The sequence below is a fragment of the Ranitomeya imitator genome, chromosome 2 (assembly GCF_032444005.1).
Source record: "Ranitomeya imitator isolate aRanImi1 chromosome 2, aRanImi1.pri, whole genome shotgun sequence".
Taxonomy (NCBI): Eukaryota; Metazoa; Chordata; class Amphibia; order Anura; family Dendrobatidae; genus Ranitomeya; species Ranitomeya imitator.
Genome location: NC_091283.1, coordinates 720,782,900 through 720,854,988, shown reverse-complemented (window position 1 = coordinate 720,854,988; position 72,089 = coordinate 720,782,900). Strand labels below are relative to the sequence as shown.

Genomic DNA, 72,089 nt, shown 5'->3' with positions numbered 1-72,089 from the left:
GGCTGCAATATTGGATTGAAGTTCATTATCTGTCCTCCATAGTACACGCTTGCATAAGGCAAGATTGCACCTTGTGCAGGCGTGTACTATGGAGGACAGAGAATGAACTTCAATCCAATATTGCAGCCAGCATGCAGCCAGCGGGTAAGGAAAGGGTGAATCAAACACCTGAAAACTCCGCCCATATGACCCAAAACCAGTCCCGCCAAATTCAGGTGACAGAGTCCCTTTAAAGAGGTTTTCTTCCACTTTGATATTGATGACTTATCCTTTAGATAGATAATCAATAGAGATGAGTGGATCGATTGAAATTCAAATTCACAAACTTTGCCAATTTTTCCAAAAATAGTTGTGAAAAAAAAAATGGTTTGACACACACACCTTGCTAGGTAGACCGTTGTGTTTACATTTCTGGATTATAAAGATTTTTCTTTTGTCTTTCAAAATATGACTTGCCTATCTAAATGCAGGGAGAATACTTTCTGTGACAAATAAAACTTGGTTTCAGGATTTTTGTTTAACAGCAAGATTAGGACAGAAAATTGCTCTCCTTCTTTACAGTGTGTAATGATTAAAAATAAGCTGTTACCAAAGGTGTATTCTCTTAAAGTGGTTTTCCCACGTACAAAAGTTAATTTAAATCAATAGATCTTGGAATAATAAGTTCCACAATTAGATGTGAATATTATTTATCATGCTTTGCTTATATAGCTCTGTCTTATTCCGCAGTGCTTTGCGTACATTATCATTGCTGTCCCCAATGGCGCTCACAATCTCAATTCCCTATCAGTATGTCTCTGGAGTGTGGGAGGAAACCGGAGAACCCGGGGAAACCCACGCAAACACGGGGAGAACGTACAAACTCCTTGCAGATGTTGTCCTTGGTGGGATTTGAACCCAGGACCCCAGCGCTGCAAGGCTGCAGTGCTAACCACTGAGCAAATAAAATGTTCTTGTGCTGAGATAATCTTATAAATGTGCCCCTGCTGTGTACTGTGTAAAGGCCCCGTCACACATAGCGACGCTGCAGCGATACCGACAACGATCCGGATCGCTGCAGCGTCACTGTTTGGTCGCTGGAGAGCTGTCACACAGACAGCTCTCCAGCGACCAATGATCCCGAGGTCCCCGGTAACCAGGGTAAACATCGGGTAACTAAGCGCAGGGCCACGCTTAGTAACCCGATGTTTACCCTGGTTACCATCGTTAAAGTAAAAAAAACAAATGCTACATACTTACCTACCGCTGTCTGTCCCCGGCGCTCTGCTTCTCTGGTCTGGCTGTGAGCACAGCGGCCTGAAAGCAGAGCGGTGACGTCACCGCTCTGCTTTCCGGCTGACCGGCACTCACAGCCAGACCAGAGAAGCAGAGCGCCGAGGACAGACAGCGGTAGGTAAGTATGTAGCGTTTGTTTTTTTTACTTTAACGATGGTAACCAGGGTAAACATCGGGTTACTAAGCGCGGCCCTGCGCTTAGTTACCCGATGTTTACCCTGGTTACCAGCGAAGACATCGCTGAATCGGCGTCACACACGCCGATTCAGCGATGTCAGCGGGACCTCAACGATCAAAAAATGGCCCAGGCCATTCCGACACGACCAGCGATCTCACAGCAGGGGCCTGATCGCTGGTACGTGTCACACATAGCGAGATCGCTACTGAGATCGCTGTTGCATCACAAAACTTGTGACTCAGCAGCGATCTCGCTAGCGATCTCGCTATGTGTGATGGGGCCTTAATGGTCGTGTCTGACCATGCAGGAACATGGTCTGATCATAGAACAGCTCCTGGGCAGGAAGGAAAACAAAAGAATATAGCACATCATGGGATCACAGATGATTCTTTTTGTGAAGAAAAACATTTCCCTGCCTGTTTTTAAGCAATGTTTATGACATACTAGATGGTGGCCCGATTCTAACGTATCAGGTATTCTAGAATATGTATGTAGTTTATTTATGAAGATTTCAGAATAATGCAATAAATACACAGGATTCGGCCGGCCGGCAGCGACCAATCAGCGAAGCATGGTTCAAATCCCACGACAATTCGCGGCGGGACTGCGACTGTCGCTGATTGTTCACGATCGAGCGTGACCAATCAGTGAGGCCAGGGCCGGCTCCAGGCTTTTGAGGGCCCCGGGCGAAAGAGTCTCAGTGGGCCCCCCTCTTTAACACATACCACGATTCATGTTGCACAGATACAGCAGAGAAATATAGCACAGCCAAGTAGTGTATAGCACAGCCCGCGTAGTATATAACACAGCCCATGTAGTATATAGCACAGCCACATAGTATATAGCACAGCCACATAGTATATAGCACAGCCACATAGTATATAACACAGCCACATAGTATATAACACAGGACACGTTGTATATAGCAGAGCCACGTAGTATATAACACAGCCACATAGTATATTGCCCAGCCACCTAGTAAATAGCACAGCCCACGTAGTATATTGCCCAGCCATGTAGTATATAGCAGAGCCATGTAGTATATAACACAGCCACGTAGTATATAGCAGAGCCACGCAGTATATAACACAGCCACATAGTATATTGCCCAGCCACATAGTAAATAGCACAGCCCACGTAGTATATTGCCCAGCCACATAATATATAGCACAGACACATAGTACATACACATTCACATAGTATATAACACAGCTCATTTAGTATATAGCACAGCCACATAGTATATAGCACAGCCAAGTAGTATATAGCACAGCCCATGTAGTATATAGCACAGGCCACGTAGTATATTGCCCAGCCACATAGTATATTTCCCAGCCATGTAGTATATAGCACAGCCATGTAGTATATAACACAGCTCATGTAGTATATAACACAGCCACATAGTATATAGCACAGCCCACATAGTATATAGCACAGCCACATAGTATATAGCACAGGCCATGTAGTATATTGCCCAGCCACGTAGTGTATTGCCCAGCGATGTAGTATGTTGCACAGCCACGTAGTATATTGCCCAGCAACGTGGTATATTGCCCAGCTGCGTAGTATATTGCCCAGCCACATAGTATATTGCCCAGCGGCGTAGTATATTGCCCAGCGACGTAGTATATTGCCCAGCGACGTAGTATATTACCCAGCGATGTAGTATATTGCCCAGCGACGTAGTATATTGCCCAGCGACATAGTATATTTCCAACGACGTAGTATATTGCCCAGCCACATAGTATATTGTTCAGCCACGTAGTATATAGCACAGATATGTAGTATATAACACAGCCCACACAGATTCAAACACAGCCCAGTATAGTATAAAGCAATCTGGGCATCATATCTCTGTTAAAAATAAAATTAAAATAAAAATTAGTTATATACTCATCACCTTCCGTCGTCTCCCGGATCCAGCCGAGGTGTTTACCGATGCTCCTCGTGATGCTCTGGTCCCAAGAGTGCATTGCAGTCTCGCGAGATGATGACATAGCGGTCTCGCGAGACTGCTACGTCATCATCTCGCGAGACCGCAATGCATGGACCAGTCCTTGGAGCATCACGAGGAGCGGGAAAGGCCTGGGCTGGATCCGGAAGGTGAGTATATAATGATTTTTTATTTTTTTTATTATTTTTTACATTAGATCCCGCGCCAATGTCGTTGATTAGTTGCGCCAGCTGGGCGCGACCAATCAGCAAAGCGTGATTTAAATCCCGCGCTAATGTTGCTGATTGGTCACGCCGGCTGGACATGAGCAATCAGCGAAGTGGGATTTAAACCCTCTGCAATGTCGCTGATTGGTTGTGCTGGCTGGGCGTGACCAATCAGCGAAGCGGGATTTAAATCCCGTGGCAATTTCGCTGTTTGGTCACGACCAATCAGCGAAGCGGTGGGACCGGAGCATCGCGACCTGCAGAAAAAGCTACTGTGGAGGCGACGGAAGGTGAGAATATCACGCTTTTATATTTTTGTTTTTATTTTTAACATTATATCTTTTTACTATTGTTGCTGCATAGGCAGCATCAATAGTCAAAAGTTTGTCACATAGGGTTAATAGCAGCGTTAACAGACTGCGTTACACCGCGTTGTGCTGCGGTGTAACGCACTCGGTTTAACGGAATGCTACAATGCTATGTGGGTGGCGGGCGCTGACCGGGGTGGTAATATAGAGGGGGCACTGACTGCAGGGGAGTAGGGAGTGGCCGGACTGTGCCCATCACTCCCAAGAGTGCATTGCGAGACCGCAATGCATGAACCAGTCACCGGAGCGTTGCGAGGAGCGGGAAAGGCCTGGGCTGGATCCAGAATGTGAGTATATAATGATTTTTTATTTTTTTTATTATTTTTAACATTAGATCTTTTTACTATTGATACTGCATAGGCAGCATCAATAGTAAAAAAGTTGGTCACACAGGATTAATAGCAGCGTTAATGGAGTGCATTACACCGCGGCATAACGTGGTCTGTTAATGCTGCCATTAACCCTTTGTGAGCGCTGCTTGGAGGGGATTATGGAGCGGGCACTGACTGCGGGGAGTAAGGAGCCACCATTTTGCTGCCGGACTGTGCCCATTGCGGATTGGTCGTGGCTGTTTTGCCGCGACCAATCAGCGACTTGGGATTTCCGTTACAGAGAGACAGCCAGACAGAAAGACGGAAGTGACCCTTAGACAATTATATAGTAGATTGTATGATCAGACCATGTTCTGTGTATGATCAGAAACAACCATTATACAGTAGATAGCAGGGGCACAATTATAAGAATATCTCAGAGTAGGAACATGTTTTTCAATCACATTTTATTGTGGAAATTATTACTATTCCAAGATCTATTGATTAAAATTAACTTTTTATTGATGGGAAACCACTTTAAGTAACTTATAGTTCTGCATTCTCTATACTTTCTGGCTTTCTGGTGGCACAGGCTTTCCTCCTTGAGTGACAGTGCTAGTGAGTAGCACAACTGCATTATTAGTCAAACTATAAAACTTAGTATAAGTTTTGCTGTAACACATTCAGCTATCAAAAGTTTGCTCTTAAGTGTACACTGTTACTATTGTATTTGCCTAAAAAGATTACTGGGTATTCAAACATGTAAATTGTAATCACATGGAACTAATAGGAGCAGATTGACAGGATCTAAAAGGAAAGGGAGAGCAGCTAACTAAGGTGTAGAAATCTATGAACTGGAGAGATGTGGCTGGGAATTTAGGAGTTAATTCCTCTCCTGGATTGTAATTACTGTACACTCTCAACCAGGCTCTGGTGTTCAATTTCCATAGAAACAATCTATGCACAATATGTCTTTAACCCCTTCATGACCCAGCCTATTTTGACCTTAAAGACCTTGCCGTTTTTTGCAATTCTGACCAGTGTCCCTTTATGAGGTAATAACTCAGGAACGCTTCAACGGATCCTAGCGGTTCTGAGATTGTTTTTTCGGGACATATTGGGCTTCATGTTAGTGGTAAATTTAGGTCAATAAATTCTGCGTTTATTTGTGATAAAAACGGAAATTTGGCGAAAATTTTGAAAATTTCGCAATTTTCACATTTTGAATTTTTATTCTGTTAAACCCAGAGAGTTATGTGACACAAAATAGTTAATAAATTACATTTCCCACATGTTTACTTTACATCAGCACAATTTTGGAAACAATATTTTTTTTTGCTAGGAAGTTATAAGGGTTAAAATTTGACCAGCGATTTCTCATTTTTACAATGAAATTTACAAAACCATTTTTTTTAGGGACCACCTCACATTTGAAGTCAGTTTGAGGGGTCTATATGGTTGAAAATACCCAAAAGTGACACCATTCTAAAAACTGCACCCCTCAAGGTACTCAAAACCACATTCAAGAAGTTTATTAACCCTTCAGGTGCTTCACAGCAGCAGATACCTCATATGTGGGGGTAAACCACTGTTTGGGCGCACGGCAGGGCTTGGAAGGGAAGGAGCGCCATTTGACTTTTTGAATCAAAAATTGGCTTCACTCTTTAGCGGACACCATGTCACATTTGGAGAGCCCCCGTGTGCCTAAAAATTGGAGCTCCCCCACAAGTGACCCCATTTTGGAAACTTGACGCCCCAAGGAACTAATCTAGATGCATAGTGAGCACTTTGAACCCCCAGGTGCTTCACAAATTGATCCGTAAAAATGAAAAAGTACTTTTTTTTCACAAAAAAATTCTTTTCGCCTCAATTTTTTCATTTTTACATGGGCAATAGGATAAAATGGATCATAAAATTTGTTGGGCAATTTCTCCTGAGTGCGCCGATACCTCATATGTGGGGGTAAACCACTGTTTGGGCACTCGGCAGGGCTCGGAAGGGAAGGCGCGCCATTTGACTTTTTGAATGGAAAATTAGGTCCAATTGTTAGCGGACACCATGTCGCGTTTGGAGAGCCCCTGTGTGCCTAAACATTGGAGCTCCCCCACAAGTGACCCCATTTTGGAAACTAGACCCCCCAAGGAACTTATCTAGATGCATATTGAGCACTTTAAACCCCCAGGTGCTTCACAGAAGTTTATAACGCAGAGCCATGAAAATAAAAAATAATTTTTCTTTTCTCAAAAATGATTTTTTAGCCTAGAATTTCCTATTTTGCCAAGGGTAATAGGAGAAATTGGACCCCAAATGTTGTTGTCCAGTTTGTCCTGAGTACGCTGATACCCCATATGTGGGGGTAAACCACTGTTTGGGCACTCGGCAGGGCTCGGAAGGGAAGGCGCGCCATTTGACTTTTTGAATGGAAAATTAGGTCCAATTGTTAGCGGACACCATGTCGCGTTTGGAGAGCCCCTGTGTGCCTAAACATTGGAGCTCCCCCACAAGTGACCCCATTTTGGAAACTAGACCCCCCAAGGAACTTATCTAGATGCATATTGAGCACTTTAAACCCCCAGGTGCTTCACAGAAGTTTATAACGCAGAGCCATGAAAATAAAAAATAATTTTTCTTTTCTCAAAAATGATTTTTTAGCCTGGAATTTCCTATTTTGCCAAGGGTAATAGGAGAAATTGGACCCCAAATGTTGTTGTCCAGTTTGTCCTGAGTACGCTGATACCCCATATGTGGGGGTAAACCACTGTTTGGGTGCACGGAAGGGCTCGGAAGGGAAGGCACGCCATTTGGCTTTTTAAATGGAAAATTAGCTCCAATCATTAGCGGACACCATGTCTTGTTTGCAGAGCCCCTGTGTGCCTAAACATTGGAGATCCCCCAGAAATGACCCCATTTTGGAAACTAGTCCACCAAAGGAACTAATCTAGATGTGTGGTGAGGACTTTGAACCCCCAAGTGCTTCACAGAAGTTTATAACGCAGAGCCATGAAAATAAAAAAAAAATTATTTTCTCAAAAATGATCTTTTAGCCTGCAATTTTTTATTTTCCCAAGGGTATCAGGAGAAATTTGACCCCAAAAGTTGTTGTCCAGTTTCTCCTGAGTACGCTGATACCCCATATGTGGGGGTAAACCACTGTTTGGGCACATGCCGGGGCTCGGAAGTGAAGTAGTGACGTTTTGAAATGCAGACTTTGATGGAATGCTCTGTGGGCGTCACGTTGCGTTTGCAGAGCCCCTGATGTGGCTTAACAGTAGAAACCCCCCACAAGTGACCCCATTTTGGAAACTAGACCCCGAAAGGAACTTATCTAGATGTGTGGTAAGCACTTTGAACCCCCAAGTGCTTCACAGAAGTTTATAATGCAGAGCCGTGAAAATAATAAATACGTTATCTTTCCTCAAAAATAATTATTTAGCCCAGAATTTTTTAATTTTCCCAAGGGTAACAGGAGAAATTTGACCCCAATATTTGTTGTCCAGTTTCTCCTGAGTTCGGTGATACCCCATATGTGGGGGTAAACTACTGTTTGGGCACATGCCGGGGCTCGGAATTGAAGTAGTGACGTTTTGAAATGCAGACTTTAATGGAATGCTCTGCGGGCGTCACGTTGCGTTTGCAGAGCCCCTGATGTGGCTAAACAGTAGAAACCCCCCACAAGTGACCCCATTTTGGAAACTAGACCCCGAAAGGAACTTATCTAGATGTGCGGTGAGCACTTTGAACCCCCAAGTGCTTCATAGAAGTTTATAATGCAGAGCCGTGAAAATAATAAATACGTTTTCTTTCCTCAAAAATAATTATTTAGCCCAGAATTTTTTATTTTCCCAAGGGTTACAGGAGAAATTGGACCCCAAAAGTTGTTGTCCAGTTTGTCCTGAGTACGCTGATACCCCATGTGTGGGGGTAAACCACTGTTTGGGCAAACGTCTGGGCTCAGAAGGGAAGTAGTGACTTTTGAAATGCAGACTTTGATGGAATGGTCTGCGGACATCACGTTGCGTTTGCAGAGCCCCTGGTGTGCCTAAACAGTAGAAACCCCCCACAAGTGACCCCATTTTGTAAACTAGACCCCCAACGGAACTTATCTGGATATGTGGTGAGTACTTTGAACCCCCAAATGCTTCACAGACGTTTACAACGCAGAGCCGTGAAAATAAAAAATCATTTTTCTTTCCTCAAAAATGATGTTTTAGCAAGCATTTTTTTATTTTCACAAGGGTAACAGGAGAAATTGGACCCCAGTAATTGTTGCGCAGTTTGTCCTGAGTATGCGGGTACCCCATATGTGGGGGTAAACCACTGTTTTGGCACACGTCGGGGCTCGGAATTGAGGGAGCACCATTTGACTTTTTGAATACAAGATTGGCTGGAATCAATGGTGGCGCCATGTTGCGTTTGGAGACCCCTGATGTGCCTAAACAGTGGAAACCCCTCAATTCTACCTCCAACACTAACCCCAACACACCCCTAACTCTAATCCCAACTGTAGCCATAACCCTAATTCCAACCCTAACCCCAACACACCCCTAACCCTAACCACAACCCTAATTCCAACCCTAACCCTAAGGCTATGTGCCCACGTTGTGGATTCGTGTGAGATTTTTCAGCATCATTTTTGAAAAATCCGCGGGTAAAAGGCACTGCGTTTTACCTGCGGATTTACCGCGGATTTCCAGCGTTTTTTGTGCGGATTTCACCTGTGGATTCCTATTGAGGAACAGGTGTAAAACGCTGCGGAATCCGCACAAAGAATTGACATGCTGCGGAAAATACAACGCAGCGTTTCCGCGCGGTATTTTCCGCACCATGGGCACAGCGGATTTGGTTTCCATATGTTTACATGGTACTGTAAACCTGATGGAACACTGCTGCGAATCCGCAGCCAAATCTGCACCGTGTGCACATAGCCTAATTCTAAAGGTATGTGCACACGCTGCGGAAAACGCTGCGGATCCGCAGCAGTTTCCCATGAGTTTACAGTTCAATGTAAACATATGGTAAACAAAAATCGCTGTACACATGCTGCGGAAAAACTGCTGTTTACATTCCGCAGCATGTCACTTCTTTGTGCGGATTCCGCAGCGGTTTTACAACTGCTCAAATAGAAAATCGCAATTGTAAAACCGCAGTGAAATGCGCAGAAAAAACGGGGTAAATCTGCCATAAATCTGCAGCGGATTAGCACTGCGGATTTATCAAATCCGCAGTGGAAAAATCCGCAGAGGACCAGAATACGTGTGCACATACCGAAACCCTAACCCTAGCCCTAACCCTAGCCCTAACCCTACCCCTAACCCTACCCCTACCCCTAACCCTACCCCTAACCCTAACCCTAGCCCTAACCCTAGCCCTAACCCTAACCCTATTCTAACATTAGTGGAAAAAAAAAAATTCTTTATTTTTTTATTGTCCCTACTTATGGGGGTGACAAAGGGGGGGGGGTCATTTATTATTTTTTTTACTTTGATCACTGAGATATAATCTATCTCAGTGATCAAAATGCACTTTGGAACGAATCTGCCTGCCGGCAGATTCGGCGGGCGCACTGCGCATGCGCCCGCCATTTTGGAAGATGGCGGCGCCCAGGGAGAAGACGGACGGACCCCGGCAGGATCAGTAAGTATGATGGGGTAGGGGGGGAGCACGGGGGGGGGATCGGAGCATGGGGGGTGAATCGGAGCGCGGGAGGGGTGGAACGGAGCACGGGGGTGGAACGGAGCACGGGGGCGGTGGAACGGAGCACGGGGGCGGGTAACGGAGCACGGGCGGGTGGATCGGAGTGCAGGGAGGTGATTGGAGCACGGTGAGGGTGATTGGAGCACGGGGGGAGCGGACAAGAGCACGGGGGGAGCGGAGCACAGGACGGCGGGGAGCCAGAGCAGTGTACCGGACAGATCGGGTGGCTGGGGGGGCGATCGGTGGGGTGGGGTGGGGGCACATCAGTGTTTCCAGCCATGGCCGATGATATTGCAGCATCGGCCATGGCTGGATTGTAATATTTCACCAGTTATAATAGGTGAAATATTACAAATCGCTCTGCTTGGCAGTTTCACTTTCAACAGCCAATCAGAGCGATCGTAGCAACGAGGGGGTGAAGCCCCCCCTGGGCTAAACTACCACTTTCCCTCTCCCTGCAGATCGGGTGAAATGGGAGTTAACCCTTTCACCCGATCTGCAGGGACGCCACATAGGCGTCATGGGTCGGATTGGCACCGACTTTCATGACGCCTACGTGGCATCAAAGGTCGGGAAGGGGTTAAACTTTGAAAGAAAATAAAAAGGTACATATTATATGGAGTATTATGTGCACCATGACAAAATTTTAGGTGACGTTTTAAACCTTGTTCCATAGCCTCACTTAAGAAAATGCTAGATCAAGTGATCAACTACTCCAATAAGGCTCTGTTCACACACCACTGCTAAATGCAGAGCAAACAAATTCAGCTGGGGATGAATTCATCATTAGAGAATTAATGCATGTGTGTATGTAATGTTGTACTGAGCATAGTGATGCCTGCCCCCTCCTCAAAGAACTGAACATTCAGTACTTACACCGTACCTACACTGCTAGGAGAGCAGAAGACTTCATTGTGCTTCACAGACTGTCTTGACTTCTGCTGAGGACACAGTTGTAGTTGGGATACTGCCCTAATCCCCAAGGATAATGAGATATCCTGGGATTCAGGACAGTTGGGAGCTATGTACTATGTAAGATAAAAACTCTCATTCTAAGAGAAATAAAGAATATAGAAAAAGTAGGTCAGTTGCAAACTTGCTTAATTTCATGCTGTTTAATAAAATTAGTTTTGTAAATTGAGAATTGGACTCATTGACCAACCCTTATCCTTTAGGCTGTGTGCACACGTTGCAGATTTTTTTTCGCGTTTTTCATGCTTTCACCATAAAAACGCTATAAAAACGCGAAAAAATGCATGCATTATGCTTTCCATCATTTAGAATGCATTCCGCAATTTTTCTGCACATGATGCTTTTTTTTTTTTCGCGGAAAAAATGCATTGCGGTAAAAAACGCAGCATGTTCATTAATTTTGCAGATTTTTTGAGGATTTCCCACTATATTATTGCATTGGGAACCTACGGAAAAATCCACAAAAAAAACGCACCAAAAACGCACAAAAAACGCATGCGGATTTCTTGTAGAAAATGTCCTGTTTTGCTCAGGAAATTTATGCAAGAAATCCTGAACATGTGCACATAGCCTTACACTTCCTGTGATAGTTCCCACTGATTGGCTGTGATACACCATGTGATTTGATAGCTTCAAGGCCTTATGGGGCACCTGACATTATTATCCCACTCGCTGAGTCTTCAGCATTGTGTGAAATGGTGTAGGACACTTTTTTTTCAATCCCTTGCAGAGTGTTCAAACTCATGGGAACCTGTGAATTTCAAGAAATTCGAATTAAAATTGATCCTCCGCAGAATGATTTGCCTTTTTCTCATCATATATATTCATAGGGAGTGGACCATCATCCGACTCCTCAGCTGTTTACAGCACTGGTAGAGGCAGGATGAAGCAATGTATGGAGACGAACACTAATATTCTCTCACAGTGTTTAGTAGTACATGTGTCTGTTAGGGAATCCCCGCATGTATTCAGGTTGTCTAGCAGCCGCAAATCATGCAGCTGCGGGAACACAAACATAAAACACAAGAACGCCCCAGATACTCGGAGAACACCCGAGCATGCTCGGAAATCACAAGTAACAAGCACACTCGCTCATCACTAATCAATATCAAAGAGGTGAAAAACCTCTTTAACCATTTTTGCACTTCAGATTCAGAGTTTTAAGTCATTCCTTCAAGTCTGGGAGTTGGATATAAGTGCTGACATTGGTTATACTACCAGGACCAAGAAAAAATTCTAATTAAATGCAGCTTCCAAGAGTATTAGAATCAAGCTTCTGTTTCATGTGCTATCATTGCAATATGAATATTTACAGATTGTAATAGATGTGCACTCATTAAACCAGAGACAAGGTCCTTAAAAAAAGTCATATTCAGAGAACAGTAATTGAAGCACTATCATTTTTTCGATATACAGATTATAGCATCAGTAAAATCTAGCTAAATCTGTTCCGAGTAGATGAATTATTCATAAGACATTCACATCAAGACAGATGGAGAATACTCCCTAAAACTACCACATAGACGGGAGAGTCATACTTAATAAAGATAATCTTGGCACAAGCATAAATGTATAAGTAGCTGTTATTCATCCCATGAACATCATTATTCTATGTAATATATAAAATTAATTATTCAATTTATTTATTCACAAAAGAAGTCGGGCACACTCACACCAAGACACCCATTAATCAATTGTTTAAACATGCCTTAAACATGCCTACAAAGGCATATCCATAATTAGAAAAAGGTCATTTTACTATGCAATAACAGTGTCAACTCTTGCCCTTTGACGGTGCCTGAGATTACAATTTAGCCCTAGTTGAATTGAGCGAGGATATACCAAGCGCAGACCATGGACAAAAGTGACACAATTGATCTAACATTCAAAACTGACTTTTTTGTCAAATCTCAAACACCCCTTTACAGTGTAATGGGATATGAATAAATGGAATCTTACAGCTGATATATGCTGCCCAACACTGGCAGGCAGAATGTATCAGTAATTGGGCTGCCTTTTAACTTTAAAAATTCGAAATATTGGGGGCTTTGATTCTAATAATTAGAGGTGTTTGATTTTCTGAAGAAGGGGCCTTCAGCTTACTGCTTGACTGGGATGGGGAGCAATGCACGCCAACTTGACTCAGGACTGGCACAAACTGGGAGCTCTCCAATATTGCAAATATAAACATCTTTGTCTGTGCAGCAACGGAGAAGTACAGAGACTAAATTGGGGGATACCAGGTTGAACTAGTGATGTGCCCAGTCGCAGAATAGCGCTTACAAGCTCTATGAGAAAGAGGTTGTAAGCAATACAAGTTTTCGTCTTAGGAATCGTGCACAGAACGAAGATCACTACAGTAGTCCCAATGTTATACTATGGGGCCGTGCACATGTCTAATTTTTTTCCTTGGGCAGAGTCGATCCAAGGAGAAATTGCAGCATGCACAATTATGCATCCGATTATTGGATTGCCCACAGCCTCTCATGTTTATTTGTCCATGGATAAAATTGGACCGGCCCTGGTTGACATACAAACGCCGTCCAATTTGCATGGGCAGGCTTAATGCAGAAGATGTTTTTTCTTCTCCAAGTCCAAAAAAATTGGATCACTTTGATCACACTCTGATCAAATTCTAATCCGTGTAGTTAACATAATCGGGTCGATTTTCTGATTTTCTCTGAGAGAAAAGCAGTCATGTGACTTTAGCCTCATCCTATATACTGCAGCAGTGGTCGTTAAGTTAGACAAACATCAGTGAACAGTTAAATTAAAAAATAACTTTGTCATTGAGAACAGGGAGGATTTTTAATTACACGGATTATAAAGTTGCTAGTTTTTATTAGTACTTTGCAATTCTTCCAATTTAAGTTAACGAGAATAACCCTTTAAGTGATTAACTATATGTTAATTACAAGGCAATGCTACAGCTATGAGCAAGTTTTTCACGCAAGAATTTTTTTATGGCAGTTCATAGTTCATGGTTATTTTTAACATAAATCAGATGCATAAAACATATTTGAGTAATTGAAGTGAACATAATAATTTAACCAGGTTTTCTACTATTTTTTTAAAGGCCTGTGACCAGTATATTCCGACAAGAAATTTAAATTACACTGACAGAAAACTGTATGTTTTTAAGAAAAATATGAAATACTTGGCTATTCAAATATTATGCTGCGCTCACACTAAGGCCTTTTTTAGACGTTAGTGTGTCCGGTACGTGTGGTGACAGTTTTCACACTTACCGGAGACGCTTACACGTGTAGACCCATTCAAGTGAAAAAACGCTTTGACATGTCCATTTTTTACCAGCAGCATGGACCATCAAACGGCAGATGGATGACATACATGGATGTAATCCGTGTGACACGTACTGGCACCTGAGATGCAGCGGAGCAGTAAGTGTTGTTCGCCGGAGCCGGGTAATATAGACCACTCTCATCATTCTCCCCTGCTCTGGCGGTGATCAGTGTGAGCAGAGGAGAATGATGAGAGCTATAGTCAAGTGATAACAATGAGAACAGATGGCGACTGATGGGAATATTACTCCAATCAGACAACACCTGCAGCCACTAATAACAGAGAGAGCAGGCAGTGGCTGATGGGAGTTTTCATCACCTGTTGCCTGCGCTATAAATAAATAAATAAAAAATATGGCATGGGTTCCCCATTATTTTCTATAACCAACCAGGCAAAACTGACAGCTGGGGGCTGTTATAGAAAATACTGGGAAACCCATGCTGGATTATTAATTAATTTATTCAAAGCACAGGTGGTGGCTGATGAATACTCCTGTCAGCCTCTCCTGCTCTTACTGTTAGTAGTGGCAGCAGATGTAGGCTGATGGCAGTAATAGTCCTCTTAACCTGCTCTCATTGTTATGGTGGCATCCCAGAGTCCGGTTGCCATGGTAACCTTGCCTCCCTCTAAGGGGTGATGTCATGCCTGGAGGCAAGAAGGAAGGTCCCCATGCCAGGTAACACAGTGTACATATCAATTCCTGTTCCAGGCCAGAAAGGGGAGCTTCCTTATAAATTCTGGCCAGTAGGTGGGGTTAGTAAGTCAGAAAGAATTCAGCTGAGAGAGCTCAGGGGAATAAAAACTGCATATAGCTGACCCCAGAGTGGAGCTCCAACAAAAATGGATGCCAGAGTCCTTGGCTGAGTGGGTACTGTACGCCCTGACAGCCAAATCTGGATGGCAGGGTACTGCAAGTTCCGTAGCCACACCGAACACCTGAAGGCATGGTAGCAGACCATGAGCCCGGGGCTGCCATTGAGAAGACAGAGCCCATGAAAGTTTCAGGCTGTCTGCCATACAGGTTAGAAATCATCACGCAAGAGAGGGCCACAGCTTAGCTACAAGCAACAGGGACCATAAAAGAAAGCGCAGAAGGAGGGTACCCAACCCCACCTTTCAGGGTGGATCCTCTGAAAGCCTTCAGGCAAGCTGGACTCAATCCATCATCTGTAATTGGAACCCCAGATTGCATCCACTTTCAAGTAAAAGGTAAAGAAAACTGCCCTGGGACCTCGCTCTACCCCTTGGGGAGCTGAACCATCTTTGCTGCGTCACCATCAGTCCCAGTGGACCTAAACCGCAGCGTCAGCTGCCCATTGCCGAACACTACGGGTGGCGTCACGGCTCATGACCAAACACCACATAATTATCTTCCATTTTATGACATGGCTAGGGCCACAGAAACGTATCACGGTCCTATGACCTTCCCCATAGAACTGTCCGGTCCGATTCCGGGCACCCCACGGCTCTGGCGGGCTCATCATTATCACTTGAATATAACTCTCATACTTGTCTCCTGCTCATGCTGATCACCGGCAGAGCAGAGGAGAATGATGAGAGTGGTCTTCAGCACTGGACGCCGGAAAACTACACTTACTGTACTGCTGCTTCTCAGGCGCCAGGATGTGTCACACGGATGACATCCCAGTGCGGCTAATAAAAAATGGACATGTCTACATGTGGGTCACACGGCCACATGATCTGTGGAAACACACTGACGTGCACAGCAACAAAGATTTCAATATGTCTACGTTTGTAAGTGTCTCTGGTACATGTGAAAAATGTGACCACACGTACCGGACACACTGATGTCTGAAAGAGGCCTTTAGGAAAACATACATTCTTCTATGCCATTATCTTTATTTTCTGACTTCTGTGCTGTTTCCCATTCTTACTAATGGCAAGGTATTATATCAACACATGACATCTGTAGCAATCTCATGTGACAAACTGTTACCGCTGCAGGTCAGAATACAGAAAGTAGCAAGTAGCGTTGCAACAGAAACATTTTGGAAAGGGACTATAGAAAATACTCAGGGAGGAAATTATAGTTATTTTTTTTTTATTGTTTTAAAAGTATTTGGACTAAGCTTAGCTAATAGAAGGCAAAATGAATACTAAAAAATGTCAATCATCTATATTTTTTCAAATAGGAATTTATTTCTATACAAAAACGCTGAGACTTTACATATACGTGAACATTGCCCTGAGCTGACTGTCATGGAGGATATTTTTTTTCCACAATTTTACTATGGATAGTTGGCAAGTTGTTAAATTTTTAAAAAATGATGTACTTTAGCGATGTGACTTAACAGGGAGTGCAATTTCAAAGTTAGATATAGAATCAATCATTTTTGAAGACCATTTATACAATAAATAAAATAGTGATATTCATCCATGACTTCTTATATTTTAGATGTAGAACCCAAGGATAATTATGGAAACTAACAAAGCGTATTTGAAATTGGCTTCAATTGAGGTGCCCAGCATTTGGCAAATACCATAATGGAAAATAAACCCTCATTACACATAAAGGGACAGGCTGGAAGTGGCCTGCGTCTTGCTGGAAATCCCAGTGGAGCAGGGGAAAAGTCAACTGCTCTGCTCCCTTGCTTGTAACACACACAGCAATTTCATGCGCATATGATAGACGCAAATGCAATTAACAGCAGAGAGGGAGCGACAGCTGGGGCACAATGCAGAGAAATGGGTGAGCGGTGTTATTGACTGACATAGCTCACCTCCATGCCTGCGCCTCCTTTGGGTAGGTAGGAAGTAGCAACCTAGGCAGGTGCCTACCCCTCGTTGCTTATGTGGTGCAAATTTCACATTGATTTGAATCTGAAATAAACCAGTCAAAACAGCCGATACTACCATAGGCAGTATATAAGTAGCTATGACACACAGTTCATTTCAATTTACTTCACCATTCAGCCTGGATTTATGTGGCAGGTGTGGGAAGCCACATTAAGTTACAGAACAAGATTTCCAAGAAACAAAGCATATGCTAGCATAAGAAAGAAGACTTTCTCTCCACCCATTGCCTTGTATTTCATTGATGCTCACAATGACCCTGAGAAACAGTTCAAAACATCATGGAACTTAAAACATCAATTTATGAAATTATGTATTACTGTTGTGGAACCTGCCAGTAGTGATAAAAGAGAGTTCCAATAACTCAAGTTATGACATGTCAATGAAATGCAATAACCTTATGAATCACTGGTGCTTTGTTATTCAATGCAGTCATCTGTATATATATACAGTACAGACCAAAAGTTTGGACACACCTTCTCATTTAAAGATTTTTCTGTATTTTCATGACTATGACAATTGTACATTCACACTGAAGGCATCAAAACTATGAATTAACACATGTGGAATGATATAGTTAACAAAAAAGTGTGAAACAACTGAAATTATGTCTTATATTCTAGGTTCTTCAAAGTAGCCACCTTTTGCCTTGATGACTTCTTTGCACACTCTTGGCATTCTCTTGATGTGTTTCAAGAGGTAGTCACCGGGAATGGTTTTCACTTCACAGGTGTGCCCTGTCAGGTTTAATAAGTGGGATTTCTTGCCTTATGAATGGGGTTGGGATCATCAGTTGTGTTGTGCACAAGTCTGGTGGATACACAGCTGATAGTCATACTGAATAGACTGTTAGAATTTGTATTATGGACAGAAAAAAGCAGCTAAGTAAAGAAAAACGAGTGGCCATCATTACTTGAAGAAATTAAGGTCAGTCAGTCCGAAACATTGGGCAAACTTTGAAAGTGTCCCCAAGTGCAGTGGCAAAAACCATCAAGTGCTGTAAAGAAACTGGCTCACATGAGGACCGCCCCAGGAAAGGAAGACCAAGCGTCACCTCTGCATCTGAGGATAAGTTTATCCGAGTCACCAGCCTCAGAAATCGCAGGTTAATAGCAGCTCAGATTAGAGACCAGGTCAATGCCACACAGAGTTCTAGCAGCAGACACATCTCTACAACAACTGTTAAGAGGTGACTTTGTGCAGCAGGCCTTCATGGTAAAATAGCTGCTAGTAAACCACTGCTAAGGACAGGCAACAAGCAGAAGAGACTTGTTTGGGCTTAAGAACACAAGGAATGGACATTAGACCAGTGGAAATCTGTGGTTTGGTCTGATGAGTCCAAATTTGAGATCTTTGTTCCAACCACCATGTCTTTGTACAACACAGAAAAGGTGAACGGATGGACTCTACATGCCTGGTTCCCACCGTGAAGCATGGAGGAGGAGGTGTGATGGTATGGGGGTGCTTTGCTGGTGACACTGTTGGGGAATTATTCAAAATTGAAGGCATACTGAACCAACATGGCTACCACAGCATCTTACAGTGGTATGCTATTCCATCCGGTTTGCGTTTAGTTGGACCATAATTTATTTTTCAACAGGACAATGACCCCAAACACACCTCCAGGCTGTGTAAAGGCTATTTGAGGAAGAAGGAGAGTGATGGGGTTCTACGTCAGAAGAGCTGGCCTCCACAGTCACCAGACCTGAACTCGTGGTCCAGCTTTCTCAAATGGGAGACCCCTCAAAGAGGTCTCCTCTTTGAGAAAGCTGGACTGCAAAACGCGCATCAGGGGTGTCAGGGAGTATGTGGGATTCACTCTAAATCATGGGTAAGCCTTTATGATTATTTTGGTGCATTTTGAGACTGGCGGCATGTTTATCTATGCAACTGTGCTATGGACTTAATGATAAGCTGTGTCTCTTTCACCTTGTGCATTGGCACATGAACTGGGATCTTACTATGATGAATTTTACTTTTGTTCACATGCACTCTCTGCTATACCACTAGTTTGTTCCTCGGATGTCTCCTGTATGTATTGTATTAGGTTTTTTGATATATTTGTTCTTTCATATTTATTAAATAAATGAAATATTTTATAATGATTTGTGATATTTTGTTCTTACTCCATGTTTTTGGTTTGGATTTATCAGGGGGTATTCTCACACAGCAAAAAAACTCTTGTCTTGACGGATTTGATGGAATAGTGATATTATTTTACTCTTGGCCACAGTGTAACTTTGTGCTTTATGACCCGTTAAATAAATAGTTGAGTATAATGTGCTGTGTGCATCTGTGTGGGGCAGGTCCAGTGCCTTAGTCGTGGCTGAGATTAGCAGGTCTTGCACACCCTGGTCTCCTGTCACATGCAGATAAATTACATGTTCAGTGTACATGCCTCTTTATTGTTTGCACCATCTGGGCCTTCTCTTCACTGCCCAAGGTCCCCTCTGGTCATTTGTGTACAAACAGAGAAACAGTCCAGTTGCAACTTGAAACATAAAACTTTACTTTCATCCTTAACAGACACAGCATTTGCGTAGGGTTCCTTAGGACTCACACTTTCCATTTTCCCTGCACTCTTCTCTTGGTCGTACCACCTCTTGCGGTAACGAAGCGTCTTCCCTGTCCAGATTCTCTGTGTTGGGAGTTCCCTCGACACATATCAAGCAAACTGCGTCCTCGTACTGCGGTGGACCATTGCTACTTCTGCTTCACCACTGCTGTACCCCATTCTGGGTTAGCTGCGCTTCTGTCCAATGAGACCTGGATGGCTCGGTCCATCCCTTAAACATTACGGGGCTGCTGGATGGCTCGGGCTCAAAGCTCACGCAAGCTATATGGGCGGAAGGAAGTAGAGTATCACAAGGTCCCGGTATACCCCTTACATTCCCCTTCCCTTTAACAATGGTCATCCCTCACCATTTCTGCATCATAACTTTATTTTTACAAGGTATGCTCCGTGCAGGGAGAGCACTAGAGATAATAACCTACTGCTCAACATTAACTAAGTCTCTTTGGACAAGTAAGAGTCCTCTCTCTCTTGACAGGTGCCTGGCTCAGAGTCCTCCAGGTTTCACCTCCAGTCCACACATACAACAGTTCAGACCCGCTCTTCAGGTCCTCAGTCCTTAGGGGAGGAACAATATGTCCCCCTTCCTTTGAGGGTAGAACTGCCCTTAAATGCTATGCGCACTTCCTGTCCCAGGAACAGTCTGTTGCTGCAGTTGCACAAAGTCAGTGGCACAGTTCCAGGTTATATTCCTGCTTTCCAGTAGACATGGTGCAGCAGGAACAACATCAATAAAAAAACCCCTCAATGTTCACTTCTGGCCGTGAGTGCAGCGACCAGCCATTGCACTCCCTCCTGGCCGGCGCAGCTCTGCCCAAATTTCCTTCTCCCTCTGCTTCTTCCTCTGAATAATGCTTGCAATCCAGGTGGACTGGCCGGGGATGGGAATGGGCCCTCCACTGTCTTATGGAAATGGGAGGCACCCAACGATGCCCCAGCACTGGTCGCTGATCTGGCCTCATGAGCACAGTGTCCGCATGACAAATCAAGGGGCTCCGTTTCACTACCCAGAGGCCCACTCCCTGGGATACGAGACTGTGAAACAGGCCGGCCTTCTGAGGTGAGGGAATGGGGTGAAGACCATCTAATAATAGACGTTTTACAAACATTTATTATTAATTTTATAAGTTCAAATGCATGTACAACATGTTGAAAATTAAACTACACATAAGAGACTTACATACAAGTAAATCTAAACTAAAAGAAATTATAACATTTAGCAACAAAGACTAGCAAAATATAGTAGGGAGTCAAAATGACTCCCTTTGGCAATTAAAGGTAAATTTTGAAAAAAAGGTACTCTTTTTTTCCAAAATTATTTATTGACACAAAATCTTTTTTTGTATCCTACCCGAGAAAAAATTACTGAGTCTCAAGCCAGAATTCTGAAAAATGTAGTTACAGAAGAGACATAAAAATTGCGAGGAGTCAAAATGACTCCATCGGTTGTTTTAGTGTTAGAGCAGCGGGATGGTTACGCAGACAATAGCACCATCAGTCCTCACCTTGGTACAGTACTCAAAGTTTTGAAGAACCTCACACATATCATCGTTCCACACCCATGCGGCAGTTGTTATGCGTGAGGGCTGAGTGTTACTCTGACAAACATTGAGAAGCTGGAATTCAGCCATAGCTTTCTGCTGCTCAATAAGTCTTGCAAATATATGAACTGCCTTCCGCCTCAACACATATATCTAATTATCCCTGTGTTGCCCATTCAAAATTTTCTTCATAACCAGGATCTTTGTGGCTTCTTCTCACACGCATTATGTATTCAATAGCCATATGTGTCTGTACTTTTACACATAATGGTTGGTATCCGGTTCAGGCAGCATTACATGAACACCCGATTTATTACATTACGACTGGTCAGAGCAATGAAAGCAATTGTTACCATCCACCTTTCGTGTCTCTACTATTTCCTCATAGATTGTACGCTTGCGAGCTGAGTCCCCATTCCTCTTGGTATCTATTGTTTATATCATAATTATTATTCTGTAATGTCTTTTATTGACTGTGTAAGTCCCCTCTAAATTGAAAAGTGCTGCGGAATATGTTGGCGCTATAGAAATAAATTATTACAATTTATTATTATTAATAATAATAATAATATTAAGAGCCGAATTAGAGCGTGTTGGCAGGTCACAAACCAATCAGTTATGAGGCAAATTAAAGTGCTGCTGCAGCAAAGCTTGTCGAGAAAAAGCCAGAGATGACTTTCACAAATGTGGGCTGATACACCGTACCTTGGCAAGCAGGTCCTGCAAGTCAGGGTATGCCTTTAAAAATTGCTGTAAAACCAAGTTCAGCATGTGGGCCATGCATGTAACGTGTTTACCAGCTTGCCGAACTTTAAAGCCACCACCAAGTTACACCTATTAATGCACAAAACCAGACCTGGTTGAAGGGTGAGAGACTCTGATCAATCTGTTCTTTTATCACCTTCAACAGCTCAGCTGCATTATGAGCTTTATTACCTAAACAGATGAGCTTCAGCAGAGTGTGCTGCCGCTTGGCCAATGAGCAATGGGGAGGTTACTTTCGGTGAGAAGGAGAGACAGGAACTCTATTACGAGGAGACAAAAACCCTCATGGAAGTTGGGACTGCTATTCTTGGTGTGGGTAAGATGTGTGATTTCCCAGCCTCTGATTCTGTCCCAAACTACATCAGGTTCTCCACTCCTCGAGGACCATCTTGAAAGCCAGAAGCTCACGATCCCCAATAGTATAATTTCACTCAACAGTTTGGAGAAAAAAACACAAAAGGCAAGCTTCCCCGAGGAAGTTATTTGCATGAGCAAAGTCCTGAAACCAATAGATTAGGCACCTACCTCTAAGAGAAACTTCTTGTTGGGATCTGGATGATCCAGCACCAGAGCACTTGCGAAGACCTCTTTCAAATGATGGAAGGCTAAGATGGTTGACTAAGGCCAGTCTCTGACGCTGCCCCCTTCTTGGTTAAGGTGGAGATAGGTGCTATAAGGGACAAATTGCCTGTAGAAGTTGGCAAAACCTCTGAAGTGCTGAATGGCATAAAGACTTTGCAGATTATAGCTAGGTTAGAACAGCAGAAATCTTCTCAGGATTCATTTGAAGACCTTGGTTGAAGACAATGTAGCTGAGGAAAAACAAGGAAGTTTTTTCAAAGACATATTTGGACAATTTGCCAAACAAATTGCTCTCACTGAGTTGCTGCAGAACTTGACAGAGGTGTTTTCTATGGGAACGTAAATCAGGGGAGAATATCAGGATATTTTTTTAGTACACAAGCAAGGAAATAGAAAAACCGCAGCAAAGGAACGGTCAAACAATACCCATAGATTACAAACATGAAAACAACTTTATTAAATATTTGCCAGGATCAGGAACATGGAAGGAACAAGGTACATGCCATAGTGCACATGTCAGAAACGCAAAGGTGCACAACAGTGGGTGAATTATAAACATATAATGAATAGGTATCACAGTCTAACAGCATATGGCAATGTAAATACAACTGTATGGACCTTAAAAATTGCAGCCCCAACCAATATCAATATAAGCTTCAGGTGCATATAGTAATGTAGTCAATTAGTATCCAACTCGTACTTTAGCAACAAAGTGTTTACCTGAGAAGGTTAGAACGTCCACACACCCACTGCGTGCACCTGCCCCACAAGTTGTTTTCATGATTGTAATCTATGGGTATTGTTTGATCGTTCCTTAGCTGCGGTTTTTCTAGTTAAAAATTACGATTACCCTAATATTGTCCGTAATATGACCCATACTTCAATATGGAATTTTTCCTATACAGAGTGGTAATTAACTAATATGGGTATGTGTTTCAAGAAGTTGTTATGGTACAAACAAGAAAATGTAGAGGAGATCCCGGGAGATGTCGCTAACACACTCCTGATACTCGTTTTGACCATCACTGGTATTAAAGGCTATATTCCATTCATCACCCTTACGGATATGAATCAACTTGTAAGCCACCGTAGATCCAATTTAGAGATCTTTACTCCACGGATTCTGTCAAATAGCTCAGAAATCAAAGATAAGAGTTACTTGTTCTTAATAATGATTTTGTTAGGGCATTGGTAGTCTAAATAGGGGCTTGGAGAACCATCCTTCTTTTTCACAAAGAAGAAGCCGGAACTGACACGTGAAGAGGACTTTTGGATAGCTAATTTCTTTTGGATGTATTCAGATATGGGCATACATACACCCCAAGGTGGTAAAGTGCCAGGATGAAGGTTAACAAGAAAATCATAAGGCCTGTGGGGTGGCAGAACTTCAGCCATCTTTTCACAGAAGACGTCTGCAAAGGCATGATAATGGGAGAGAAACAAAGCAGTGTTCAAAGGTACAGGAGGTGGAGTCTTTGCCGTTACCTTGACAAGGCAGTTGGAAGCACAGTGGACCAGAGGACCAGTCAATATCTGGCTTGTAAAGGAGAAGCCATGGAAGGCCCAGAATAACAGAATTCACAGATATAGGTTGCACATAGAAGGAAATCCTCTCAGTATGCAGAACTAAAATCCACAGCATGACTGTCAGCATCTGTCAGGAATTGTCCATCTATGAATGCGATAGACAGAGGATGATCCAGCTGTTTATTGCCTGAAACCGAAGGACCAGATCCAGAAGAATGAAGTCACCTGAAAAGCCGGAATCCAGATGGGTGACGGCAGAGAGGGACCTTGCCTGCTAAGTCAATGTAGCTTCATACCATAGTCTTGAAGAGCATTTACTCTCATCTATTGCCGTATTTCCGACCAACCCTAGGTGGTGAGGTTTCCCAGTCTCACAGGGCACTGGTGAACAAAATGTACCTTGCCTTCACAATACATACAAATATTCTCTGGTTCTCTGTGTATCTCCACTGTCATTCCTGTACAGAAAGTGTAGTCCACTCAACCTGCATCAGTTCAGAAGCTTGTGATTTCACTGGAAGAAGTAAAGGGACCAGAAAGTTAAAGGACAGTCTGAATGGTCCTCCGACATGAGAAGTCGAGGAGTCGCTGAAGGTTGTTCCCATGAAAGTTCATGGTAGAGGATATCTATCCTTATGACCAGGTGTATAATGGTGTCCAGCCAGGATGGTAAGTGACTGCCAGCCAACTCGTCCTTTTTTAGACTGGACAGTCCCTGCCAGAAGGACACTACCCGGGCTTCTTCATTCCAAGCCAGTTCCGCAGCCAAGGTATGAAAGCGTAAGGCATAATGAGCCATTCTGTTTTTCCTGTGCCTGGGACTCAACAGCCAAGGCAGGAGAGGAGATACGGACCGGAACCTTGAATACTGCACAGAACTTCTACAGGAACCCCTCAACATCATGGATCTCTGTACTTCCATGCTTACAAATGGGGTTTTCCCAGGCCAGGCTTATCTAGACAATAGAAAGATCATGTACGCTACCTTTGTCTGGTCTGAAGGAAAGAGTAGAGCATGGAGTGTGAAGTGCATCTTACACTGATTAACGAAGCCACGGTTTTTCTTCGGGTCTCCTTCAAAGTGGGATGGGAGTGGAAGCTGGAGATTAGCAGTTCCACCAGAGACTGGAGCATAAGGTGGATCCCTCAGAGAGGTTGACTGTCTGGAGGGTTGTTGGTCAGACAAGGTAGAAACAGTGGGCATTGCGGATATAGCATTGGACAGACGCTTAAGCTGGGTTGCAACCGCATTGATGGCCTGCATTAACTGGTCCTGACTCAGTCTGAGAGTGGACATCCTCACACAATAGTTGTATACTTGTCTTGGGATCCCTTGGTCCTGATATGTCAGCGGGATCCATGGATCAAATATAATGTAATGCTGGTAGGTCGGGACCTACCACACCATGGGCCCGGCTTACCTTGAAGGGACATAATTAAATTACTACTGTGCATTATCTAGAGCTTTAGCTAGATAGGCTTTGTCAACAGAAGTAAACATGTCCCATACCAGTGCAGTCTCCGGGTCTGCAGCAGCTGACCGGCAGGTCATAAGGCATGGGTATGAAGTACATAGGGGAGAGACAATGGTGTAGTCAAATGGTCCCAAGATCAAGGCCATTGAGGAGGCATGAGAGTTAAGGTACCTTCACATATAACGATTTCGTTAACGATATCGTTGCTTTTTGTGATGTAGCAACGATATTGTTAACAAAATCATTATGTGTGACAGCGACCAACAATCAGACCTCAGGATAATAGATAAAATATACTCTTTATTAACAAACATTTCAAAATTCTGAAGATCACAACAGGAGTTGCATCAGTTAAGTATATAGAAACATTCAATACATAGTAGTAATCAACATCAATGGAATATGAGGTTCTCATTTAGGGCTCAAGGAAAGGAGACAGATGTGGACAAATAGATATCAATAGTGAACAGATTTGCCAATATAGAACTGACAATCAATAAAGACCCATGGTAAAAGGTGCATATGTTCAGAAAGATATGTATTCCACAAGTGTAAAGTAACACTAAAATTAGAGAATGTTATATTATGTAAAAAGGACCACCTTGCCATGAATGTACACTTCTCAGCCCCAATGCACGTTTTGTGTGGGCTTCTTAGGGGGGCTGAGCTTTGTGCATCAATGTGCTGTAACTTTGCATAGGGTTCCTGCCAGGTGAACGTAGTCTGGTAATGCTGTGCATGCACAGTGTTATCTATGCCTGTGGAAGTGTGATGCACCCAACAATAATGGTGATCCACGTGGGCCAAATTTGTCCTTCCTGTGACGTAATCACACCCAGGCCTGTCCCATTTTGATGCCAACAGCAAAGGAAAGGGCGTTTGGACACACAAGGCATACGCAGAACATACGCTTCTTTTTGAAGACCATGGGAAGCTTCATGTCTTTACTGGTCACGTGAGAATAAAATGACTAAGGAGATAAGAAAGTGCACAAAGCGTGCAGGAAAAGGAAAGAGAATACTAGGTTTGTTGCAATTGTGAAATGCACAACATCAATTTGAGAAGTGAAAAAATAATTAATATGTTTAACAACAAAAGTTATGACATAGTGTACATAAAAAGAAAACAAGAGCAAACAATAGTACAAAGAAATTACAAGAAATATTACAATAAATAATGTAAAAGAATAAAGTAAGAGAAATTCTCCTCACAAAAGAAAAGCAAAAGAGTGAAGTGAGTCTGCTAGTTCATTTACGACATGCATGTGATGCTTGGCTCTGCAGGAATTAGGAGCATCAATATCTCAATGAAACAAGCACAGCTAAAGCAAAAAGAGACAACACCATGAATAAAATAAAGAACTAAAAACAGATCAATACAAAATTAGAGGAATGGGGCAAAATAAAGTTTCTCATTGTGCCCGTATGGTGTTATACTGCACAAAGTCACTATCCAGCGACATTGTGCAAAGAGGATTTTTAGATCACTCCACCCCCACCCTCGAAGACACAGTGGAGTCCATCAATGCCCAGCAACATAAAACCAATGGAACCACAGCCATGACAGGACTTGAAAAGTCTTAGTATGGACTTAAGCAAAGAGATATCAATTTCATGTGCTGCCTGCATATTCCAAATCTGCTCTCTGGTACATATCTGAGCTCCCGTGAGGTTAGCCCTACATAAATCAAATTACACATGCATGTGGCAGAGTAACATACATATTTAGTCCCACGTGAGATGTAGTTTATGATCTTATATTTTTCTTGCCATCTGCAGAATCAAAAGTGGTGGTGCTTACAAACAAGGTTATCCAATTACTCATACCAAGGAACAAACATACTGCCTCTAGACCATCAACATGACATATATTGATATTGAGGCACTCCACATCAGCTGTGACTAAGAGTGTGATGGGATCCAGAATTATGCCATGCACCTTAGTGAGGACGTCCGTAATGTCCCTGCAAAGGGGTGCAAGTAGTCTTCAGTGAACATACAAACAGGGTCACAAAGCAGTCCAATACCAGAGACATCCGTATGTTCTGAGGGATTAAAAAGTCTTTTGTGTACTTTTGGAAAAAAATAAAAAGTGGGTTTTATCGGGTATTTAATCATAAGGTCCTCAAATACCTCCAAGATTTAACAAAGATTTAACAAAGTTCCTTCGAATTATTTTCTATTCAGTTATGAGTGAGTAGAATATAAATATCCCTTTTTTTCAACTGTCTCAAGGCTTCTTTTTCAAAAAGATCAAAATCATGGCCTCCCTTCTCTACTTGTTTAAATACCACATCATCAAATGATTGGAGTTCTTTTAACTCTTTTCATTGTGCTTGGGTAACAATATTGTATCTTTCATGTTTGGAGATTTTATTGAAATCTTCTATTACCAACCAGGTGAATATTTCCACCGAATTATGTTGTGTTTGTATAGTACATAAAATCCTAAGAAAATTATGTTTGCGGTTATAGAAAGAAAAAATCGGGGAAAATTTCATGGGGTATGAATGTGTTTTCAAGACACTATATATATATATATATATATATATTATAGTTTATATATGTTATATGTTGTGTTTATATACAGTTGAAACTAGAAGTGTACATATACTATCTAAAAATACTATATATATATATATGTATATATATATATATATATATATATATATATATATATTGTGATGTACCAACTAATGGTTTATGGAGAGACAGGTATGTACCGCACAGACAGAGCTCTGCTGAGTTCTGAATCCAGGACTGGTCGCTGGGTCTTGTAGTCCCACAAACCTGCATTTTTACTAAAGGGCTGGATTCAAGGATTATCACATAGTGATGGGTGGACTGGTTAACCACATACTTCCCAGGGGGTGTTCTCCTGTGAAGACAGGAAGGTCCTGCATATTTCCTGTGTGCAACACATGGAGGAAAAATGCCCATATGTGAGACGAGAGCTCGCTGGAGCTCGTGAAGGTCCAGGAAGCACCAAGTATCTGGACTACTAACAGGAGCCAGATGAAGACAGGCTGGGGAAAACCTGAGGTGCTGCTAACCAGGTAACCCCGAGCCTGAGAAATTATGTCCTGATGGACATCAGGCATTTGAACTGTGCAAAAGGAACCAAACTAGAATGGACTATTTGTGGGTTCTGTAGTGTTCACATGGCTTACCATGGGTTATGGAGTGGTTTATGATTCTGTAGTAAACCTGAATTGGACTTGTTTAAAGGAAGACTTTATACTCCTGTATAGTTGACTTTTGCTGCCAAATGAGTAAACCCCAACCTGCTCAGTGACTGGTGTAAAACAATATATATATATATATATATATATGTATATATATATATATATACGGTTTATATATATATATATATACACACATATATATGTTTATATACAGTTGAAACTAGAAGTGTACATCTAATATATAATTGCCTAGAATACTACTTCCTGCAATTTGTGCCAACATCCGTGGCTTTGTCCGGAGCTAATGTCCGGAGCTAATGTCCGGAGCTAATGTCCGGAGCTAATGTCCGGAGATTAATTGCCTAGAATACTACTTCCTGCAATTTGTGCCAACTTCCGTGGCTTTGTCCGGAGCTAATGTCCGGAGATAATGTCCGGAGCTAATGTCCGGAGCTAATGTCCGGAGCTAATGTCCGGAGCTAATGTCCGGAGATAAGTGACGTCAACAGTGTCCAGTGTCTGATTGGTTGCCGCCTGCTGCGAGCGACCAATCAGAAACGTGCCGTACTGTGACACACTCCGCCCACGATTTTGGTGTGATTTTTGAATTTTTACCTCACAGCAAGTTTCTACTGCGTGGAGGCGGGCCCAGTGACGTTGCTCTTCAAGCTCCTGCCGAATTTCGTCAAAAAAATGATAATACCATTTACCAAAACTATATATATTTAGTTGTGAAGTGGTTCAGTGACATTTTCACACCAATTTTAAACTTTTGTTTGGTGTTTTCTCCATATACTGCCTATTATTCACTGACTGTTATACTGAGAGACTGCCGTTTATTAACCTCTTCTTTGCCACATTTGGTATATTGCTCTATTATTTGCCACATAAGGACATTGTCCATTATTGCCCAGCAATTTCTCTGCAATATAAACTGCCTATTTATTAATATCTGCATTCCTGCAAAGAACTATTGCCTATTATTAACTGGCTATTTTCCTACTACATGACACTGCCTCTTATTAACCTGTTGTTTGCCACCACCACGCTTAAAGCTGTTTAGCTTAGCCAACATGAGCTCTAATAGTAAGGATACTAATGACACAGAGCCCAAAGCTGCTGATGGCGCACGTAAGATTAGGTCTGATAGAAAGTATACTAATAATGCAGAGCAAAAAGACGCCGATGCCGCACGTAAGCGCAAACAGCGTGCTAACAAGAGTACAGAGGATAGATGCAAGCGCATGGACACTGTTAAGTATACTAATGACACAGAGTCCAAAGCTTATGATGGCGCACGTAAGATCAGGTCTGATATAAAGTATGGTAATGATGCAGAGCGAAAAGCCGCCGATGCCGGACGTAAGCGCAAACAGCGTGTTAACAAGAGTACAGAGGATAGATGCAAGTGCCTGGATACTGTTAAGTATACTAATGACACAGAGCCCAAAGCTGCTGATGGCGCACGTAAGATCAGGTCTGATATAAAGTATGGTAATGATGCAGAGCGAAAAGCCGTCGATGCCGCACGTAAGCGCAAACAGCGTGTTAACAAGAGTACAGAGGATAGATGCAAGCGCCTGGATACTGTTAAGTATACTAATGACACAGAGTCCAAAGCTGCTGATGGCGCACGTAAGATCAGGTCTGATATAAAGTATGGTAATGATGCAGAGCGAAAAGCCGCCGATGCCGCACGTAAGCGCAAACAGCGTGCTAACAAGAGTACAGAGGAGAGATGCAAGCGCCTGGACACTGTTAAGTATACTAATGACACAGAGCCCAAAGCTGCTGATGGCGCACGTAACATCAGGTCTGATAATAAGTATACCAATGACGCTGAGCGAAAAGCCGCCGATGCCGCACGTAAGCACAAACAGTGTGCTAACGAGACTACAGAGGACAGACATAAGCGCCTGGACACTGTTAATGCTGCTTGCAATAAACGCATTACTAATGAGTCTTTTGAGGACAAAACTAATCGATTAAGTAATAAAGCTGCTGCTGCACGCTCTCAACGTTGCAAACATAATATTTCCACGTCCTCAGTCATAGATTCTGCCCACAATACAGCTTCTTTGTCTCCATTCATAGAATGTGTGCAGCTTGAAGCTCCTTTAACCGTTGGTAAATCTGCACGTAAGCGCAAACACTGTCCTACTTACACTCCAAATGATAAACGCCGTCGCCTGCACACTGTTAAGTCTGCTTATAAGACATGCTTCACACCTGACTCTTCTAAGGCAACAAACAAACCATTACCAAATGCAGCTGGTGCACGCCGTGAATGGCGCAAAAAAACCGCTTGCACCTCCATATTAATAAACTCTGACCACGATACACCTTCCAACTCCTCAGTGATTGAATCTGTGGACAGTGAAGATCCTCTACCAGGTCCACGCTTTATATATGTTGGCTTACAGAAACATTCCAATGCTCCGTTATCACAACCTGTACCTCAACATCCTACAGGTTTTACTAATGATGACAGTACCATAGTAGAACACTCCTGTGGTCCTATGAACTATTTATGTGAACATTGTCAAGCATTACATTTTAATGCTGAGATACCAGCAGATAAAAATTTTACTCTGTGTTGTCACAAGAGTAAAGTGCATATACCTATACCCCAATATCCCGAGGTCTTTAAACGATTGCTGACAGGGGAGAGTGAGTTCAGTAAGAATCTCATGGAAAATATTCGTAGTATTAACAGCTCATTTGCTTTCGCCTCCATGGGTGCCAATGTATCCCCTCCACCTGGACATGGCCCTTACTGTTTCCGTATAGATGGACAAATATATCATCGTACTGGAACTCTACATCCCAGTGATGATCAAGTTCCAGCTTATGCCCAACTGTATATTTTGGATACCGCTACCGCGAATGAACAACGTTTAAACTGTGAACAAAATCAAAAATGTCATCCCACTTTGATGAGTATAATTGCTCTTCAGTTAGACAATGTGAATCCCTTTGTTGCTGCCTACAAAATGTTACGAGATGTGGAACATGAAGAACATCTTAAAGCTGAAGCTAATGGCACTCTCATGCCAAATATCATCATGGTCCTTAAACAAGATCGGAATCAAGACCCTCGCCGATATAATAATCCAACTGTCAATGAAGTTGCTGTCGTATTTGAAAATGACAATGGAGAGCCACCATTTAATCGTGATATTTTAATACATTTACAACCGGACCCCAAAAATCCTTTGGCGCCAAGAACACAACAGGTCAGCATTCTACACAGTAATTTAGATGCTTTACTCTATCCTTTATTTTTCCCTTACGGAGACCAGGGCTGGCATGATGGCCTCAAGCAACAAGGGCAAAGTCCACGCAGAGTTATACAACTGCAATATTACTGCTATGTGCTGTCTGTCCGTAATCAGTTTAATCCACTCCTGAATGGTGGCAAACTCACTCAGCAGTACTTAGTGGATGCTTATGTGAAAATCGAGGCAAATCGCCTAAATTATATCCGTCAACACCAAAAGGATTTGAAAGTAGAGGATTATTGTGTACTCCAGGAACATATCCAGAAAAAATCCATTGAGAAGGGCATCCCCATTGGAAAAACGGTCATTTTACCATCTTCGTTTGAAGGCAGTCCCAGGAATATGCAGCAGCGGTACCAGGATGCCATGGCAATTGTGACTAAATATGGTCGTCCTGATCTATTCATCACCATGATCTGTAATCCGAAATGGAATGAGATTACTGAGAATTTGGAACCTTGGCAGCATGTGGAACATAGACCTGATTTGGTGGCACGTGTTTTCAAAATAAAACTGGAAGCACTCTTAAAAGACATTAACAATGGATTATTTGGGAAAGTTTGCGCTATGGTTCATGTAATTGAATTTCAAAAACGTGGCCTTCCACACGCTCACATTTTGATTATTCTGGACAGCAACTCCAAATTAAGGACTGAGGAGGACATAGACAATACAGTGTGGACTGAAATTCCCAATCCTACCCACTACCCTCAGCTCCATAAAATTGTTCTCCAACATATGATTCATGGTCCGTGTGGAGAACACAACCCAAATTCTCCCTGTATGGATCTGGGGAAGTGTACAAAAGGTTTCCCTAAAGATTTGCAACCAAGAACCATCATAGCTAAGGACGCCTATCCTACTTACCGCAGACACTTTGGCCCATCTTTTCAACACCATTCTAACATGATTGATAATTCGTGGGTGGTTCCATATAATCCGTTCCTGCTATTAAAATACAAGTGCCATATAAATGTCGAAGTTTGTGGTTCCATTCAGGCTGTGAAATATTTATTTAAATATGTCTACAAAGGACATAATAAAGCCAATCTTGAAATCTGCCAGACTAACATCCAACATGATGAAACACACCAATTCATGGATTCAAGATATGTCAGTGCACCAGAGGCAGCTTGGCGAATATTCTCATATCCAATGCATAAACAATCTCATAGCATCATTCGCCTTGCTGTACATCTACCGCATTCTCAGCCACTCTATTTTCATGAGGATGACTCTATTGGAAACATTTAACAAAAGCTCCATCAAAATTCTACACTTATGGCCTACTTCAAGCTTAATCAGAACGACCATCATGCTCATATTTATTTATACCGTGAAATTCCCGAAAACTATGTTTGGAAAGAAGGTTCTTGGGAAGTTAGAAAGCGAGCAGGTGGTTCTGTGATTGGACGAATGTATACTGTCAGTGTGAAAGACCAAGAACGCTACTATTTAAGATTGTTATTGTTACATGTCAAAGGTGCAACCAGTTTTGACAGCATAAAAACTGTACACGGAGTCACACATGAAACCTTCAAAGATGCGGCATTAGCTCTTGGCTTACTATTTGATGATAGTCTGTGGAGAAATACATTACTTGATGCCAGTATTCTCAACATGCCAGCAGAGCTACGTGACATGTTTGCCTACATTTGTATTTTTGGTCCTCCAGCTAAACCTCGGGACTTATGGGATGAATTTAAGGAACACTTTGTAGAAGACTACTGCCATGCATACCACTCCGACACTCTGGAGTGTGTCAATTGTGAAGGCTATGCTATGACAGATGTCCAACATGTTCTTAAAGCTCATGGCAAAACTTATATTGATTTTAATTTGCCACGTCCAGTCAAGAAACAACACCTCCTCCCACAGTATGATAAAGATTATGAGTTATCAGCAGCTGCTGAAATGAAAGCTACTCTAAATGAGGACCAACTTTTTGCTTTTGATGCTATCACTCAAGCTTTAGAAGACACTAATTCTACAGCAAAGTGTTTTTTCCTTGATGGTCCTGGTGGCAGCGGAAAAACGTACCTATATCATCTACTCCTACATCAGCTAAGAGGACAAGGAGACATTGTGTCACCTGCTGCCACTACTGGAATTGCCGCCAACTTGCTACAAGGTGGACGAACCATTCATTCTCTTTATGGGATTCCAATTCCTGTGAATGAAACATCTGTTTCCAGGATTAAGAATGATACCGATGCAGCAAAAGATTTGCACAGCACTAAACTTTTTATTATTGATGAGTGCACAATGCTATCCAAATATGCATTGCATGTCATTGATAGAGTTTTACGTGATGTCATGACAACAAATGTAGCTCACAAAGAAAAAACACCGTTTGGAGGTAAAGTGATTGTTTTTGGAGGCTACTTTAGACAATGTCTTCCTGTCATCCCTCATGTGACAAGAACTGATGTTGTAGAGAGCTGTATAAAATATTCACAACACTGGCAACATTTTACTCGCCTGCCACTTATTAACAACATGCGCTCCATTGATCCTCACTACAGCAGTTGGTTGCTTCAACTGGGAAATGGTGAACTATCTAATGAACATAACCTTGGAGATGATGTAATTGAAATTCCTCCAGACATGGTATGTACTGGCTCTTTAATAATTGAAATTTTTGGAGATAATCTTTGTATTGATGTGAATGACACCGAAAGTATAAATACAGCTGCATCTCATGCAATTTTATGTCCAAAAAATGAGGACGTTGAGAAAGTCAATTCCCAAGTCATGGATTTATTGATAGGTGACTATACTGAATATATCAGTGATGATTCCATCGATCCTGATGAAGCTGATGACCTCGATCAATACCCACTTGAGTTTTTGAATTCACTAACACCAACTGGTATGCCTTCACATCGGCTGAAACTTAAAATTGGCACCATTGTCATGTTATTACGTAATGTGAACACGAACAAAGGTCTCTGCAATGGTACGCGGCTCATTGTCACTGCCTTACATGCCAATATCATACTGGCTAAAGTAATTAGTGGGTCAGCAGCAGGAAATGTGGTATTCATTCCACGAATTGATTTGTGTCCATCAGAGACTGGATTACCTTTTAAATTAAGACGGAGACAATTTCCCATCAAGCCCGCATTTGCAATGACCATAAATAAATCTCAAGGCCAGACCCTCTATCGAGTTGGCATTTATCTACCAGAACCTGCTTTTGCCCATGGTCAATTGTATGTTGCTTTTTCCAGGGTGAAGCAATGTTGCAATGTGAGGGTTAAAGTGGTTAATACACCACTTCAAGGACAATTATTGGCTGATAGTACTAAAGTCTTCACACGTAATATTGTGTACAAAAATATTTTAGTTACTTAATTTTCTTTTTTTTCATTATTCAGTTTTTCTAATAACATAGAAAGCAATAGGCAAATTCTATGTGTAGAGATAAGGAAAAAAAAAAAAAAAAAAAATTAGTGTAGCCATAGACATATAGATTGTAAGTACTTATGTAGGAAATACGTATATAACATACGTACTCATTAGCATATAGGGTTAATAACTCTATATCATATCTACATAAATTTAGAAATATGATATATCAATACATATTTTTATAGGTAAGTAGAACACACATTAAGTACAAGATGTAAGATGTGTATCATTCAAATGCCTGTATTTGGTGATAGGAACCTGTATTTGAAGCTCCAGCAGTATAGCTGCTGAGAGATTTCATTTTGTTTTTGTGAACAGGTAAGAGACGGGTGGGATGGCTGTTCACACACATCTCTATCTTCAGGTGTGTTCTGTACATAGAAATAGATATATAGATAGGTACATTTTTAGATAGATAGGGAAAGAATAGAGATTTTGCTTTCACATCAACATTTTTCTGCTATTTGGAGAATTTATGGTGGAAAAAAGGCTATTTCTGCACTTCCTGCCTAAGGGCTGACCCACGCCACTCTGCTGTAAGTTGCATGCAATGTATACGGAATTTGTACTTCACTTGCGGCAGGTGCGGCACATGTGGTTTCTGCTGTTTTCGCCACAAAATCTCCACTTACCAGTGTTTTTGTTGTGGCTGCATTTAATGCAATTGCCGAAGCCGCGTTTGCTGCATTTACTGCAAGTTAACTCCAAGCTTCATCTACATTGCATGGCACTTGCTGAAAGTGTGTTGTAGGTCAGTTCTTTGGTGCCCAGTGTGGAAGTTGTATTGTTTTTAACATTACTTCTGCAAATATCAGAAACATGCAGATGTGAAAGAGGTCTGAGTATTAAGAAATAGGAATCAGTTAGTTAGGACCCATCAGTTCAAAGGCTACCGTGATGTGGTTGATGGGCATGCTTATATTAGCCCATCGGTGTACTATGAACGTTGATTTCTTAAATTTTACACTTCTGTAAAAATAAACACAAAAAATTTGGGTACACAAAAAGGCTTTTATTTCTGTTGTACCTATTAGAATTATTTAAAATGAAGGCTTAGCTAAGCCCAAGAGATGATTAAAAACGTTTCATACCAACCCATCAGATGTAAAATTACTGTGAAAATACCTGATGGGCACACAAGTATGCGCCAGTATGGGTACTAAGAGCCTTTCTTAATAATGAAATATTTTAAAATGTCATAGAACATACCAATATACATAGTTATTGATACATATTATTTATTATTTACATTATTGTTCTTAAGCAAAGAACCGTTGTTGTGGCATTTGCCACAACACGCAAAGTTGTCGTCTGATGTCTTTCATCCCTCCCCTCATAAGCATGTTCATGGATCCTGTGTAACTGTACCTTAAATAACAAGAATTGTCAAGAGCTGGTGAGTGCAGCCATTTTTTGTTCTTTCTTACTATTATTTATTAATTGTATTATTCTTACATTTGAATAAATAAAGTATATATGGATTCTAGACTCCCGATTCTTTAGAATCGGGCTGCCATCTAGTACTATATAAATAGATAAATATGCATGTTTTTCTCAATATCTGGCACAAAATCATAATAAACCTTACCCGTTTTAGGTCAGTTACGATTACGATAATTTTTAATATTTGCCAAATGCCTGAAGAATGAGAGAGAGAAAGTTTGAAGGCATTTTTATTACTTACTGCAAAGTCAAAAGTTTACATACGCTAAGATTACTATGCCTTTAAACAATTCTTGACTGTCCATATGATGATGTCATGTGTTTGGAAGCTTCTAATAGATTTTTGGCAATATCTCAGTTAATCAGAGACACACCTGTGGATGTATTTTAATGGACATGTGTAAAGGCCCCGTCACACACAGCGAGATCGCTAGCGAGATCGCTGCTGAGTCACAAGTTTTGTGACGCAACAGCGATCTCAGTAGCGATCTCGCTATGTGTGACACGTACCAGCGATCAGCCCCCTGCTGTGAGATCGCTGGTCGTGTCGGAATGGCCTGGGCCATTTTTTGATTGTTGAGGTCCCGCTGACATCGCTGAATCGGCGTGTGTGACGCCGATTCAGCGATGTCTTCGCTGGTAACCAGGGTAAACATCGGGTAACTAAGCGCAGGGCCGCGCTTAGTAACCCGATGTTTACCCTGGTTACCATCCTAAAAGTAAAAAAACAAACGCCACATACTTACCTATCGCTGTCTGTCCTCGGCGCTCTGCTTCTCTGGTCTGGCTGTGAGCGCCGGTCAGCCGGAAAGCAGAGCGGTGACGTCACCGCTCTACTTTCCGGCCGCTGTGCTTACAGCCAGACCAGAGAAGCAGAGCACCGAGGACAGACAGCGGTAGGTAAGTATGTAGCGTTTGTTTTTTTTTACTTTAACGATGGTAACCAGGGTAAACATCGGGTTACTAAGCGCGGCCCTGCGCTTAGTTACCCGATGTTTACCCTGGTTACCGGGGACCTCGGGATCGTTGGTCGCTGGACAGCTGTCTGTGTGACAGCTCTCCAGCGACCAAACAGCGACGCTGCAGCGATCCGGATCGTTGTCGGTATCGCTGCAGCGTCGCTATGTGTGACGGGGCCTTAACACGCTGCTTCTTTGTGTAACATCATGGGAAAGTCTCAAGAAATCCGCCAAGATATCAGGAAGACAATTGTGAACTTGCACAAGTCTGGATCATCCTGGGGTATAATTTCAAGATACCTGAAGGTACAAGATCGGAATCTCCAGCCATCATACTGATCAGGAAGGAGACGGGTTCTGTGTCCCAGAGATGAACGTGCTTTGGTCCGACATATGCAAGGCCACTCTGCCTGGAGGAAGACATTGCTCCAAAAGAAACATAAAAAAGCCAGATTAATGTTTGCAAATGCAAACAGGAACACAGACCTTAATTTTTGGAGACATTTCATGTGGTCTGATTAAACTAAAATTGAACTTTTTGGGCATAATTGTCACAGTTCCACCCCTCATTGTGTTTGATTGACGAGTACAATTTGTCTCTAAATTTTGGAGAGCTTTTTGCAGTAAACTACGGATTGACTTGTCATTTTCGTCTGCTTATCACCCTGAAACCAATGGTCAGACTGAGAGGACAAATCAATCTTTGGAAAAAATTTTGAGGTGGCAGCGCAGCAGGAGGACTGATCTTTGTTTTTGACTCTTTCTGAGTTTGCTTTTAACAGTCGAGTAAATCAATCTACCGGAATCTCCATGTTCTTTTGTAGTTATGGTTTTTATCCCCATTTTGAATTTTCTAGTATTAGTTATGAATGCCCTGGGGTAGAGGTTGTCATGCAGAGTCTTGGGAATATGTGGAGGAAGGTTCAAAAAAATAATGGGGCTGCCTAGATTCACCAAAAATGAAAGGCCGATTGATTATGTTCAGTGGGACCTGTTTTTGTAATTGGAGATAAGGTTTGGAAGTCTTCTAGGAATATTAAACTTAAAGTGCCGTCGGCGAAGATGAGTCCAAAGTTTTTTGGTTCATATGAGATCAATCTTGTGGTCAATCCTGTGGCATTTAGATTAAGGCTTCCTCTGTCCCTTTGCATCCTTAACGTATTCCATAAATCCCTATTAAAGGAGTATGTCCCTTTTGAATTGTCTCTCTCATCCTCGCCTCCTTCACTTTCAGTAGACGGTGGCCTGGAGTATGAGGTTCAGAGGGTTGTGGATTCTTGGAGGGTCCATAATTCCCTCCAGTATCTCATCCACTGGATGGGATATGCACCAGAGAAGAGATGTTGGGTCCCTTCTCGAGATGTGAAGGCCGATCGGTTAGTCAGGGCCTTCCATCTAAACTTCCTGGGAAGCCTGGGAGTCCAATTTCCCCCCTAGAAGAGTGGATAATGTCTTGGTTCCACCCATCAGTGAGTCTAGGATGCAGTTACTAACAGCTTGGCCATCCAATCTGGTACAGGGGCATGCTAAGCTGTCAGTGTGTTGATTGACAGCTCGATTATCCAATCTGAGACTTTGAGGCATCGCTTGTCTCCAAGTGTTCATTATTCCAGGTAATTGCCATGCTACTTAACCGAGCTGTGTCTTCCAGAACTCTGCCAGACATACATTCAGCTCGTGATGTTTTTTCTCCTGTTCCTTGAGATCTGTATGCTTGATCTTTTTCCTGACCTTGTACTTCTTTCTGACCATCCACGTGTTTAATCCCTTCAGCTCTGATAAATTATCCTCCCCATACTCTGACCTCAGTACGTTACCTGACTACACTTTTGTCTGTTCCTTCTGTTTATGAGGTTATGATATTGCATAATGGCATTCAACACAGTAAAATGGCCCACAAACAGTATAATGGCCCCCACACAGTATGTTGCATCCCACAGCATTCCACACACTATGGTGCATTGGCCCTACATAACCCTGAACACAACAATGTTACCTGACGATGCTTTTGTCTGTTCCTTCCATTTATGACGTACCCTCTTGGCTTCTGAGCTTGGACTCCTTGACCATTCTTACTCACTGCATGACCATGATAAGTGACTAGCATCACATTAATGACCATCATTACGTTTCGAGGAAAAATGGAGAAGCATGGAAGCCTAAGAATACCATCCCAACTTTGAAATGTGGGGGAGACAGCATCATGTTGTGTGGTTGTTTTGCTGTAGGAGGGACTGGTGCACTTTCACAAAATAGATAGCATCTCAACACATCAGCCAGGAAGTTAAATGGGTCTTCCAAATGGACAATGACTCAAATCATACTGCCAAAATGGTAGCAAAGTGGAGTAATGATAATAAAATCAATATTTTTGAGATGCTATGGCAAAGCCTTGATCTCAATCCATTTGAAAATTTATGGGCAAAGCTGAAAAGGCAGATGCGAGCAAGGCGACCTACAAACCTCAATTTTGTTCTGAGAAATAGGCTTGTGGAAGGATATCCCAAATGTTTGACCCAAGTCATTAAGTTTAAGGTTAATGGTACCAAATACTAATGAAATGTATGTAATCTTTTCACTTTGCAGTAAGTAATAAAAATACCGTAACACATTCTCTCTCATTATTCTGGCATTTGGCAAATATTAATAAGTTTGGTAATCCTAATTAACCTAAAACGGGAAAAGTTTTTTCTGATTTCTTTTCAGATATTGATAAAAACATGCATATGTGTCTTTTTCAAAATACCTCAGAACACCACAGGCAGTCATGAAATCCATATATATATGGTTGGCATGGCTGTATGTGTCAGTAGCTATAGTTATCAGTATTGCACCTTTATGCACTTTACATTTTGTGGAGAACTTGCATACAACTTCCGCTATTCGGGGACGTACCCTACCTTGGTCTTGGCTTGATGCTGATGATGTCCTTGTCATCTTTTTTAGCCCCATTGTATCTGTCTGTCTGATATATTCTGGTTTATCTTGTAATATTAATAAAGTGTTTTTTGGGATTTCATGACTGCCTGTGGTGTTCTGAGGTATTTTGTTATCGTTTTTTGCAGTTATCCATATATCTCCATACTTGTGTGGTGTCTAGTTTTATACACAGTATACTTTATTTGGTACGATGTTTTGCATCCACCACCAATAATGTCCATCAGAATACTTCTCTATATGTGTCTTTTTATATAGTCTATGTAAACTTCTAGTTTCAACTGCATATATGCATGAAGAATTACACACATATATATATATATATATGTATATATACTATATATACATATATATATATATATACTTATTTACATATACACATAGATTGATGCTATATATTTCATAATGTAGCTATATTTGACTGTACTTTTCGTTATATTTTGTGGCCCTACAGCTCATTCAACCAGTTGAATGGTTTAGTATGCCCTCCAGCTTAGTATGTAATAATCATGTCTTCTTGACACTGTTTTATTATTCCTGAAATGACTCATTAAGGTAGTTTGCAGTAAACAAGTTAACAATCATATTAGCATTGCTGAGAGAAAAAAAAATTGAAGGCTAATGAAATGCACCCCACCCCAAGGCTCACCTTCCAAATATTTAATTACTGAAGTATATGCGGAGCTCTGATTGGCCTCTGTGACTATCGATAATTTAAAAAAAAATTACAAATCAATAATACATTACAGAAATGGATATAAAAGGTGCATGAGTAAGAGCACGAAGTATTATTCACTTCAACTTTAGCAGAACAGTCATGTCTGAAATTAAAGGTGGTTGTGGAGGTGGTGGAGGCCGTGGCAAAGACCGTAAGTACAGCTGAAATCCATTTTTTTATTAGCATCTTCTTTTTAATGTTACACATTTGGAAAATTAAAATACATAATATTTACTAAATCTAAAAATAAGCCAAGTGATTTATGTTAGCTCTTGTCTTGATGCATTACGATATAACCTTTAATATGGCACAGTTGTAATTTGAAAAGTTTTTCAAGGAAACATAGTAAAAAATGTTTTATGATGCAATACTTGTTTAAACTGGGTTCATAACTCCCAGGAAGCCATTGATATGTGTTACACATTTTAATAAATGTAACCATGAATCATGTATATATATAATTGTTCTTATCTTTCACGTTCCAGCTTGTGTGCAAGTTGACCCATGCCAAACTACTGCTATTCCTCCTACTCCTGTGCAATGCATAGGTAAGAAACTTATATTGTATCGATAACTTTATGTCATTTAGGCAAATATTTTCTGTAGTCTATTTTGTCTATTGGCCTATTAAAAACAATAACACGAAAACTTATCATGTATCCCTCCCATAGTTTATCTGTTATAAATGTAGCATAAACCGAGTTTTGCACTGGTGTGGAGTATACACTCTGAAACTTGTGTCTTCAAATGGAGAGTCTGGCTTGTCTCCTTTTCCTAAGTCATGTGTCAAGGCTCTTTAGGGTATCAATATTCACTTTTAAGATGCGTATTTAAAAATGTGGCATGATAGCTCAATTCTTCATCCTCTTTGAATAGCCTATTTGCATATTTAGATTTCCAGAGGAACCTTCTATGGTCTAAACGTCTCCTTATGCTACCTGGCACTCTCCAAAAGAAGAATTGTCCCTGCTTAAACACAAATTATTATAATGGGTTCTAAAGTTAACAATATTTAAATAGAAAATTAATTTTGCTAATTCAAGGTAACATATTTGGCTAAACCAGAAATCTGCAGGTTACTTATGGGTTATTCTCATGTTATAAAGATATAGAATATTGCAAAGAACTTACATAGGATTTTGCACCTCAAATTGTTTATATACGCATGTAGCTCTTGGAAAGACAAATCCAGCAATACCTTTTTATGACCAGTCTGTTCTTACATTACTGGGAAATCAGCACTTGAACTAATATTCAAATGAGGTTGAAGAGCTGCTTGAAGATCTGAAGGCTGTATCATGCAGGCACTATGCCCTGCCCAGCGCCATCTCCTTCTGCTTAACTGACAGAATTTATGCTACAGGAAAGATATATATCTTGGTACAGTGTAATCCAGTAGATAGACAAATATTTAGAATTGAGAGTCCTCAGTGGTTGATACCTTTTAATGGCTAACTGAAAAGATGGTAAGAAATTGCAAGCTTTCGAGACTGTGTGATTTCAGGCAAAGAAGTCATTAATCTAAGTGTTGCAACTTTTAGAAACCTTTCTAACCAAAAAAGAGTAGTTAAAAATAAGACATTCTAAAAAACAAAAGTCTGACATATTACTTCACATTCTTGTTGGAGAATATTTTTTTAATATTAATGCTTTTGTTTTATTTATTTTAGGAACAGTCGATCCCTGTCAGGCAAACCAGTCAGGAAGCATTGCAGTGGGTTGTAGTTGTGGTTGTGGTTCTGCAACTAACTGTGGCCGCGGAGGTCAAATCAACCAAGGCATTGTTGGAACCAAGAAATAAGCAGCTCATAGAATTAACATTAAGCTGAGACTAAATGTTAGCATGAAATTAAAAAAGAAACTGTAAAGATGTGTATTTACAATTATATATCTAAATTCATCTAATCAAATTAAAGCATAGATAATTTTACATTGTTGTATTTGAGTTATTCAATAATTATTTTTCCAAAATGAATAGCAGATTATAATCACAATCCTAAAGGTTAACATTCCTATAGCTGCTTTTAAATGGAAATCTACATACACCCATTTGTTGCCAATATATAGCATCTTTTTAGAACGTAATAACATTGGAAGTCCAAAAGAATAGATATTTCTCACCCAATTCCCTTATTAAATGAACCACAATATTAAGCAGCATGCTACAGCTAATACAGAGGTGTAGTTTCCATGTCTAGAAAACACAAGCACAGATGTCTCACTTTCATACCACTTGAGTTTTCCTTCACACATTTCACTCAGGGTAAAAGTTGAGTGTTTTCAATCAATACCATGTTCCAATCAATACCATGTTCAAAAAATGTTGACATTTCATTTCAACGTAAATTCTTGTACTGCCAAGTGAAAGTTCCTTAATTTACCAATATTGAAAGAACTTGTCCTCTTTATATTCTATACATCAAGAATTTCGTTTTTCTGTTAAAACAAAGAAACCGAAGAGGCTCCAATGCAAAAATAAATCTAGCTTAACAATGGCCACTTGACAATATACTGATCATGCATTCTCTACTGAGACTCATAGTTTGCAAATGCAAACTACTGGAATACCTGGCATAAAGTATTGAATTTTATTGCAGACCCAACACCAGCATAAATCCAGCATTATGCAATTATCATTCAAATGAATGGGGAGTTTGTTTATGGAATGCTGGGACAGGTTTAATTATGCAAGAAACTCTTTAAACGCGCCCTCTACTTTAGGCAAAAGAACAAAATTGCAGCTTTCATAGCAAGGAACATAAAAATTAGCTTTTTTTTATTTTTTAAAACCTCTTAACCCTTAAACCTATAAAGGACACAGCTGGTTATGGCCTTGTGGCCATGGCCCTATTTTTCAAATCTGAACTGTCGCTCTGTATGGTAATAATTCTGAAATGTTTCTACGTATTTTAGTGGTACTGATAATTTTTTTTCGTGACACATTTCACTTTAATTCTGAAAAAAAATCTGAAATGTAACAAAAATTTGGAAAATGAGCGCTTTTCATATTTTTAATTTTTATGCCACTTGAACAGATAGTAATCCCACACAAACCAGTTAATGTTTGTATCTGTAAGGTTAGATATTCGTGTACAATGGCAGTTCTTAAAAGGGCTTCCACAGACAGACAGCAACTATATTGGGGTTTAAATTCATGCAGTGCTCCCTTGGCTATGTCTCCAAAGTGCCTCTTGGCCAGTGGAGCATGCTGGCAAAAATAAGCATTTTCAGGCTTTAATTCGAGGAGGTCAAAATCAGGGACAAAAATTAGAGGAACAGCAAACAAAGTAGATGAGCAGATCCAGGGCAACAGGACTAAACCTTTAGCACTTTCAACTGACAGCAAGGAACAGACAATCAGAGGGTTTAAAATGGTACAAAAACATGTCTCCCAAAAGATACTGAATTACAACAGAATAATCATCTCACTGCAGAAAAACAAGCAATGGCTAGAGGTAGATAAAACCCAGCAATAGTAGAATTTATCCAAAACACACTTGATTAGCCCAGTGTCATCCACGTTGTTAGTGAGGTGCTGCATAATGACAAGGGCAAAGATAGTAGCAGCATGTTCAGACATGCTGTAGATGTGACAGCATCATTTTTAAAGATCCTTCTATTTATATAGAATCAGGGTTGTCTCATGCATAGCGGCAGACCACATGGCCAACTTGATGTCCGTGAGCTGGGGAGGGCTCAGTACCATGTGGCACCACAGCCCTCAACTCCCACCCATGTCATTTCAATTTCAATGACAGAATAGAATAACCCATTAAGGAGCTTTTAGCTTCTTGCAGCACCACTGCCTGTGCATCTAAGTGACTCAGCACAGCAGGCTTGATGACATCATTACATCATGCACCTTATGCAGACTTTTTATGGGTGTTGTAGAGGTCTTTACACTTAGTGGAGAGCTGCAGGGAACATCATTTTGGTGTGTGAGGACCCTCATACTGTGGGGGTATCCTCAAACAGCTTGTTGAGGCAGTAGATCAAATCATACTGTGGTTGGTCATGGGGGCCCTGACACTGTGGGAGCTATGCTTGACATTTGCAGTGCTTGTGGTTATGCCCACAATGCCTGTAGGATCTGTGGAGGAAAACATATTGTGTGTAGGAATGCTTATACCATGTAGAGGGTTGTTTGGGTCCTCATACTGCATGTTGATGCAGTATATTTTGTATGAGGGCCCTCATACTTTGTGAAGGGGCTGTGGGTATATTATACTAAGTGAGGGGCTCTCACATTTACTGTGGGATCTGTTGGGGACATCATATTGAGTGTGAAGGACCTCATACTGTGTGGGGGCTGTGGGGACCATCATACTGTGTATAGGAGGCCACTATGCAATAAATAAAGGACCTGTGGGGCTATCATACAGCATGGGGGCAATTTATGTGCATCATGCTGTGAGAAGATCTATACTGTGTTAGGGTTACTGTGGCATCATCATACTTTGCTGGAGATGCTGTTTTGTCAACATGAGGTGTGCTAGTGGGACACTGTGGGGTTATCATGCAGTATGAGAGGTCTGTTTGTTAATCAATTTTGTAAGGGTCATGAAAGGGCTACAGTAGTGTGTGAGCACACTCATCAGCTTCAGCATTGGCATAATTACTGTGTACCTGCCATTATACATGTCCCTATTCATGATTTTAAAAATGACTTTTTTATATATAATTTCTGGTGTAATAATCTGACAACATAGTTCCCATGCTGTTCTTATTCCATTTGAGCGCTGTTTATGTTGCGGTCATGGCTGAGCCGAGCAGACTAATGACCAAACAAGCTGCACATGGATTTGTGGACCCACTGTGCCACAGGATCGGCCCTACAAACCAGGGATTCAAGCTTCAGGAGGCTAATTTGCATATTCCAGGTGCCTTCTGGGAGAAGCGAAGTCTCCCTAAGCTAGAAGATCGTTGGGTACAGCCGGGACCAGCTGCTTCGAAAGCATCACCAAACCAGGGATTCAAGCTTCAGGAGGCTAATTTGCATATTCCAGGTGCCTTCTGGGAGAAGCAAAGTCTCCCTAAGCTAGAAGATCGTTGGGTACAGCCGGGACCAGCTGCTTCGAAAGCATCACCAAACCAGGGATTCAAGCTTCAGGAGGCTAATTTGCATATTCCAGGTCCCTTCTGGGAGAAGCAAAGTCTCCGTAAGCTAGAAGATCGTTGGGTACAGCCGGGACCAGCTGCTTCGAAAGCATCACCAAACCGCGCGCCGTAAGGCCTGAAGGACATTATTGCAAGAGAGCTTGGCTGAGTAGATTACACAAGAAGGAAAACACACAGCAAGTCAGCAGGATCTAGGAGCAACATGGCAGATGTGACAACCTACATGGTGAGCTGCAGCATGTGCTACATGTTCACAGATCGACCAGAAGAAGAATCCAATTTCACCTGTCAGAAGTGTAGACTAGTGGCCCTTTTAGAAGAAAAGGTGCGGGGTCTGGAAGAAAGAATAGCAACTTTGAAACTCATCAAAGAGAATGAAGACTTTCTAGACAGAACAGAAGCATCTCTACTGGTCACAGAAGGTGCAAAAAGTGTCAGAGAACCTCCAAAAGCAGATGAGTGGAAGCATGTGACCAAAAGAAGCAAGAAGACCATGGAGAAATCACCAACCACACAACTGAAGAACCGATATCAAATCTTTGTAGAGGATGAAGATGGCACACCCAAGAATGAAGCAATACCAGCAAGCAAAAAAGAAAAGGGCACACAGCAACAAGTGACAGCAAAAAGTACAGCCAAGAAGCAACGAAGAGTGGTGGTGGTGGGAGACTCACTACTGAGAGGCACAGAAGCAGCCATCTGCAGACCGGACATAACTGCAAGAGAAGTATGCTGCCTTCCAGGTGCGATGATCAAGGATGTGACCGATAGGATACCAAAGCTCTTCAGCTCCAAGGACGTCCACCCATTTCTTCTGATACATGTTGGCACCAATGACACGGCAAGGAAGGACCTACCGACAATCTGCAAGGACTTTGAAGAGTTGGGGAAAAAAGTAAAGGAACTGGATGCACAGGTAGTTTTTTCTTCTATCCTTCCAGTAGACGGGCATGGCACCAGGAGATGGAACAGGATCCTTGATGCAAACAACTGGCTAAGACGATGGTGCAGACAACAAGGATTCGGATTCCTGGACCATGGTGTGAATTACTTGTACGATGGACTCCTCGCCAGAGACGGACTACACCTCAACAAACCTGGGAAACACACATTCGCCAGAAGACTCGCTACACTCATCAGGAGGGCGTTAAACTAGAAGAAGAGGGGACGGGAAGAAAAACATTAGACTCGAACAAAGACGACCCAGGAAAACATACTCAGAAGGGAGGTAAGAACATTTCTAAAACAATCCACAGTGAGGAGATTGGAACAAAACAAAATCCTCTGAACTGCATGCTCGCAAACGCCAGAAGCCTGACAAACAAGATGGAAGAACTAGAAGCAGAAATATCTACAGGTAACTTTGACATAGTGGGAATAACCGAGACATGGTTAGATGAAAGCTATGACTGGGCAGTTAACTTACAGGGTTACAGTCTGTTTAGAAAGGATCGTAAAAATCGGAGAGGAGGAGGGGTTTGTCTCTATGTAAAGTCTTGTCTAAAGTCCACTTTAAGGGAGGATATTAGCGAAGGGAATGAGGATGTCGAGTCCATATGGGTTGAAATTCATGGAGGGAAAAATGGTAACAAAATTCTCATTGGGGTCTGTTACAAACCCCCAAATATAACAGAAACCATGGAAAGTCTACTTCTAAAGCAGATAGATGAAGCTGCAACCCATAATGAGGTCCTGGTTATGGGGGACTTTAACTACCCGGATATTAACTGGGAAACAGAAACCTGTGAAACTCATAAAGGCAACAGGTTTCTGCTAATAACCAAGAAAAATTATCTTTCACAATTGGTGCAGAATCCAACCAGAGGAGCAGCACTTTTAGACCTAATACTATCTAATAGACCTGACAGAATAACAAATCTGCAGGTGGTTGGGCATTTAGGAAATAGCGACCACAATATTGTGCAGTTTCACCTGTCTTTCACTAGGGGGACTTGTCAGGGAGTCACAAAAACATTGAACTTTAGGAAGGCAAAGTTTGAACAGCTTAGAGATGCCCTTAATCTGGTAGACTGGGACAATATCCTCAGAAATGAGAATACAGATAATAAATGGGAAATGTTTAAGAACATCCTAAATAGGCAGTGTAAGCGGTTTATACCTTGTGGGAATAAAAGGACTAGAAATAGGAAAAACCCAATGTGGCTAAAAAAAGAAGTAAGACAGGCAATTAACAGTAAAAAGAAAGCATTTGCACTACTAAAGCAGGATGGCACCATTGAAGCTCTAAAAAACTATAGGGAGAAAAATACTTTATCTAAAAAACTAATTAAAGCTGCCAAAAAGGAAACAGAGAAGCACATTGCTAAGGAGAGTAAAACTAATCCCAAACTGTTCTTCAACTATATCAATAGTAAAAGAATAAAAACTGAAAATGTAGGCCCCTTAAAAAATAGTGAGGAAAGAATGGTTGTAGATGACGAGGAAAAAGCTAACATATTAAACACCTTCTTCTCTACGGTATTCACGGTGGAAAATGAAATGCTAGGTGAAATCCCAAGAAACAATGAAAACCCTATATTAAGGGTCACCAATCTAACCCAAGAAGAGGTGCGAAACCGGCTAAATAAGATTAAAATAGATAAATCTCCGGGTCCGGATGGCATACACCCACGAGTACTAAGAGAACTAAGTAATGTAATAGATAAACCATTATTTCTTATTTTTAGTGACTCTATAGCGACAGGGTCTGTTCCGCAGGACTGGCGCATAGCAAATGTGGTGCCAATATTCAAAAAGGGCTCTAAAAGTGAACCTGGAAATTATAGGCCAGTAAGTCTAACCTCTATTGTTGGTAAAATATTTGAAGGGTTTCTGAGGGATGTTATTCTGGATTATCTCAATGAGAATAACTGTTTAACTCCATATCAGCATGGGTTTATGAGAAATCGCTCCTGTCAAACCAATCTAATCAGTTTTTATGAAGAGGTAAGCTATAGGCTGGACCACGGTGAGTCATTGGACGTGGTATATCTCGATTTTTCCAAAGCGTTTGATACCGTGCCGCACAAGAGGTTGGTACACAAAATGAGAATGCTTGGTCTGGGGGAAAATGTGTGTAAATGGGTTAGTAACTGGCTTAGTGATAGAAAGCAGAGGGTGGTTATAAATGGTATAGTCTCTAACTGGGTCGCTGTGACCAGTGGGTTACCGCAGGGGTCAGTATTGGGACCTGTTCTCTTCAACATATTCATTAATGATCTGGTAGAAGGTTTACACAGTAAAATATCGATATTTGCAGATGATACAAAACTATGTAAAGCAGTTAATACAAGAGAAGATAGTATTCTGCTACAGATGGATCTGGATAAGTTGGAAACTTGGGCTGAAAGGTGGCAGATGAGGTTTAACAATGATAAATGTAAGGTTATACACATGGGAAGAGGGAATCAATATCACCATTACACACTGAACGGGAAACCACTGGGTAAATCTGACAGGGAGAAGGACTTGGGGATCCTAGTTAATGATAAACTTACCTGGAGCAGCCAGTGCCAGGCAGCAGCTGCCAAGGCAAACAGGATCATGGGGTGCATTAAAAGAGGTCTGGATACACATGATGAGAGCATTATACTGCCTCTGTACAAATCCCTAGTTAGACCGCACATGGAGTACTGTGTCCAGTTTTGGGCACCGGTGCTCAGGAAGGATATAATGGAACTAGAGAGAGTACAAAGGAGGGCAACAAAATTAATAAAGGGGATGGGAGAACTACAATACCCAGATAGATTAGCGAAATTAGGATTATTTAGTCTAGAAAAAAGACGACTGAGGGGCGATCTAATAACCATGTATAAGTATATAAGGGGACAATACAAATATCTCGCTGAGGATCTGTTTATACCAAGGAAGGTGACGGGCACAAGGGGGCATTCTTTGCGTCTGGAGGAGAGAAGGTTTTTCCACCAACATAGAAGAGGATTCTTTACTGTTAGGGCAGTGAGAATCTGGAATTGCTTGCCTGAGGAGGTGGTGATGGCGAACTCAGTCGAGGGGTTCAAGAGAGGCCTGGATGTCTTCCTGGAGCAGAACAATATTGTATCATACAATTATTAGGTTCTGTAGAAGGACGTAGATCTGGGTATTTATTATAATGGAATATAGGCTGAACTGGATGGACAAATGTCTTTTTTCGGCCTTGCTAACTATGTTACTATGTTACTATGTTACTATGTTACTCAGGAAGGAGTGCAAAAGAGCTGCTACCTTAGTGTTCACTTGAGCTTCTAGTAATAAGGTCAGGCTTGTGCTGCAGGTAGCAACTAAGTACCACTCCTGGGCTGAACATGGTGCTGTAGCTGCTGACCCCAGAGGTTTGGTATGCTGACACTGCTTTACTTCAGACATGCTGGTGTAGGATTCAGGATCGAAGTTAGACTACTAATGGACCAGGTAATAATATTCATGCATTGGCTGCTCCATGACAAGGGGACAATTTTCAGGCACTGGTCGCTCTGGGACCAGGAGACAAGGTTCAGGCGCTGGCAGCTCCAGGACCAGGGGATGAGGGTACAGGAATGGCCACACCAGGGCCAAGAAACTATGGTACAGGACTGGCCACACCGGGACCAGGGAATAACGATCAGGCTATGAGCTCATCAGGAACGGGGTCCTCACAACACTCTAGCAGTACACATTATTAACTAATGATTCACTACATCGCTTGATGACTCCCTAGGAGAGAGGGAGTCTTTTATTCAAGATGCCTCCCAGCTATTTGCTGGTAGCCATCTTGAACGCACACACATAGAAAGCAGGAAGCAGCAGGAGGACATAGCAGGAGACAACGATGCGGGACTGGGGTGGTGAGTAAGCCTGGATCCCTGCATAGAGGGGGAAGGGGATACCTGCAGCAGCCTTACACTTTCCATCCATTGCAGCCCTTTTTTAGCCCCCTCAGACCTCCTGTGAGGATCTGCCAGAAAATTGTTCGAGTTTCTAATTGACTTCAATTATATTCTTTACTTGAGATGAACCCTTCTGAGCAGGGCTGCAATCAGAATAAAAATAAAAATAAAACAAAACACGGCACTCTGCTGAGTGTGGGTGTCGGTACTCAAGTAGGGTATCCCACCCTTAATAGCAAATATCCAAAACAACTCGGCACTCAATCATGAAGAGAAGAAAATGTAATTCATTTTGCGTCCAGACATAGAATCAATTTGTGTTGAACGTTTTTGGTCCAAGTTGGACCTTCCTCAGAACAGTTCAATGTTATCTAATGCAGATGGATTTTGGAAAAACAAAAAATATATATACATAAATAAACAGAATGGAAAATCAGAAACATCAAAAGTAAAAATTATAAACAAAAAATTAGAAACTTAATACCTGTCTGATACGGCATAATATCAAATAAACAGGTCATGCAATACATGTCGTTGCTAGAGGTTACAAATAGCCGTCGCAGCATAAGTCGTCACCAAGTGACAGTTAATATTCACGTAGGTATAATCTAGGACACCGGGTCCCCAAGAAGGAATTTACGATGGAGAAATACTAGAAAGAAGGACATATTGAGGAGGATATATAGACTCCTCAGTGAAAAAAGTGCAATTTTCATGTGAGCGGACGGATCAATTTCATGTAGCATGAAGCCAATTGTGCAAGGTGTGACGTGCCTAAGGGAATAAACATAATAATGGTATTTAAAATGTGCCATATTGCATCCCTATGGAAACGAGAAAAGACCAAGATATACGAGAGACAATGTTGTGATTGACAGAGGGTGACTGGAATAAGCAGCTTATAATATTTACTAGATGGTAGCCCTATTATAACGCATCGGGTATTCTAGAATATGCATGTCCACGTAGTATATTGCCCAGCCACGTAGTATATTGAACAGCCCACCTAGTATATTGCCCAGTCACGTAGTATATTGCCCAGTCACGTAGTATATTGCCCAGCCATGTAGTATATTGCCCAACCACGTAATATATTGCCCAGCCACGTAATATATTGCCCAGCGACGTAGTATATTGCACAGCAATGTAGTATATTGCCCAGCCATGTAGTATATTGCACTACGTTGTAGTATATTGCCCAGCCTCGTAGTATATTGCCCAGTCACGTAGTATATTGCCCAGCTACGTAGTATATTGCCCAGTCACGTAGTATATTGCTCAATCACGTAGTATATTGACCAGCCACATAGTATATTGCACAGCGAAGTATTATACAGCACAGAAACGTAGTATATTGCCCAGCTATGTAGTATATTGCCCAGTCACATAGTACAGTGGGGCAAAAAAGTATTTAGTCAGTCAGCAATAGTGCAAGTTCCACCACTTAAAAAGATGAGAGGTGTCTGTAATTTACATCATAGGTAGACCTCAACTATGGGAGACAAACTGAGAAATTAAAATCCAGAAAATCACATTGTCTGTTTTTTAAACATTTTATTTGCATATTATGGTGGAAAATAAGTATTTGGTCAGAAACAAAATTTCATCTCAATACTTTGTAATATATCCTTTGTTGGCAATGACAGAGGTCAAACGTTTTCTGTAAGTCTTCACAAGGTTGCCACACACTGTTGTTGGTATGTTGGCCCATTCCTCCATGCAGATCTCCTCTAGAGCAGTGATGTTTTTGGCTTTTCGCTTGGCAACACGGACTTTCAACTCCCTCCAAAGGTTTTCTATAGGGTTGAGATCTGGAGACTGGCTAGGCCACTCCAGGACCTTGAAATGCTTCTTACGAAGCCACTCCTTCGTTGCCCTGGCGGTGTGCTTTGGATCATTGTCATGTTGAAAGACCCAGCCACGTTTCATCTTCAATGCCCTTGCTGATGGAAGGAGGTTTGCACTCAAAATCTCACGATATATGGCCCCATTCATTCTTTCATGTACCCGGATCAGTCGTCCTGGCCCCTTTGCAGAGAAACAGCCCCAAAGCATGATGTTTCCACCACCATGCTTTACAGTAGGTATGGTGTTTGATGGATGCAACTCAGTATTCTTTTTCCTCCAAACACGACAAGTTGTGTTTCTACCAAACAGTTCCAGTTTGGTTTCATCAGACCATAGGACATTCTCCCAAAACTCCTCTGGATCATCCAAATGCTCTCTAGCAAACTTCAGACGGGCCTGGACATGTACTGGCTTAAGCAGTGGGACACGTCTGGCACTGAAGGATCTGAGTCCATGGTGGCGTAGTGTGTTACTTATGGTAGGCCTTGTTACATTGGTCCCAGCTCTCTGCAGTTCATTCACTAGGTCCCCCCGCGTGGTTCTGGGATTTTTGCTCACCGTTCTTGTGATCATTCTGACCCCACGGGGTGGGATTTTGCGTGGAGCCCCAGATCGAGGGAGATTATCAGTGGTCTTGTATGTCTTCCATTTTCTAATTATTGCTCCCACTGTTGATTTCTTCACTCCAAGCTGGTTGGCTATTGCAGATTCAGTCTTCCCAGCCTGGTGCAGGGCTACAATTTTGTTTCTGGTGTCCTTTGACAGCTCTTTGGTCTTCACCATAGTGGAGTTTGGAGTCAGACTGTTTGAGGGTGTGCACAGGTGTCTTTTTATACTGATAACAAGTTTAAACAGGTGCCATTACTACAGGTAATGAGTGGAGGAAAGAGGAGACTCTTAAAGAAGAAGTTACAGGTCTGTGAGAGCCAGAAATCTTGATTGTTTGTTTCTGACCAAATACTTATTTTCCACCATAATATGCAAAAAAAATGATAAAAAAACAGACAATGTGATTTTCTGGATTTTTTTTTTCTCAGTTTGTCTCCCATAGTTGAGGTCTACCTATGATGTAAATTACAGACGCCTCTCATCTTTTTAAGTGGTGGAACTTGCACTATTGCTGACTGACTAAATACTTTTTTGCCCCACTGTATATTGTCCAGTCACGTAGTATATTGCCCAGCCACATAGTATACAGCACAGAGCCACATAGTATATTGCCCAGTCACATAGTATATTGCACAGCGACGTATTATACAGCACAGACACGTAGTATATTGCCCAGCTATGTAGTATATTGCCCAGTCACGTAGTATATTGTCCAGTCACGTAGTATATTGCCCAGCCACATAGTATATTGCCCAGTCACGTAGTATACAGCACAGAGCCACGTAGTATATTGCCCAGTCACGTAGTATATTGCACAGCGACGTAGTACACAGCACAGACAAGTAGTATGTTGCCCAGCTACGTAGTATATTGCCCAGTCACGTAGAATATTGCCCAGTTACGTAGTATATTGCCCAGTCACGTAGTATATTGCCCAGCCACGTAGTATATTACCCAGTCACGTAGAATATTGCCCAGTTACGTAGTATGTTGCCCAGTCACGTAGTATATTGCCCAGCCAGGTAATATACAGCACAGAGCCACGTAGTATTCAGCACAGAGCCACGTAGTATACTGCCCAGCTACGTAATATATAGCACAGCACGCGGAGTATATAACACTGCCTATGTAGTATACAGCACAGAGCCACGCGGTATCTAACACAGCCCACGTAGTATACAGCAGTGTGGGCACCATATCCCTATTAAAAATATAATTAAAATAAATAATAGTTTTATATGGGATCCAGCGGAGCTTCGGAGGTACGCGCACAGCTGCCGCCATCTTCCGTTCCCAGGATGCATTGCGAAATTACCCAGATGACTTAGCGGTATCGTGAGACCACTAAGTCTTCAGGGTAATTTCGCAATGCATTGCCGGGAACGGAAGATGGCGGCCGGCGTGAGTGGCTCAGCGGACAACGGAGGGCGAGTATAGCAGGTTTTTTTTTTTTATTATTTATAACATTACATTTTTTTACTATTGATGCTTGTGGTTTAGAATTTTTTCAAAATGCCGTGTGCTGCAATAAATAAAAGAGATCCCTAGAGAAGTGGTTAAGGAAACACCACTCTCTAGTTGCATATCCCCTGACCAGTGTATTGACCCAGGGCTGGAAGTGCAGCACAAGTCAAATATACGTTGTAACAGGGATCATCTGCCTCTTCCACATCATTTTTGGATAATGGGACATACTATTGCCCAACTTAGGTTCCAAGTCGTGGAGCAAATTGAACAAAGTCGCAGGGGGCAGAACAGGATGAAATTGCTGAAAAAACGTGAATCTTACTGGATATTCCCTTTTTTTGCACACATAAATTGTGGAATCATATCAGCCTGGACATCTACTATATAATTGTCTAAGGGTCACTTCCGTCTGGCTGTCTTTCTGTCTGTCCTTCTGTCTGTCACGGATATTCATTGGTCGCGGCCTCTGTCTGTCCTGGAAATCAAAGTCACAGCCATGACCAATCAGCAACAGGCACAGTCCGAAAGAAAATGGCCGCTCCTTACTACCCACAGTCAGTGGCCGGCGCCTGCATACTGCCCTCCATTCAACGCTCACACAGGGTTAATGCCGGCGGTAACGGACCGCGTTATGCCGTGGGTAACGCACTCCGTTACTGCCGCTATTAACCCTATGTGTCCCCAACATTTTACTATTGATGCTGCCTATGTAGCATTAATAGTAAAAAATCTAATGTTAAAAAAAATAAAAAAATAAAAAATCATTATAGATTCACCTTCCGGATTCAGCCCAGGCCTATCCCGCTGCTCGCGACGCTCGGGTCCATGCATTGCGGTCTCGTGAGATGATGACGTGGCGGTCTCGCGATACCACTACATCATCATCTCGCGAGACCGCAATGCATGGACCCGAGCGTTGCGAGCAGCCACATTGGCGCGGCATTTAAATCCCGCTTCACTGATTGGTCGAGCCCAACTGGCGTGACAAATCAGTGACATTGGCGCGGGATTTGACTCTCGCTTCGCTGATTGGTCATGCCCAGCAGGTGCGTGTGACCAATCAGCGACATTGGCGTGGGATTTAAATCCCACTTCACTTATTAGTCACGCCGGCTGAGCGCGACCAATCAGCGACATTGGCACTGGACTTAAATCCCGCTTCGCTGATTGGGCGCTACCAATCAGCGAAGCGAGATTTAAATCCCGCGCCATTGACGCTGATTGGTTGCGCACACCCGCTGGGCGTGACCAATCAGCGAAGCGAAATTCAGATATCGCGCCAATGTTGCTGATTGGTCACGCTCAGCCGACGCGACTAATCAGTGAAGCGGGATTTAAACCACGCTGCTATTAACCCTGAGTGACCAACTTTTTACTATTGATGCTGCCTATGCAGCATCAATAGTAAAAAGATCTAATGTTAAAAATAGTTAAAAAAAATAAAATATCATTATATACTCACCTTCTGTCGGCCCCCGGATGCAGTCCAGGCCTTTCCCGCTCCTCGTGATGCACGGGTCCATGCATTCCGGTCTCGCTTCGCTGATTGGTAGCGCCCAGCCCAAGCACAACCAATCAGCGACATTGGCGCGAGATTTGAATCCCGCTTCGCTGATTGGTCGCACCAAGCAGGAGTGCGCGACCAAACAGCGACATTGGCGCGGGATTTAAATCCCGCTTCTCTGATTTGTCGCGCCCAGCAGGTGCTTGCGACCAATCTGCAACATTGGCGCGGGATTTAAATCCCCCTTCACTGATTAGTCGCGCCGGAGAGCACGACCAATCAGCGACATTGGCGCAGGATTTAAATCCCGCTTTGCTGATTGATCGCGCCCAGCTGGCGTGCGACCAATCAGCCACATTGGCATGGGATTTAAATCAGTGTCATTGGCGCGGGATTTAAATCCCACTTCACTGATTGGTGGCGCCAACGCGCGACCAATCAGTGACATTGGTGCGGGATTTAAATCCCGCTTCACTGATTGGTAGCACCCAGCCGACGCGCGCGACCAATCAGTGACATTGGCACCGGATTTAAATCTTGCTTTGCTGATTGGTAGCGCCCAGCCGGCGCGCACGATCAATCAGTGACATTGGCGCGGGATTTGAATCCTGCTTCGCTGATTGGTCGCACCCAGCAGGTGCACGTGACCAATCAGCGACATTGATGCAAGATTTAAATCAGCGAAGTGGGATATAAATCCCGCACCAATGTCGCTGATTGGTCGTGCGCGCCTGCTGATGCGTGGCTAGGCAATATACTACGTGACTGGGCAATATACTACGTGACTGGGCAGTATACTATGTGACTGGGCAATATACTACGTGACTGGACAATATACTACATGACTGGGCAATATACTACGTGGCTGGGCAATATACTACGTGGCTGGACAATATACTACGTGGCTGGGCAATATACTACGTGGTTGGGCAATATACTACGTGACTGGGCAATATACTACGTGGACATGCATATTCTAGAATACCCGATGCGTTAGAATCGGGCCACCATCTAGTTTTATATATTTGACATTTTTAATTGTTTCAACATATAAATATTCAGTTGTGGCCAAAAGTATTGACACCCCTGCAATTCTGTCAGATAATACTCAGTTTCTTCCTGAAAATGATTGCAATCACAAATTATTTGCTATTATTATCTTCATTTAATTTGTCTTAAATGAAAAAACACAAAAGAGAATGAAGGAAAAAGCAAAACATTGATCATTTCACATAAAACTCCTAAAATGGGCCAGACAAAAGTATTGGCACCCTCAGCCTTATACTTGGTTGCACAACCTTTAGCCAAAATAACTGCGACCAACCGCTTCCGTTAACCATCAATGAGTTTCTTACAATGCTCTGCTGGAATTCTAGACCACTCTTCTTTGGCAAACTGCTCCAGGTCCCTGATATTTGAAGGGTGCCTTCTCCAAACTTCCATTTTTAGATCTCTCCACAGGTGTTCTATGGGATTCAGGTCTGGACTTATTGCTGGCCACCTTAGAAGTCTCTAGTAGGGTTGAGCGACTTTTCCTTGTTTTGGGTCAAGTCGGGTTTTGCGAAACCCGACTATCTCAAAAGTCGAGTCGTGTGAAATCGGCCGATTTTCTCGAAAAGTCGGGGATCGACCGAAACATGAAACCCAATGCAAGTCAATGAGGAAGCATAGTCGGCAGTGAGTGGGGGCCAGGAAAACACCTACAGTGCCCATTTTAATGGCAAAAACATCCATTCTTGTTACTGAAGCTTGCCAATCATAATTTACCTTACAATAATAGTTAGGCATTGCAAATTGGGGGTCATTTGGCTAAAGATGTGGGGGGTAGGGCTGGTTTAAGTATTTAGTGGGCCCAGGAAATGTGGACCACGTCACGGCAGTGGAGCAGGGAGAGGTAAGTATTTCAACTTTGCAAGTGCTGTGATCCTGAGCAAGCAGAGGGAGCCCACCCGTTGGCATTGGCACTGGCACAGGGCCACTCAAAGTACAGCGGTGTGTTTGCACGCACCTCCCACCGGCAGCGACACTTTTGCGTACTGTGAGGGGCCCTGTGCCAGTGACGTTGCCATCGAGTATTCCCCCCCCCCACCTGATGAAGGAACCTGCACTTTCATCTGCACCTTACTCTTTGTCCCTGTGTAAGGTGGTATAGTATGCGGGAAGGGGAACCTGACTTTCAGCAGGGCCACATTCTGGCTGTGTAGCGTGCACGGGGAATGTAGCGTTCTGGGTCAATGTACCAGCAGACTCATCTATCACTGGCTGGGCAATTGGCAGGATGAGGAGGAAACACAGATATAGGCCCAAATAATAAAGTGGGCTAAATGCAGTTCAAAATTGGTAACAGGACTAACCAGGGGGCATTGCTTTGTTCAGTGGAGTACAACTGTAATGAGAGGCTGACACAGTTGAGTAGGCCCAAATCAGTAAGTAGGCTAAATGCAGTTCAAAATTGGTAACAGAAGTAAACAGGCGGAACTGGTTTGTTCATTGGAGGAGAACAGCAAGGAGCGTCAGACACCGTTAGTAGGGCCAACAAAACAAGTAGGCCAAATCCAGTGTTATATTAAAAACAATTTAACGAGAGCCAGAAGATAGAAGCTAGGGAAAGGCAACCTGGAGAACACCTTGGAGTGGAAGACACCATTTCTAGAACCCAGACCCAACTTGTAGGCCTAATGCAGTGTTGTTTCAACAACTACTTAACAAGAGCATGAAGATAGAAGCTAGGGAGAGGCAACCTGGAGAACACCTTGGAGTGGCAGACACCGTCTCTACAACCCAGACCCAACTTGTAGGCCTAATGCAGTGTTGTTTCAACAACTACTTAACAAGAGCATGAAGATAGAAGCTAGGGAAAGGCAACCTGGAGAACACCTTGGAGCGGCAGGCACCGTCTCTACAACCCAGACCCAACTTGTAGGCCTAATGCAGTGTTGTTTCAACAACTACTTAACAAGAGCATGAAGATAGAAGCTAGGGAGAGGCAACCTGGAGAACACCTTGGAGCGGCAGACACCGTCTCTACAACCCAGACCCAACTTGTAGGCCTAATGCAGTGTTGTTTCAACAACTACTTAACAAGAGCATGAAGATAGAAGCAAGGGAGAGGCAACCTGGAGAACACCTTGGAGCGGCAGACACCGTCTCTACAACCCAGACCCAACTTGTAGGCCTAATGCAGTGTTGTTTCAACAAATACTTAACAAGAGCATGAAGATAGAAGCAAGGGAGAGGCAACCTGGAGAACACCTTGGAGCGGCAGACACCGTCTCTACAACCCAGACCCAACTTGTAGGCCTAATGCAGTGTTGTTTCAACAACTACTTAACAAGAGCATGAAGATAGAAGCTAGGGAGAGGCAACCTGGAGAACACCTTGGAGTGGCAGACACCGTCTCTACAACCCAGACCCAACTTGTAGGCCTAATGCAGTGTTGTTTCCACAACTACTTAACAAGAGCATGAAGATAGAAGCTAGGGTGAGGCAACCTGGAGAACACCTTGGAGTGGCAGACACCGTCTCTACAACCCAGACCCAACTTGTAGGCCTAATGCAGTGTTGTTTCAACAACTACTTAACAAGAGCATGAAGATAGAAGCTAGGGAAAGGCAACCTGGAGAACACCTTGGAGCGGCAGGCACCGTCTCTACAACCCTGACCCAACTTGTAGGCCTAATGCAGTGTTGTTTCAACAACTACTTAACAAGAGCATGAAGATAGAAGCTAGGGAGAGGCAACCTTGAGAACACCTTGGAGCGGCAGACACCGTCTCTACAACCCAGACCCAACTTGTAGGCCTAATGCAGTGTTGTTTCAACAACTACTTAACAAGAGCATGAAGATAGAAGCTAGGGAGAGGCAACCTGGAGAACACCTTGGAGCGGCAGACACCGTCTCTACAACCCAGACCCAACTTGTAGGCCTAATGCAGTGTTGTTTCAACAACTACTTAACAAGAGCATGAAGATAGAAGGTAGGGAGAGGCAACCTGGAGAACACCTTGGAGCGGCAGACACCATCTCTACAACCCAGACCCAACTTGTAGGCCTAATGCAGTGTTGTTTCAACAACTACTTAACAAGAGCATGAAGATAGAAGCAAGGGAGAGGCAACCTGGAGAACACCTTGGAGCGGCAGACACCGTCTCTACAACCCAGACCCAACTTGTAGACCTAATGCAGTGTTGTTTCAACAAATACTTAACAAGAGCATGAAGATAGAAGCAAGGGAGAGACAACCTGGAGAACACCTTGGAGCGACAGACACCGTCTCTACAACCCAGACCCAACTTGTAGGCCTAATGCAGTGTTGTTTCAACAACTACTTAACAAGAGCATGAAGATAGAAGCTAGGGAGAGGCAACCTGGAGAACACCTTGGAGTGGCAGACACCGTCTCTACAATCCAGACCCAACTTGTAGGCCTAATGCAGTGTTGTTTCCACAACTAATTAACAAGAGCATGAAGATAGAAGCTAGGGAGAGGCAACCTGGAAAACACCTTGGAGTGGCAGACACCATCTCTACAACCCAGACCCAACTTGTAGGCCTAATGCAGTGTTGTTTCAACAACTATTTAACAAGAGCATGAAGATAGAAGCAAGGGAGAGGCAACCTGGAGAACACATTGGAGCGGCAGACACCATCTCTACAACCCAGACCCAACTTGCAGGCCTAATGCAGTGTTGTTTCAACAACTACTTAACAAGAGCATGAAGATAGAAGCTAGGGAGAGGCAACCTGGAGAACACCTTTGAGCGGCAGACACCGTCTCTACAACCCAGACCCAACTTGTAGGCCTAATGCAGCGTTGTTTCAACAACTACTTAACAAGAGCATGAAGATAGAAGCTAGGGAGAGGCAACCTGGAGAACACCTTGGAGCTGCAGACACAGTTTGTAGACCCCAACGAAACTTGTGGCCCCAATGCAGTTTTAAAATTCCGACAGGCTGAAAACCAGACAATTGCAGCTCATTTTTTTTTTAAGAGGAGCACAGCTGTATTGAGTGGTGCAGACAGACACTGCTAGTAGGCCTTACAACACAAAGTTGGCTCGCTGCTGGTTTAAAAAAGGTTACATGGGTACACAGGCAGCATTGGTGTGGTCAGCGGAGGACAATATGAAAGGAGGGACCGCAGACAAACTTAGTAGGCCTAAAATAAATAAATTAGGCTCAATGCAGCTTCGAATATGTGGTAGGGGTACACAGGCAGCATTGGTGTGGTCAGCGGAGGACAATTTGAAGAAGGGACCACAGACAGACTTAGTAGGCCTAAAATAAATAAACTAGGCTCAATGCAGCTTCGATTATGTGGTAGGGGTACACAGGCAGCATTGGTGTGGTCAGCGGAGGACAATTTGAAAGAGGGACCGCAGACAGACTTAGTAGGCCTAATATAAATAAATTAGGCTCAATGCAGCTTCGATTATGTGGTAGGGGTACACAGGCAGCATTGGTGTGGTCAGCGGAGGACAATTTGAAGGAGAGACTGCAGACACACTTAGTAGGCCTAAAATAAATAAATTAGGCTCAATGCAGCTTCGATTATGTGGTAGGGGTACACAGGCAGCATTGGTGTGGTCAGCGGAGGGCAATTTGAAGGAGGGACCGCAGACAGACTTAGTAGGCCTAAAATAAATAAATTAGGCTCAATGCAGCTTCGATTATGTGGTAGGGGTACACAGGCAGAATTGGTGTGGTCAGCGGAGAACAATTTGAAGGAGGGACCGCAGACAGACTTAGTAGGCCTAAAAATAATAAATTAGGCTCAATGCAGCTTCGATTATGTGGTAAGGGTACACAGGCAGCATTGGTGTTGTCAGCGGAGGACAATTGGAAGGAGGGACCGCAGACAGACTTAGTAGGCCTAAAATAAATAAATTAGGCTCAATGCAGCTTCGATTATGTGGTAGGGGTACACAGGCAGCATTGGTGTGGTCAGTGGAGGACAATTTGAAGGAGGGACCGCCGACAGACTTAGTAGGCCTAAAGTAAATAAATTAGGCTCAATGCAGCTTCGATTATGTGGTAGGGGTACACAGGCAGCATTGGTTTGGTCAGCGGAGGACAATTTGAAGAAGGGACCGCAGACAGACTTAGTAGGCCTAAAATAAATAAACTAGGCTCAGTGCAGCTTCGATTATGTGGTAGGGGTACACAGGCAGCATTGGTGTGGTCAGCGGAGGACAATTTGAAAGAGGGACCGCAGACAGACTTAGTAGGCCTAAAATAAATAAATTAGGCTCAATGCAGCTTCGATTATGTGGTAGGGGTACACAGGCAGCATTGGTGTGGTCAGCGGAGGACAATTTGAAGGAGGGACCGCAGACAGACTTAGTAGGCCTAAAAAAATTAAATTAGGCTCAATGCAGCTTCAATTATGTGGTAGGGGTACACAGGCAGCATTGGTGTGGTCAGTGGAGGACAATTGGAAGGAGTGTCTGACACAGTACTCCCAAAAAATAAATAGATGTTAATGTATCGCAAAACAACAAAACAAAACAAAAAAAGGGTGGCATACTTAGGTACAGTGGTGGGCTCCTCTGCTGACTTTCAGACATAGTAATTTGGTGCAAAGTATTTACTGGTGTATACATAGGACACGGCCCCTGACTATTTTAACTAGCATCATACATGTCAACAAATTGGTATTGTCAGTGCCAGGTATTGAAAGATTTCAGCGAATAGACTAAACATTGATGGAGCTGTGAGAGATAATTTTGCAAGTGGTAGCGCACTCTTTGAGCTGGGGGGACACTCTCTTGTGGCCGGCGGTACAGGCCAGGGCCCCTCATGTTACAACGGTGTGTCTGACGTTGGGTGCGCGCCACCACCGCTAGAGACACTTCATTGTACTATGAGGGACCCAGTGGCAGTGCCGTCGACCAAAAGTGAGCACACCCACCTCTTCAGACAAAGGGAACTCTCACGGGTGCTTGCACCAAGTGGCGAGACCACGGCCCCGTGGGGGGAGTTAGCCCATTTAGGGAGGTGTAAACATGTCGTATGCTGGACAAACAGCAGCTGCAAATTAAGAGATTGGAACAGTCAGTAAATGTACCGTCACATTTAGCGACGCTGCAGCGAACTAGACAACGATGCTGATCGCTGCAGCGTCGTTGTGTGGTCGCTGGAGAGCTGTCACACAGACAGCTCTGTCCAGCGACCAACGATCCCGAAGTCCTCAATGCAGCTTCGATTATGTGGTAGGGGTACACAAGCAGCATTGGTGTGGTCAGCGGAGGACAATTTGAAGGAGGGGCCGCAGACAGACTTAATAGGCCTAAAATAAATAAATTAGGCTCAATGCTGCTTCGATTATGTGGTAGGGGGACACAGGCAGCATCGGTGTGGTCAGCGGAGGACAATTGGAAGGAGTGTCTGACACTGTTAGTACTCCCAAAAAAAAAAAGATGTTAATGTCTCGCAAATCAACAAAACAAAAAAAAAAGGGTGGCATACTTAGGTACAGGGGTGGGCTCCTCTGCTAACTTTCAGACATAGTAATTTGGCGCAAAGTATTTACTGGTGTAAATATAGAACACGGCCCCTGGCTGTTTTAACTAGCATCATACATGTCAACAAATTGGTATTGTCAGTGCCAGGTATTGAAAGATTTCAGCGCATAGACTAAACATTGGTAGAGCTTTGAGAGATAATTTTGCAAGTGGTAGAGCACTGTTTGAGCTGGGGGGGACACTCTCTTGTGGCTGGCGGTACAGGCCAGGGCCCCTCATGTTACTACGGTGCGTCTGACATTGGGTGCGCGCCACCACCGCTAGAGACACTTCATTGTACTATGAGGGACCCAGTGGCAGTGCCGTCGACCAAAAGTGGGCACACCCACCTCTTCAGACAAACGGCACTCTCATGGGTGCTTGCACCAAGTGGCGAGACCACGGCCCCGTGGGGGGAGTTAGCCCATTTAGGGAGGTGTAAACATATCGTATGCTGGACAAACAGCAGCTGCAAATTAAGATATTGGAGCAGTCAGTAAAGGTACCGTCACATTTAGCGACGCTGCAGCGATCTAGACAATGATGCCGATCGCTGCAGCGTCGCTGTGTGGTGGCTGGAGAGCTGTCACACAGACAGCTCTGTCCAGCGACCAACGATCCCGAAGTCCCTGGGTAACCAGGGTAAACATCGGGTTACTAAGCGCAGGGCCGCGCTTAGAAACCCGATGTTTACCCTGGTTACCAGTGTAAATGTAAAAAAAAAAACAAACACCACATACTTACATTCCGATGTCTGTCGCGTCCCCCGGCGTTCTGCTATCCTGCACTGTAAGCGCCGGCCGTAAAGCAGAGCGGTGACGTCACCGCTGTGCTCTGCTTTACGGCCAGCCGGCGCTGACAGTGCAGGGAAGCAGAACGCCGGGGGATGCGACAGACACCGAAATGTAAGTATGTAGTGTTTGTATTTTTTTACATTTACACTGGTACCCAGGGTAAATATCGGGTTACTAAGCGCGGTTTACCCTGGTTACCAGTGAAGACATCACTGAATCGGCGTCACACACGCCGATTCAGCGATTCCAGCTGGAGATCCAGCGACGAAATAAAGTTCTGGCCTTTCTGCTCTGACCAAGGATGTCACAGCAGGATCCAGATCGCTGCTGCGTGTCAAACACAACGATATCGCTATCCAGGACGCTGCAATGTCATGGATCGCTAGCAATATCGTTGTTAAGTTGTTCAGTGTGACGGTTCCTTAAGACCAGTCCACAAGCAAGACCTTTTTATAGGAAAGCTAGGTGTCAGCTGGGAAAGGTGGGGCAAAATAATTAGAAATCCATGAGTGGTTTGTTAGGACTGGCGGAACGCACCAAGACAGATGGTATAGATACGTTCGCAGTCCGGGGTCCACCGTGCAGGTGAAAGCCTGCTGCTAGCAATTAGCAGACTATATGGTGGTACACTAAAGTATACACGCGTGGGTTAACCTCACCCAGCGTGAAAGAAGCAATCCTGTTAAGGCACAGGACCGCGGTACCGTACCTAAAGCGCGAGCAAGTAGTCAGCGAACTCAACCCCAACTAGGATTAAAGTCCGATTAGACCCTTGCTGGCACAACACCGCAACCGGGTGTGTAGGAAAGTGAAGAGCAATATTAAGGCACAAGAGTGCATGCAGTGCCGCACTGACGAACGCCACTAACCACCCAGGTTTGGGTAAGGAAAGCACAGAGGAAGTGCACGGCGCCGTACTGGCGGTCACAGCAACTGGACGCTATAATGTGTGACTAGTGCTGTAGGATAAGTCGGGCGCTAGATAGCAGCCATACACCTTCCGCGAACAGTCATTCAATAGGGTAGGGGTATCCAAGGACGACTTGCACTCACAACATACACACATTAGCGATTGAAAGACAATACTAGCGCATGGCCGTGCGGTCATGCGCAGTTTATATAGCAGCAGCACAGGAAGTGGCCACAGCACCTTTGCCCTTCCAAGACCTGCCAAGAGGACCAATGGAATGTGCTGCAGAGCCTGAGCACATGACCCTCGACCTCCAACGGGAGATCTTACCCTGGGCATGCTCAGTACGTGCAGACAATGACTTAGTCCCAGAGAAGTCCGCTCGCTGCTGACCAGCACTGACTTTAATGGCAGAGACTGGAGAAGCAGCAGTAACTCTCAGAACAGAGTGAGAATGAGCAAGACGCTGGGACCGACGTCTTTGCTGAGCAGACTCCACTGCGGCTGGACAAGAATGGGAGACCGCAGCGGAGGTGGCTCGAGATTCCCCCTGTGCAGAAGTGGGAACTCGACCCCTAACATTACCCCCCCTCCTAGGGCCCCCCCTCCTTGGGCCTCGCTACGTTCGAAGGCAGCAATGAGCTGCAGAGCCCGAATGTGCTCAGCAGGCTCCCAGGACCTATCCTCAGGGCCGTAACCCTTCCAGTCCACCCAAAAAAATGTTTTGCCACGTACCACCTTGCACCCCAAGATAGCGTTCACCTCGAAATCGTCCGTAGACGAACCCGATGTCCCGGCAGATGACTCAGAAAACCGGGACATGTATACGGGCTTAAGGAGGGACACATGTAAGGTGTCGGTGATACCAAGGCGTGGAGGAAGGGCCAGACGGTAGACCACAGGATTAACCTGTTCGAGGACCTTGAAGGGACCCAAGTAGCGAGGAGCAAATTTAGTGGACTCAACTCGCAGCCTGATGTTACGGGCGGAGAGCCACACCAAGTCGCCAGGAGCAAAGGTCGGAGCGAGGCGCCGATGAGCATCGGCGGAGGACCTCATTCTCTCCTTAGAGGCCCGAATGGCATCCTGAGTGCGGTCCCAAATATCCCGTGCCTCCACAGCCCAGTCTGCCACCCTGGAGTCTGCGGAAGACACGGGCATAGGCACAGGTACCCGTGGATGCTGACGATAGTTGAGGAGGAATGGGGTTTGTCCAGTGGAGTCGGCTACGGCGTTGTTCAGCGCAAACTCTGCCCATGATAGCAAGGATGCCCAGTCATCCTGCCTGGCTGAAACAAAATGTCGCAGGTATGTGACCAAGGTCTGGTTGGCCCTCTCTACCAACCCATTCGTCTCGGGATGATAAGCGGAAGAGAGATTCAACTCAATACTGAGAAGACGACATAGCTCTCTCCAGAACCGAGACGCAAACTGGGGACCCCGGTCACTGACAATTTTGTCAGGCATACCATGTAGGCGGAAGATGTGCTTAATGAACAACGCAGCCAAGGCCTGTGCAGAAGGTAACCGTGGTAGCGGCACCAAATGCACCATTTTCGAGAAATGATCGGTGATGACCCAAATGATGGTACAGCCGCGAGACTTGGGCAAACACACGACAAAGTCCATCCCGACCATCTCCCAGGGCCTATCTGCCACCGGCAAGGGATAGAGCAACCCAGCTGGCCTTTGACGCGGAGATTTATTTTTGGCGCAGGAGACACACGCCAGAATATAATCCCTGACATCCCGGACCATATGCGGCCACCAGTACGTCCTCGCCAGTAGCTCAGATGTCCTCTTTGTCCCAAAGTGTCCACCCATTCTGGACGAATGAGCCCAAGAGAGAACCTCCGGTCGCAAATTAATGGGCACAAAAGTCTTGCACGGAGGCACAGACTCAAGCGAAACCGGCGCTACGGTTCTCAGGCTCTCAGAAGGAACAATAAGCCGAGGCTCCTCTTCCTCCTCTTCAGTTGACATAAGGGAGCGAGAGAGAGCATCAGCACGAATATTCTTCTCCCCGGCGAGAAAATGAAGAGAAAAGTGGAACCGGGAAAAGAACAAGGACCATCTGGCTTGGCGAGAATTTAGCCGCTGGGCTGTTTGTAAGTAGACCAAATTTTTGTGGTCAGTGTAAACCTGGAAGGGAAACCGCGCACCTTCCAGAAGATGTCTCCACTCTGAAAAGGCCAACTTCATTGCTAGCAGCTCCCTATCCCCGATGGAGTAGTTTCTCTCCGCTGGCGAGAAGGTATTAGAGAAGAAGAAACATGGATGCTTCCGACCTTGAGCATCCTTCTGATAGAGGACTGCTCCAGCACCAACGGATGAGGCATCCACCTCCATTAGGAATGACTTATCCACATCGGGACGATGTAAGATGGGAGCGCTAGCAAAGTGGGACTTAATAGAAGTGAAGGCCTTGGAGACCTCTTCCGACCACAATTTAGGATTCGCTCCCTTCTTGGTGAGGGCTACCAAGGGAGCTACCAGAGTTGAGAAGTGGGGAATGAACTGGCGGTAATAGTTAATGAACCCCATAAAGCGCTGCACCGCTTTAAGAGAATGGGGCTCTTGCCAGTCCATCACAGCCTGTAGTTTGGCAGGATCCATAGCCAATCCCTGGGCGGAGATGATATAGCCCAGGAACGGCAAAGACTCCTGCTCAAACATACACTTCTCCAACTTAGCGTAAAGAGAGTTTGCCCATAGGAGGTCGAAGACTCTGCCAACATCTCTCCGGTGGGAGTCAATATCTGGAGAAAAGATGAGAATATCATCCAGATAGACTACAACTGAGGTGGAAAGCACATCCCGGAAGATGTCGTTGACAAAGTCTTGAAAAACGGCTGTGGCATTACACAGCCCGAAGGGCATCACCAGATACTCATAGTGCCCATCTCTGGTGTTAAACGCCGTTTTCCATTCGGCCCCCTCACGGATGCGAATCAGGTTGTAAGCACCCCGCAGATCTAATTTAGTAAACACTCTAGCTCCCCGAAGCCTATCGAAGAGCTCGGATATCAAGAGCAAAGGATACTTGTTCTTAACGGTGATAGCGTTAAGACCCCTGTAGTCTATGCATGGACGTAGTTCCCCATTCTTCTTCTGCACGAAGAAGAACCCTGCCCCAGCAGGTGACACTGACTTCCTGATAAACCCTCTTGCCAGATTCTCTTGAATGTACTGAGACATGGCCTCCGTCTCCGGGAGAGATAATGGATGAACTCGACCCCGGGGAGGCTCCGCACCAGGCAAGAGATCGATAGGACAGTCATAGGGGCGATGGGGCGGAAGGGTCTCCGCCGCCTTTTTGGAGAACACGTCTGCGTAAGACCAATATTGCTTGGGGAGAGAGGATAGATCTGCGGGTACCTCAGTAGTAGCAACCTGAACGCACTCTCGGTGACACCTACCCCCACATGATTCACCCCATCCCAGAATTCTGCCTGAGGACCACTCGATGTGAGGAGAGTGGTACCGTAGCCAAGGTATCCCCAACAGGACCTCATCAATACCCTCAGGAATGATGAGCAGAGAAATAATCTCCTGATGGGATGGCGACATGGACAGAGTAACAGGGATTGTCTGATGTGTTATCTGTGCGGGGAGTGTCGACCCATTCACCACTCGTACCATTACTGGTTGAGATAGCATAACCAGGGGTATTGCGTGACGTTGGGCGAAGGCAGAAGACATAAAATTGCCCTCCGCCCCAGAATCCACGCAGAGGTCTACCGAGTGGGAGGATGAGCCAAAGGTAATTGTCCCCTTAAAGGACAATTTGGAGGCAAATGTCACAGTGTCTAGTGCACCTACACCTACTACCACTAGACGCTGACATTTCCTCGACCGCTGATGACATCTGGTGGCAAGATGTCCTGACTGTTGGCATACATGGCAACCCAGGAGTGCACGAACGGTCTGGGACTTAGATCCCGCTCGTGACACCACCTTAGGTTCCTGGAACTCAGGAGCCTGGACTGGAGATTCCAAAGGTTTGGCGAAGGTGGGAGCCAGCCGAAACCTCTGCCTACACTGGGCACGCTCTAACCTCCGCTCGTGAAAACGGAGGTCGATGCGAGTAGATACTGTTATTAACTCTTCCAGTGTGGCGGGAATCTCCCTAGTGGCCAGAGCATCCTTAACGTGATCAGCCAGCCCCCTCCAAAATATAGGGATAAGGGCTTTATCTGACCACTCCAGCTCAGATGCTAGAGTGCGGAAATGGACGGCAAAAAGGCTGACCAAGGACGAGCCCTGAGTCAGTGCCAACAGCTGGAGCGCCGTGTCATGGGTGACACGAGGTCCTAGAAAGACCTGTTTCAGAGTGCTCAGGAATAACGGAGCACTCTGCACCACATGATCGCCACGCTCCCACAGCGGCGTAGCCCACTGCAACGCCCTGTCCGACAATATGGAAATTATAAAGCCCAACTTAGCCCGCTCTGTAGGGAAACGAGAGGCCAGAAGCTCGAGATGTATTGAGCACTGACTCACGAAACCCCTACAGGACTTACTGTCACCAGAAAATTTCTCTGGTAGCGGGAGGCGAGATAGCGTCGGTACAGGGGCGGCAGTGGACAAGGTAGCTGCAGCCACACTTGCAGCCTGAACAGTGACAGCAGTAACATCCACAGCTGAGGTTGAACGCTCAAGAGCCGCCAACCTTCCATCCAGCTGCTGGATGTACCGCTGTAAACGCTGGTCGTCCGCCATTTTACTAGCTAGACCCTGGCGCTAGTATTCTGTTAGGACTGGCGGAATGCACCAAGACAGATGGTATAGATGTGTTCGCAGTCCGGGGTCCACCATGCAGGTGAAAACCTGCTGCTAGCAATTAGCAGACTATATGGCGGTACACTAAAGTATACACGCGTGGGTTAACCTCACCCAGCGTGAAAGAAGCAATCCTGTTAAGGCACAGGACCGCGGTACCGTACCTAAAGCGCGAGCAAGTAGTCAGCAAACTCAACCCCAACTAGGATTAAAGTCCGATTAGACCCTTGCTGGCACAACACCGCAACCGGGTGTGTAGGAAAGTGAAGAGCAATATTAAGGCACATGCGTGCATGCAGTGCCGCACTGACGAACGCCACTAACCACCCAGGCTTGGGTAAGGAAAGCACAGAGGAAGTGTACGGCGCCGTACTGGCGGTCACAGCAACTGGACGCTATAATGTGTGACTAGTGCTGTAGGATAAGTCGGGCGCTAGATAGCAGCCATTCACCTTCCGCTAACAGTCATTCAATAGGGTAGGGGTATCCAAGGACGACTTGCACTCACAACATACACACATTAGCGATTGAAAGACAATACTAGCGCATGGCCGTGCGGTCATGCGCAGTTTATATAGCAGCAGCACAGGAAGTGGCCACAGCACCTTTGCCCTTCCAAGACCTGCCAAGAGGACCAATGGAATGTGCTGCAGAGCCTGAGCACATGACCCTCGATCTCCAACGGGAGATCTTACCCTGGGCATGCTCAGTACGTGCAGACAATGACTTAGTCCCAGAGAAGTCCGCTCGCTGCTGACCAGCACTGACTTTAATGGCAGAGACTGGAGAAGCAGCAGTAACACTCAGAACAGAGTGAGAATGAGCAAAACGCTGGGACCGACGTCTTTGCTGAGCAGACTCCACTGCGGCTGGACAAGAATGGGAGACCGCAGCGGAGGTGGCTCGAGATTCCCCCTGTGCAGAAACAGGAACTCGACCCCTAACATGGTTCATTTTAATGAAGGTTAGATCATCAACATTTTAGTTAGCAAGACAAGTCCTTTTTTCGGTCAATATTGAACCAGCAGCACTGAATACTCTTTCTGATAGCACACTAGCTGCTGGGCAAGCAAGCTCCTGCAATGCATATTCTACCAATTCAGGCCAGGTGTCTATTTTTGATACCCAGTAATCAAATGGGAATGACGGGTGAGGGAGAACATTGATAAGGGATGAAAAATAGTTAGTAACCATACTGGACAAATGTTGTCTCCTGTCA

General features: G+C 43.6%; 1 long non-coding RNA gene across 1 annotated transcript; it reads left to right on the top strand.

Annotated features, from left to right (window-relative positions):
• Window positions 1-41,528: 41,528 nt before the first annotated feature.
• LOC138665572 (uncharacterized) lies at window positions 41,529-43,403 on the top strand. Its single transcript, XR_011318489.1, has 3 exons — window positions 41,529-41,624; window positions 41,959-42,021; window positions 43,144-43,403. It is a non-coding gene; the product is annotated as an uncharacterized lncRNA (long non-coding RNA).
• Window positions 43,404-72,089: the final 28,686 nt, after the last annotated feature.